The sequence below is a fragment of the Silene latifolia genome, chromosome 1 (assembly GCF_048544455.1).
Source record: "Silene latifolia isolate original U9 population chromosome 1, ASM4854445v1, whole genome shotgun sequence".
NCBI lineage: Eukaryota > Viridiplantae > Streptophyta > Magnoliopsida > Caryophyllales > Caryophyllaceae > Silene > Silene latifolia.
This window is the reverse complement of record NC_133526.1, coordinates 192647177-192719265: the sequence shown is the minus strand read 5'-3', so window position 1 is coordinate 192719265 and position 72089 is coordinate 192647177. Positions and strand designations below refer to the sequence as shown.

General features: G+C 37.1%; 4 protein-coding genes across 4 annotated transcripts; 2 read left to right on the top strand and 2 right to left on the bottom strand.

Moving 5' to 3' along the window:
* Window positions 1–15205: 15205 nt before the first annotated feature.
* LOC141618665 (NAC domain-containing protein 90-like) lies at window positions 15206–18531 on the bottom strand. The gene is made up of 3 exons (XM_074435768.1): window positions 18198–18531; window positions 17507–17802; window positions 15206–15548 (listed from the first exon to the last, which is right to left on the bottom strand). Exons 1-3 carry the CDS (start codon window positions 18352–18354, stop codon window positions 15207–15209), a joined length of 795 nt encoding a protein of 264 aa, XP_074291869.1. The 5' UTR covers window positions 18355–18531; the 3' UTR covers window position 15206.
* A 19198-nt stretch (window positions 18532–37729) lies between these two features.
* LOC141614502 (small ribosomal subunit protein uS11y-like) lies at window positions 37730–40793 on the top strand. Its single transcript, XM_074433249.1, has 6 exons — window positions 37730–37827; window positions 39131–39250; window positions 39358–39403; window positions 39507–39592; window positions 39686–39815; window positions 40502–40793. The coding sequence occupies exons 1-6, from the start codon at window positions 37825–37827 to the stop codon at window positions 40567–40569; spliced, it is 453 nt and encodes a 150-aa protein (XP_074289350.1). The 5' UTR covers window positions 37730–37824; the 3' UTR covers window positions 40570–40793.
* Window positions 40794–42360: 1567 nt separating this feature from the next.
* On the bottom strand, window positions 42361–47081 carry LOC141614508 (4-hydroxy-tetrahydrodipicolinate synthase, chloroplastic-like). The gene is made up of 4 exons (XM_074433253.1): window positions 46934–47081; window positions 45348–45463; window positions 44424–44498; window positions 42361–43501 (listed from the first exon to the last, which is right to left on the bottom strand). The coding sequence occupies exons 2-4, from the start codon at window positions 45419–45421 to the stop codon at window positions 42574–42576; spliced, it is 1077 nt and encodes a 358-aa protein (XP_074289354.1). The 5' UTR covers window positions 45422–45463; window positions 46934–47081; the 3' UTR covers window positions 42361–42573.
* A 15425-nt stretch (window positions 47082–62506) lies between these two features.
* On the top strand, window positions 62507–64533 carry LOC141614498 (peroxidase 57-like). The gene is made up of 4 exons (XM_074433245.1): window positions 62507–62809; window positions 62925–63104; window positions 63198–63363; window positions 63937–64533. The coding sequence occupies exons 1-4, from the start codon at window positions 62591–62593 to the stop codon at window positions 64347–64349; spliced, it is 978 nt and encodes a 325-aa protein (XP_074289346.1). The 5' UTR covers window positions 62507–62590; the 3' UTR covers window positions 64350–64533.
* The last annotated feature ends 7556 nt before the right edge of the window (window positions 64534–72089 follow it).

Below are 72089 nucleotides of genomic sequence, written 5' to 3'. Positions count from 1 at the left end.
TTTAAGCAAACGACGGTGATGTAAAGAGCCAAGTTGTGACTGGCGCCAAAGGGTGGAAAATCTTCATCTGAGAAAGTAATAGGATTACTTAGCTTCGGTGATTCTTGGAAGACCAAGTTGACTACATCGTCAGGTGTGGAGTTATGTGTGATGCGTATAGAGGGGGGGTAAAAATTCCAATAAATTTCAGTGGGAATCCACAATAAAATACGTTCGTTCAAGACCCAAAATAAATAAAAACGGAGAAATAAGCTACGGGTTGATAATTAAGGATAAGCACGCGAAACGAGGAGAACGGGGCTGGAAACCCACGGTGGGTGCCGTGTGGAAATGCAATGACAAAATTCAAAGACGGTTTTATTTTCCTTGCTTTGTAATTTACGATGTCAACTCATTTTTCTTCAAAATTTAAAATTACTAGATTTTACTAGGAACTAGGTAGATTATATTTATTAAGGGTCAATTTTGTTTTTCCCCATCCCCTCCTAAAGTCGGTTTTAAGGCCTATAAAAGACTGATTTGTACTTCATTTTTAATCATCTTGAAGAATTTAAAAATCGTTTTGAGAAGTATTCTCTGAACCGTCAAAGCATTAATGTGGTTATACACGAGTGTAGAGACAAAATTGAGATCGACGCGTTTCGATTCTCGACTTAGACCGCGGACGCGCTCCAACGTTTAAGGGGAACTTCCTTGTCGCGTTACGAGGATTCCAACCATTGTTATCGTTATAGGTCTAACGGTAGCAAATATCTCCAAAGTTCACACAAAAACAAAAAAAAAACAAATTACTGTTCACACGGTACTGTTCACGGTACTGTTCATAAAAAAAAAAAAAAAACAACAAAAAAAAATATTCATCCGTCAAAATTCACAAAATGGCGTTTAACTACGAGCAAGCCCAAATTTCGAACCAAGCCACTTCCGCCAACCCACCCCATACGTTGCAAATGGTATCAGAGCATCGACTCTTGATTTTCCAAAATCGCGACGATCCTATCGCGGCAACACCCGAACTAGAAGACTCGTTTTTTAAATTTGAGTGGTTAAATTTCTCTTGCTTGAATGACAAGAATGACCCGTTCCTTGATTTGAATAGCCCACCCTGTTTTGATGAGGAACCAATAGAAATCGACTCTCCCCTATTTATTCCACCAGAAAACCTTGCACTCCATCAAAATTCCTCTCAAAATAACCCTTCCAACATTGCACCCATAACTATCCAATTACCACCCTTCACGGTTCAGCGACGAACCACCGGAAAACGAATTGGACCAGCGAAACCCACGCCACCAGGAGTATCGCCGCCTCAATCCAACGGTCACGGTGGTTGGCTCGATTCATCATCGCAATCAATGGACTCCTCCGAGTCATTGGGCAGAACCGACACTAGTAGTAGCGGCGAGAGCAGCAGCGGGGACAGCAGCGGCGGTAGTCACGGTTCTAGCAGCGAGGAATCCGAGGAAAGTGATTCCGAGAAGGAAGGAGAGAAAACTGACACCAACACTAGCGGCGGCAGCAGCAGTTCCGGTTCCAGCGAAGGGTTTGAGTCCGAAACAGAGGGAGAAGGCCGAGATAATTCCGCGAATCAATTCGTTGACATCGAAAAAATGGATTCCTCGTCGAAACCCTCACCGGTTAGTATGTTAAGGGCTGCGGCAGTGGAGATGAAACCGGGTCCAAGTAATGCGGTGAAACCCAAGGAGAATTCCGACCCATGGCCGACGGACTGGATTGGATTAACACCCTACTCGAAATGGAACCGCCAAAAGCCAGGAATCATTTTTCACGAGTCAATTGGGAGCAACGGACCCATTGACACCGATGAAGAGGAAACCACAGCGATTTCTCGCCCTCCAAAACGACTCAAAAGAATGGCCCGACGCAAAAAACAAAGGTACAAGAATCGGGGCGATTCTTTTTGAAGAAATGGAGTGTTGATGCGTATAGAGGGGGGGGTAAAAATTCCAATAAATTTCAGCGGGAATCCACAATAAAATCCGTTCGTTCAAGACCCGAAATAAATAAAAACGGATAAATAAGCTACGGGTTGATAATTAAGGACAAGCACGCGAAACGAGGAGAACGGGGCTGGAAACCCACGGTGGGTGTCGTGTGGAAATGCAATGACAAAATTCAAAGACGATTTTATTTTCCTTGCTTTGTAATTTACGATGTCAACTCATTTTTCTTCAAAATTTAAAATTACTAGATTTTACTAGGAACTAGGTAGATTATATTTATTATGGGTCAATTTTGTTTTTCCCCATCCCCTCCTAAAGTCGGTTTTAAGGCCTATAAAAGGCTGATTTGTACTTCATTTTTAATCATCTTGAAGAATTTAAAAATCGTTTTGAGAAGTATTCTCTGAACCGTCAAAGCATTAGTGTGGTAATACACGAGTGTAGAGACAAAATTGAGATCGACGCGTTTCGATTCTCGACTTAGACCGCGGACGCGCTCCAACGTTTAAGGGGAACTTCCTTGTCGCGTTACGAGGATTTCAACCATTGTTATCGTTATAGATCTAACGGTAGCAAATATCTCCAAAGTTCACACAAAAACAAAAAAAACAAACAAATTAATGTTCACGTGGTACTGTTCACGGTACTGTTCATAAAAAAAAAAAAAAAAAAAAAATATTCATCCGTCAAAATTCACAAAATGGCGTTTAACCACGAGCAAGCCCAAATTTCGAACCAAGCCGCTTCCGCCAACCCACCCCATACGTTGCAATGTGCTACATTTAGTTTGGCCAAAGCTTGCAGTAAAGCTTGGCGATGTGGGAATGAGCTTGCTACTAGTTGCCAGACTGAAAGATCAGCCTTTGTCTTCTGTAATTGCTTTAGCAAATGGTCAGTAGAGTCATCTTCATTATCATTTGGTGTGATAACGTTGGTTGGACCATTTTGAGTAGTATTTTGATATGGACGCCCCGAACGAGTTAGGTGGTCCACATCTTGGTCTTCACCATTTTGGCCTATTTCTTTGACTAGGGAGTGTTCAGTGAGATACTCTTCTTCATCATCATCGGCCCATACTCCATTGACTGTAGCTAGTTCCTTCATTCTCATGATCTCGTCTTCTAATTGTGTAATTTGGTCGATTTGTTTATCAACCACGGCGACTACTTCTTGCATAGTAGCATTTTGGGAAAAAATTAGTGGCGCGTGTTCTTTAGGTGTTGCATTGGGGTCATGTAAAGTTGTCACCACATTTTCCAATTCCGAAACTTGCCTATCCACACTTCTTGCCCATGCGATGAAGTCGGTAATGGTAGGGGAAATGGTAGAGTAGAACCCTTCATTCTCGATCGCGTAGATCTCATCTTCGACTGGAGAAATGAGGTGTGAACAATCTAAGGTAGATTCTTCACTTGTGATCACTAGAATTCCAAGAGGATTCTGAGTGTTGTTGGGCTTATCTCCCGGCGGTATTGGTAGTCGACCATCCTCAATCATGTCTTGAAGCACATTTTTCAATTTGTAGCATTTTTCTGTGTCATGCCTCTTACCCCTATGATATTCGCAGTATGAATTCTCGTCCCAAAACTTGGATTTCTTTTCTGTTTCGGGCGTAGGGCCTATGGGTTAGAGTTTGCCTTGTTTCATCAACCTTTTTAGAGCATTGGAGTAAGTGTCCCCAAGATTTGTAAATTTCCTCGGTGGGGTACTCTTCTTGGATGGCTCGAGGAGGTTAACTTCATCGGTCTTGCTAGTGGAGCCGTAAGAACGACTTGTTGAGCCTTGATATCCTAGGCCTACCGTTTTGGACAAGAGCCTTTTACGGATGTTATCTTCGATCCTTGTTCCAAGCACGGTTAAGTCTTTGAAAGTTTTGATGTTTTGGTACCTCAAATGACTCGCATAGATGGGTTTTAGGTTGTCCACGAACTTCTCCACAAGGGTAGCTTTGTCTGGGCGTTCAACTAGTTGGGTACTAGTCTTCCTCCACCTACTTAGGAAGTCGGTGAAACCCTCTTTGTCATTTTGGGTAAGAACCTCTAAAGTGCGCATGTTAACTTGGATCTCAGCATTGTCCGCATATTGCTTAGCAAACTCGATCGCGGCATCTTCCCAAGTAGCGATCTTCTTATGATCTAGAGAGTAGAACCATTGCTTTGGGATGGTGTCAAGAGATGAAGGAAAGATCCTTAAGAACATCTCGGGTTTGATGCCTTTGATAGACATGTAGTCTTTGAAAGCACGGATGTGATTCAAAGGGTTTTCGTGCCCCTTGAATCTAGGGATATCCGTCATGTTGAAGGTGGTTGGCAACTTGGAACTCACGGCCTCATACTTACGGTTATTTTCCCTATAAATGTCATCCCCTTTGAGATACATCAATTGTTCCTCCAAATATTGGAGTCGTTTCTCAGCTGCAGTCATCCCTACGGGAGGGTTTTCTTCCCCGAAGTTGTTCACAAAGCCATCATCTACTTCACTTTCCCGAGGAGGCAACCTCGTTTCTACGGTGTAGATTCGGTCTTCGATTGTATCGAGGCGGTCGTGCACTTGATCTTGAGTAACTTGGAGACGAGCTTGCGTGGTTAGGATTTGATCATTACCATTCTGGGGTTGGTCGGTGCTTACGTCGCTTGTTTCAGGCATCTTGGAAACTGGATAAGAGATCGACGACGAATCAAAACACGATCGACCATTCTAGCACACTTACTAAGAAAGAAATGTTTTGACTTGGGAAGTGGGTGTGTGCCACTTGTGTCAAGTGAGTTTTGAAAAGATGACAAAGTTTGAAAATGTGTGTCCTAGTCAACTATAGTGTAGTTGTAGGAGTGGACTCGAAGTGAGGTTTTGAAATGGGCTTGGGCCGGAATTTTGACTCGACAAATGGACAGAGTTTTGACTCGGTTTTGCGCTAATCATTGGCTTTTTCGAAATTTACATTTTAAAGGGATTTTGATTTTACAAAAATCGTCATGGTTTCGTTTAGAAATGGTGATCACGTAAGGTACAAACATTTATACAAGCATTATAACGGGATGCAAAGTGCATTTAAAAGGGTTTTTGGTTTAAAGGGTGAGTTGACATACCGAACAATAAAACCCGAAGTCTGTGGAGAGGCTCGTACCAAACAAGAGTAAGGCCGATTCCTAGTCCATTTCCTAAAGTAGTGAAAGTCCTTGATACAAATAAGAGTAAGTACCATGGTATGGATGACGTCAATCGATATCCATCCTTAGGCCCAAATAAGAATTAGGACCGTTTAGACGGGACGATTGGTCGAATAGGTTGGGTTGGGCCTAGGAAGGCCGAGTGAAACGATCTAGGAAGATCGAGTTATGAAAATCGACAATTGTCTTGTACAAACTATTCCCTAACCTTGTTCAAGTTTCACCCTTTTGGCTACACATAAGTGTATTATCCCCAGCGGAGTCGCCAAACTGTGGACACGGGCCACGGGGGCGCTTTGGAAACAAGCGTTTGCATTTGTGGAGTCGTCACCAATTTATTGTGGAAAATTGGAAAACATTCGAATATCTCGTGCCATGTCAAGACACAAAGTAGTGACATGAACACCAAGAACTCGTTACCCTTAGCATTCTATATCTAGAATGACTCTCGTGGATGCCAATGAACACGGATGTTCATAGAGATCTGGAGTAAGGGTTGAGGGTACGTATTAGGAAGCTCTTTTGATCGAACGCCTAATCCCGCCCGCCTCGATAGCGGCCTCTACTAATGATTAGGGAAATTGTCTATACTCGATATATTGATGGTTATATGCATGCAATGCAACATCCAACGTTTTAATCATAGCATGTGAGAATTAAACTAAGTCGGTGAAACAACTAATTTAACATAAAATTGGGTCGAATCGGGATTTAGATTTAATTACATGTGAAGGCATACAAGTGATACAATAAAAGAAATACAATGATAAATACAATAATGAAAATTAAAATAATTGCATTGGATTAATTGATTTATGTCGAAAATACCTTTAAAACAGATAATTTGGGAAAGAATAAACAAATAAATTAACGAACAGGAATTAGGCGATAATACGAATAATAGTTAATTAAATACGTAATCAATAAACTAAGTCAAGGCAACACGGGAGTTCAGAGACAGAAATCAACCAGGAACAGGCGCAGCAGAGCTGCGCCCTCTGGAAGAGGCGCAGCAGTTGCTGCGTCTGTTCCAAGGCTGAGTTCTGGCTGTGAAGCCGGAATCGCAAGTCGTTAATATTCGTTGGTGAATTTAATGATTGATTATGATATTTGACTCGGATGAAAGTGATTTAATACATTATTTACATATGATGAATGTGATAAAACAATAAAACATGGATGAAATCGATGTAAACGAATTAATTACATGAATGAAAGATTGATTAGTGACATGAGTGAACTAATTAGGTTAAATATGATGGAATTAATGAAGAACTAATGACGGATAAACAGATGAGAATATACCAAAGATCGAATTCCAGAATCTCAATATGAATGAATCGAATCTCTACAACCCGGATTGATTTTAATGACAAAAACCCGCAAATATTGGTTATAAGGGATTTAAGTCGGGATTTAATGATGAGTTATATACTAACAGTGATTAATAATATGCAAAAATATCATCTGAACGAAACAAGAGCAGACAATGACGAAAGAAAACAAAGAAACGAAACTAACAAAGGACGAAGGAAGAAGAAAGGAAGCAGGAACTGCGGCAGCCTCACGAAGAGGCGGAGCAGGTGCTGCGTCCCTTCGAAGAGGCGCAGCAGTTGCTGCGTCCTTTCTCGACGTCTGTCTCCTGATAATCCGTAAAAAGGGTTTTAAACATGGTTTTACAAATCGGTTTTAGAAGTACTTTCGACATAAACCTTACATTAATGATTACAAAAAGTAAATAACAATAATAAAAGAGAGATTTACACCCTCAGACTTACATGTTTGACGAAACGAGATGAACTAAGTTTATGTTTTAGTGATGCTCGACTCGAATGTAACGAAAGTGCCCTCGTAAGAGGAAAACGATTAAGATTAATTAAAGTTGATTATTGTGGAGTTGGTCAAATTGGTCGGTCATGCAAAACGAGGCTGGTACTCAGAAGGATCCGAGCTTACGTGGTCGAAAGTTCAAGCACGTAGACGCCAAAAAGTAAGAACGTGGTCTAGAATGCAAAGGGAGAAGAGAAGGGCGGACACTCGCGTGAGAAATATGAGGAGCGAAGACTCCTATTTATACTAATCACGTGAAGGAATTAGGGTTTTCGGAGAGACTTTGGAAGTGAATCTCGAAAAGATATGAAAAGATACGAAAAATACGCAGAAAAAGACTTGGGAAGAGGCACAGCATGCACTGCGTCCCTTGGAAGAGGCGCAGACTGCTGCGTCTGTTTCCCAGTGGTTTCCTCTGCGGAAGAAAGATTTCCGTGTTTAGTTTATGGAATAACGGATTAATCTTATTTTCCTTAATATTTTGTATGAATATTACGGGAAATTCTTTACCAAAGATTAAAAGATTGTGAAATATGGAATAGAAATATCCGGAACATTCCAGAACACTCTGACTCGGGATTTTAGCGGTTATCAGAAAATGAAGACGGTTTTGAGCCCGGACTCCAAATGTACTCTAATTACTGTCAAAACGACCGTATCGTCACGCAGATGACAATTAAGACGTAGACACAAGTGTTTGAGCAATCACTTGACAATAAACTTACGAACTGTCACAAATCGTTCCGCGTACCAAACATGCGGCCCAATCATCACCGGGTGGTTTGCGGGAGATGCAGAAATGAGGTATCTACACAAACCCGCACTAATAATAGCCGGTCTAACGTGAGCTCTAACTTGGGCGTCGATATAAGCCAACTCCTCTTCATCAAACTTTGCAAAGTATCTATCGCCTTCACAATACAACGTTAAAGCATGATTATGAAACCCGGATATCATGACAAGCTTCCACTTATTCTCTTGTATTTCAACAGCTTTCATTTGAAATTTGCATTTGCACCACGCGGTTCTCCTTCTCGAATTCTCGAAGGGGCCCGCCTCACCTCTCCCCTTCCCATGGCCAGGTTAATCTTTCAGTTAATGCTTTGACCATGGCCTCTTCTTCCTTATGGAAGAGTACCTTTTCTATTCTAGCTGGAACGAGTCCAAAAAGAGAAAGTAAAATGAATCCTCTCCCCCCGCGCTCTTTTTCCGCTGCTCGGGGCAAATGCCCTTGGTTTTCCTGGGATTGATGAGCCCACATGCCCAAAGCACTACCTTTTCGTCCACGGAAACGTCAACTGAATATTTATTAGAAAGATCTCGGAACTTTCCCACCTATCTATCTAACTAAAAAGGTCTCGATCGAGCCCATCCATTAATGAGAGGGAATGATTCTATGAAAGTAAGGAGAGCAACCTTTTCTTTGGCCTCTGTACTAGTAGTGAAGAGGCTTGCTACTTTCAATCAGAAAAGGAAGATGGAGCAAGGCAAGGGAGAAAGAAGTTGTCCCCTCTTCTCTGGTAACCCGCCGCTGGTCATATAGAGCGCTCCGCTTTGTAGGCAAGCACCGCATATGTAGAAAAAGAGGGAGCGGGGAAGGAGGAAGACTTTACTTTTACACATGAGGTGGCGAGTTTGGCCTCCGCGTGCACACGGATTGGATAGACAGGTCATCTTACTTAAAAACCCTTCCTGACGAAACAAGTTAGTTGTTGGCGCGAACCGTGTTAGCCCTCATTAAAGAATCGGCATCATTATTTACGGGACCTCTTCCATCCATCCGACAAACAAAATAATCCTGTTTCAAATTCGTGTGACGATCAACTCTCTTGTTGCTTGCTCTTTTTATACCAAACCCGAGTCTAAGTCCGATCTCAAATGCCCAATTAAACGCTTCCATACTTGATGAAAAAATTCTGGTGGTCGTAAAATAATCTGAGTAATCAATACCGTCGTCATCGTTATTCACCTGCGCACACATTTCGATAAATTAGTTAATAATAATTAATTATTTTATACAAAACGAGTCGGAAAGAATAAAAAATAAAAAAAAATATAATACAGCGTACGAAAACTAAAAAATACGGAAAAAATAAGACGGTAATTAATTATTTTAATTATTTTATACAAAACGAGTCGGAAAGAATTAATATATATATATATATATATATATATATATATATATATATATATAGAGAGAGAGAGAGAGAGAGAATCAGGATCCTGTACGAACCAAATTATGGTGCGAACCGTACGAACTCATCTCAACCATTGAATTAAACAGAATAAAGGGCGCTGATCTCGTATCACTCTCTCCCATGTATTCTATCTCATCCCGTATCAGAGCACCCACATTGAAGAGGATGGACCATCCTTTTAGATGAGAGAGAGTGCTAAGAGGATGTTCTCTTCAATGTGGGTACATACTCTTAGCATCCTCTTTGAAGAGGAAGAGGATGACATCCTCTATAAATAGAGGATGTTCTTGTCTTGGCCCTTGTGCCAAATAAGAGATAAAATTATACTTAAATGGTGAAAGAGGAGAGGAAGGTAGCATCCTCTTTGATGTGGACACAAAGAGAGAAAGAGGAAGGAGATAGTGGAAAGTGGGGTAAATGAAAGAGAGTATGATGTGTCAAAAATATAGAATGAAAGAGAAAAAATAAGAGGATGAAACCATACTCTTCAATGGACATGCTCTCACTCTCCCTCACCTATTCTATCTCATTCATTTTCACCCAAAACTCACCAACCACTTCCAAACTTCACATCCCACTTATCGGTGACCTTGATGCAGCTCCGACGGTGGCCTATCGTCGCATCAACCGCACATCCCACTTATCGCCAGCGAGGCAGCGACCTTGACGCAGCTCCGATGCAGTTCACCAAGCTGCAACTCCGTCACCGGCCACCCAGACTAAAACCACCCTATTAGATTCGAAATCCTCCAAAACATTCAGTAATGCGATTAATTTTATGAAATTGTTCTTCGTTTTTCGTAGATCTATGGTTTGAATCACTTAGTTTTTGAAGAAAACGAGATTTCGAATGCAAAATAATTGAAGAATAATTTGACTTGATTTTTTCTGCCATTAGATTGTAGATCTACAACCACCGTCAGAGGTGGTGGATTTTAGGCAACTATGACGGTGGTGGTGCGCATGGGTTTTATGTTTTTCTGGTGGTTTTGAGGCGATTTGTGGTGGTTTAGATGGTCAGATGTTGGTGGTGGTGATTTCAGATGGCGGTGGTGGTTAATGGTCACGATTTGTGGTATAGTGTTAGATATGGGTACATGGTGACCGTGGTTATGGCTGTGGTAGGTTGTGATCGCGTCGGGTTCTTTTTTATAAATGATCTTGTTCATTATTAGGGTCATTAGAATAGATAATGAAACTAATTTCTATTTTCCTCTATATATTCTCTCATTTATTTTTGCAGTCAGATTAGTGGATAACAAGTCATACCTGATGACCAGGAAGTACAACAAAGCTTAATTTCATCAACATTCATATCATAGTGGTCGTATGCATGAAGGATATGTCTGGCATATAAAGACAATTAAGCACCGTAAATAAGAATTTGGGTCTGGGTGAGTTGTTGCCGGTGGATTTGTGGCGGCGGTGGGGTGGTGCGTGGTGGCAGTCGGTGGTGGCGGTGTGTGGTGGCAGTCGGTGGTGGCGGTGCGTGGTGGCAGTCGATAGTGGTGGGAAGTAGTGTTTGGGGGTGGATACGTGGATGAAGACTACTAGATACGTATACGAAAACTACTAGATACACATACAAATTGTGTATGTGGTAGTATAGACATGCGTATCTGAGAGTACTGATATGCGTAACTGGGAGTATTGACATGTGTATCTAACAATAGTGATATGTGTATCCGTAAAAAGTGTAAAACGTATCCACAAATAATATAAAACGAATCTGCAAAATATAAAATATGTATCTAGCTTTAGTGACATGTGTATCTGTAAAAAAAATTAGTATAAAAAAGTGTAAAAGTGCATATAGAATTTTATTGTAGAAAAAGTGTATCTACATATGTTATAGAATGTATCTGAATAAGAGGTGTATGTGGTAGAGAAAAAAAAAAAAAAAAAAAAGGTCAACTCAGCTAGTTCGTACGGTTCGTACGTTATATATATAAGACGGAAACAAAAAAAATATACGAAATGGGCCTTGGACGAAGAAATTTTTCGTCCAAGTCTGGGTCTGGACGAAAAATTCCTTCGTCCAGTATAGGCCTTGGACGAAGGAATTTTTCGTCCAGGCCCAAACCTGGACGGAAAATTCTTTCGTCTAAGGCCCATACTGGACGAAGGAATTTTTCGTCCAGGGGTTTGGACGAAAAATTTCATCGTCCAGCCCATTCCCCATATTTTTTTTTCGATTCCATTCTCAATTAATTCCGTCAACAAATCTATCCTAATTCCGTCTAGAATCAAGGCATCTATCCTCAAAAGCTACATGAAGATAGCAATTATAGGACGAGCCAAATTGTCATATGTTGTTTTGAGATCCCTAATTTATAAGAAAATTATTTTTCTTTGGTTTCCATTAGATTTATTTTCAATTATAATTATTCTTTATAAATGTCGTATGACGTTCTATTAATGAATTGTTCTTTTCTCTCAAAAAAATTGTCTTCATTTAAGACAAGAATCATCGTCTCAAAATTTCCAATCTCAAACTAGTCAAACCACGACGAATTTCACAAAATAAATAGGAGTTGTGTGCTTATAAGAACCTGCCTCCTTTCTTTATAGTTGTAATAATAAATTACCCTATTCGTTTCAGTCACTTGTTTACCTACTAGTGTAAATTCCCATGTTATAGCACGGTGTTTTTTAGTTTTGTTTTATAAAGAGACATTCTCATTATATTAATTGCATAAATTAATTGTACCTTTAATGTTATAATGTACTAATATAATCTTTTTTCTTTTTTTGGTGAAGCGAAGCGAGAAAAAACCCAACGAAAAGAAAACTATGTACTAATATAATCTTAGTAAGAGGTAGAAAATGAAAGTTTATTACCATCAAAAGACACTCTAAGTTAAGTTATTTTTGTCTTAAACCGTTTTTACTTTACTGTAAAAAGTAACTCTATAATGTAATATCACTGCATGAAACTAATTTATGACATTAAATTACAATTAAGTGATGTGAAAATATAAAATCTAATTAAAATGCGTATAAACCTTATAACAATAAGAAGTAAACACAGTATACCACGCACTTAAAAAGACGATTTACGAATAATTAAACTAATATTTTTTTATTTTTAATTAAAAAAACATAAAAATTGTTACGTCCTTTAAAATATACACCATATTTAGTGTGTAACTTATAAAGGATAATATAAGAAACAAATTTACGTAATTTTAGGGTGTAAGTGATGACAATAATTATGTTAAAGACTGCATAAGAAGCAGGTTTGCATAATTTTAGAGTGTAACTGATGAAAAATAATATTTATGTAAATTGAAATGATTGCATAATAAATTATGGATTTCAGTGAAAAAATCATAAATATGAATTTTAATTAAAAAGATTGGAGTTTAATTATAAGAATATATTAATTGAAAAGATAATAATGTAATGAATTTTTTTTACTTGTTACCTTATTTAGCTAGATGCCTTTTGGAGGGAAAACTAAGAGAAATTTTATTCTCTTAATAGTAGGGGGATTCTATATAAAAATGTCTTATTTATTATTTACTTTTCTAAATTGAGAATTATATTTTTAACAGATAATTTAATTATCCATATAACTTATGGTTCAGTTATCACTCAATAACAACACTCAAAAATACGAATTTTTTTCCAAAATGGAGCTTTCCCACAAAATAATTAACGAAATAGGTCAACTTTTAAACTTATTACCGAAAATGGGTCCACGTCATCAGCGAAGCTAGGTTCGTTTTAAGTCGCTCACCCGGTCAGCGGCCATACCCAAAGTGTCACTTTTTGGCACTCCAAACCTCCATATATAGTTTAACCAAAGTCGCCTTGTCAGCCAGCGACTTGGCTTAAAGTCGTCTTCCCCCTTGGCGTTTTTACAACTCCAGAAGACTGCTTAATTTTGCACAAGATGCCCCTTGAAATCGCTCTGGTAGTAAGCGACTTAGTATAAAATCGCCAGCTCCCTCACCGACTTGGCTGTATGTCGCTTCCAGCTTCATCATCAGGTTCTTACCTCGAGTTGTTCTTAATATTGTATAATCCAATCTTCTTGTATCTCTCAATTGCCTTGTAAAAAATCCTCATAATTAAGAACAATATTCCAACAAACAACCCCAAATGAATGCTTAGAGACTAATATCTTGACATTTAATCAAATTCATTGAATGATTTAGGGTGGTTTTTGGAAGAAAAATCGAATAAGAAAAGTTAGGGTTTTGAATTGGGAATTTTTTTTAATTGGGAAAAACTTAGTGAAGTGAATTGGGAAAGAGAGGAATGTGCAATATGGGCAAGAAACAAAGTCGCCTTCCGGGCCAGCGACTTGAACCCTTCCTCTAGCCTCGCTAAATTCGATCCTACGTGGACCCATTTTCGGTAATAACTTTGAAAGTTAACCTATTTCGTTAATTATTTTGTGAGAAAGCCCATTTTGGAAAAAATTTCCAAAAATACCCCCTTCTTTCTCTTAGATTGATGTGCCAAAATCTATAGTAAACAAATGTTGAGGACAGGACAGAGGGAGAAATAATTGGTCTTGTGGGCTTCATTTATTAGACCCTTGACATAATTTTATTAACCCTTACTAAAAGCTCACGTCATTGACCACGATTTTCAAAACCATGCATGCAGTTTCATCTTATTTATCCACGTGCTTAACTCAAGTCAAAATCCATTATTATATTTCATGTCCAATATAATTTGCCCTAAAGGTACTAATTAACACGTAAACTTCCTAGAAATAGGAAAGTTAGGTACTAGGTAGGGTTGCTTATTAGCTTTGTTCAGTATAAAATTATTAGCTTTAGACTTTGTTTTGGCTTACACGCCTCTTTCCCCCGAACCCCCCGTGATGTACTCCTAACTTTACTTTGTTTGTTTATTTATACATTGCTCCTTTCTTCCAAAAAAAAAAAATATAAAACCTAAAGGAGATCAGAAAGAATCAATTTTACTACTTGCGCTTCTTAATTATGCGTAATTCCTAGCAAGTTCATCAAAGCAAGACGGCTACACCAAATTGTGAGATTAACATAATCTTACAACAATTGGTCTCCCTTGTGACGGGTTATCATTTGTGGCGGATATTTTGTGAGATAAAATTGTAACAAAATGGGTTAGTGGAGAAAGGAGACCACATGAATAGTGTTGCAGAGAGAGAAAAAGTGGGTACTTTGTGAGGTAAAATGGTGAGTGACGGATATGTGCCGTCACAAACAAGAATTTGTGATCTTACAAAAACTGTGGGCCGGCTGACTACATAAATCTGATCTTACGAGTTACTCCCTCCTATTAACCATTTTCTTCCCTTTTCCTTTTTGTACAAAAAATAAGAAATTGAATTTGAACCACAGTAGCAGCGCTCGTCTCCCGGCAGATGAAATTTTCGGAACTTTTAGTTAAAATTAGGAATTTTTTTCGAGTTTACCTTATACCATTACCAATTCGTCCCCTCCTAAAATTTTTCGCCCTCCGTAAACTTAAATCCTGACTCTGCTACTGGTTCAAATATAGGCAAAGATAAATTGGTAGCGGAACAAGTAACCCTCACTGCCTCAAACATACTCTTACAAAAAATTTTACGTAATACTAATAAAAAATCCTTAAATAATATAAAACGCGTCATAAATCCCTATATAAATATATAACATTAAAATAAAAACGATAAAGTTTCATCTCTAACTAGGTACACTCTGTTTACAAATACTCCCTCTGTCCCGGTCATTTGTTGTCCTTTTCCATTTTGGGGTGTCTCAGTTATTTGTTGTCCTTTCTATTTTAAGAATGAATTTGATGAGTAATTTGATCACTCACACTCAATTTATTCCACTTGTCATTTAGTAATTGGCCCTCTCCTCCTTTCCTTGGTCTTTGTGCCAAAACCAAATGACAACAAATGACCGGGACGGAGGGAGTATATATCAACGTAAAATATTAAATTTCTATTAATTATCAGAAAATATACGTACATTTGAAATCGATAGACAACTACTTCAACCAGCTTCTTAATCCTAATATATTAATGCATGCTACACATGAATAGTATCGAATAACACAAATTAAAGACAACCTAATTGTTCCCAATCAATTAAATTATCAAGATTCTCGTCAATAATCTCAATATCAAAACTCTTACTACAATCATATTCATGCATGTCAATGTCCTTGGAGTTAAAGCTGCTATCGTCACTTTTTTTAACAATAACCTCTGATAACTTTAAGGTTATTGCTTCACCATTAATGTCGGCTTGTGAACCTCGTGATGATGGCCTACTTCCATGGTCAATAATTAGGTTGCCATTTTGTGGTGTTGTTGTTGTCTTCGTCGTAGTCGTCGGTCGTCGATCGAATGCACCTGGGGTTGTTACGTAAACTCTACACAATCTTAGCTCGTGCCTTAGCTGCACCAAATAAATTATCTTGCATGATCAGATGACATTATCATCCTCTATCTATTAAATAAATAGGTAATCTCTTAATTTTTCTCTCCAAAAAGTATCTTCCTAAATAAGGAAGTTAATAAAAATTAAATAGTATTCTTTAAATAAGGAAATTAATAATTATAATCAATGTTGTTAGGATCGGGATCCTACTTTAGATCGATGAGCTTCCTATGATCGCATCGTAAAATCGTAAGATCTTACAAATTAACTAAAATACATAATTGTGTTATCAAAATATGTTAAAATCTCGTGCTTAAATCTAAAAACACTACGGAGTATTATCTTAGCATGTGCCTACTAATTATTCTCGTTTATAATAGTTTTTTATCTTAAAATTCATATATAAAATTTTAGTAACTGAAAAAATTGAAATGTTTATGATGTAGGATCACGTCGTATAATCATATGTCATACGATCCTATGATCACGTCCTATCTTTTTTTTTTTTTTAGAAAAGATCATTATCATTAATAAAAAGTCATACGACATCTACAACATATGTCAAGCTCAATCGGATACAAATCGATTACAACCATAGGAAATAAATTCTTGTTCAAAGAATAAAACACTGCAACAGAGTCTCTATCATCGATTCGCCGCAAAAGGCTTTAATCCAAATATCTTGATTATCCTTTTACATGAATAGTTTAACTACGGAGTACTTAATAATCCGGTTTAAAAAGTTTTTTAGAAGATCGCTCTGCACAAGAAACTGTACACAAATCGAAAAACGATTTGGTAAAGGTGACAAAAATTGTAAATGGGGGACAGAATAAAACTATTGTTATATCAGAAATAAGAAAGACAAATAAAGAACAATAAAGAAAACAACGCACAGATTTACGTGGTTCACTAACGGTGTGGCTATGTCAACAGGGCAGAAGGGAGAGAGTTTTATTGATGTGTGAGGAGTTTCAGATTACAGATTCAGACGGTATGATAAGTATGGCTGCTAGGTAGAGGCTTAGAGAGTTTATATAATACTCCGTATTAGACCTAATACTGAATGACCTAATAAAACCCAAGACAGACCTAGCCCAATAACGCATAATCGTTCGAAGCGGCGACTAATAGAATCAAGGCACAAACCCAACAACTATTTGTCAAGAATGAGATTTAGATTGGTAAAGTCGTCATTTCAAGTAGCAACTTTACTTTATACATCATAACGTCTATGTGAGACAACGACCTTGTTATTAAATTTTACAAATAATTTCATCTCTCATTTGCAATTTTTTTTTTTTTTTACTTTTGAAATTAAAACACCAAATTGTTCCAAATAGAAGACCTTAGAGCTTAGAGCACTGTGGTAATGTACTCCGTAGTTTATTTTGCGGTAATAAATACTTTAATATTTCTAAAATAAATGGATAAATAGAGTATATTTTAATGTACATTATTTGACTCCTTTTACGGTGTTCGGATTTTTCAAAGTTTAGGGTAATTGAGTGTAATTATAAGGTGAATCTTTGGTCGGTCTAGGATGCTCGTAGGAAATACCCTACTTTCTACATTAAGGTGCATAAAAGTCACAAATTCTCATTTGTGAGTTGTGACCGATATTGTCCGTCATAAATAAGATAGCACTATTGTTGTAAAGCTATGTTATGATATATACTCCGTAATTAGGACTGCCAAATTATTCAAGTAGTACATGGATCGTACATATGCATATGATTTGTAATTTAAATGTTTTTTGTATGATAAAATTAGTGTAGAAGGATATACAATTCATCATCGGCTTTTAATGGGTTTTTTTGTCGATTTCGACTTACTGTAGACAACTAGGGCGTAAAATTAATAATTATTCCTTTAGCGCGGGCGTTATTCCAAAAGGTAAACGTTATCAACTGGTCAAGAAATTTGCTCCATTCGCATATAGTCGGAAAAAAAAGAAAGTATACTTGTTTGCGTACCTTTGGAGTCAAGAAATTAAGAGCATTAGTGTCCTCTTGCTTGATGGCTTTATATTCATTCATTTTCCACTTGGTTTTATCTCCAGTGGGAGCTTTTCCCTTGTAAAAAACCATTGTTTTCTTAACACCAAGGAGTTTATTTTGTGGAGAATATACATTACTCGGGGAGCCGGTGGCCTTCCAGTAGCCGGTTGTGGTGGATCGAGTCGGTCTCCCTCCTTGCGCCTCCCTCTCTTGTTGTGGCACGAAGAAGAACCATTGCTCAGTGTCCCCATGACATAGCTCTCCAGCTAGTGCTGTTAATTAATCACCAAAAAATTGTAATTAGTTATGGATTTTAATTTTTTATAATATCAAATAGACCCATATTATTGTCAAAAAATCATCGCAACCAAAAATTTAAACTAATGATTATGAGTCCCATTATTTTATGAGTAAATTAAAAATAACTCCTTTTTAATAAGGGGATAATTTTAAAAAACTGAATTTTAAAAAGGAGTTATTTTTAATTTACTCTTATTTTATTCCTAAATACTACTACAGTACTACCCCTCTCCAATCCCGGCAACCCACATATGTTCTTTATCAATATAATGCTTCCACCCTTAATACTTGTACCCACATTAAAGAGGAAGAAAATAGTGGATTGGAAGGAGTAAATACTAGTAAGTGTAGAAGTGTAAAAATGAACCTGGAAGTTGGTTGGGCTCATAGTTATAGATATCAAGAAAGGGCATAACTCGATCAATCTCGGGTTTTCGACAATGGAGTTGTGTGTGGAGGTAGAAGTAAAGCTCTTCTTCTGTAGGGTAAAATCGATAGCCAGGTAGAAGCTTATGCTCATCCATATACTAATAATAATACAAAATATATACACTCAATTATTCTTTAATTTGTCTTGCTTATTTGTTGTAAGTTTGATACATATATAAACACACACACAATAGTAGTCTAACATATATATATATGCAAAGGGTAATTTGTTAATTAGATAAATATGAAAATTGAGATGAAGAGATGAAGAAACTTCCACGCGGTTGTAAGAAGTAGAAAAAATTAAAAAGTTATGTTGTGTTTTATTTATTGAGATTTTGTAGGTCTTTATTTGAACTAGCTAGTCAGCCCTTCGATTATCTGTGCTCATTGTACGGACTTCTATATGGCTAGTTCATCACCGTCTCGGGAAATTTTTCGTCCTCTAACTTCAAATCCTAATTTCTAGGTTGGGGTGTTTGACTTGGAAAATTGATTTTATCGCTAGACTCAAATCGAGTCTGAACTTCAAACTTTCACGAGTCTAATGCTCAAATTTAGAATAAATTAAAATGTCATTTTATATATGCAAGTATGCAAGTTCATATTTTTATATACGAAAATTCGATCAGGTGTTATTTAAATTGCTTGGTACTCTTGTATATCATTTTGTTTTCATATTACTACACCGTCGTATATTTTGGGCGAGCCCTTCTGGCCTTCTTCATACTATGCAACCTCCCCTTATACAGTGTCATATTGTGATGTCTAAATAATTTGATCATTTTACGTCATTTTACAATATATAAATAAAATTATCTCTATGATTTAAATAGCTAATAAGCAAACATTTTTATTATTTAACTATACAAGTTAATCATGTATTAAAATACTGTTGGGTTCCTTATGTTGATGATAACATGCCCATTTGATTTGTGTATTCTTAGTTTACCTTTTCAGGATTAATGATGTAATCAAGCTTGGATTAAGAAGTGTTGAAGTTGTTATTAATCCCTTTGTAATTAGTCGTGTGTCATCTAATGTACAAGTGAGAAAGTTAAGTATAGCAGAGTAATAGAAACAGTCCAGATGACTGTTGCTTCAACAAGCAAACAGCTGAGTGGACTTTGCCACAACTCGTAAAAACTTGAAGATCCTCTTTATCTTTCAAATGCTTTCACGTGATTCATTCTTCAAAGATAAATATCAGATTTTTATTAAGGAGGTAGTATCCAATAAAGAGTGGTTTGAATTATTCAAAATGTTTCCTCTTTGTGCAAATTCAATCCCTTGGTTTTTAAGAAAACAAAAGTTGCTTTTTGCCATTTTGGTGTTAACTTGTCTTTGTGTGACTTGTCTCACATCCTTTGTTTTCTGAAATTACATGAGCATTTAAGGTTGTCTTTCAAACCTTCTTTCTCTATTCTTGCCTTTGCAAAAGACTCCTTTTTGGTGCAAGTTATTAGGTGGTTGCTATTGTTCCTCACATGCAAAGTCTTTGACCCTTCAAAACCCTAGCAACCCCTTCACTCACCTCCTCTATAAATACCGAGTCCCTCCCTCATTAAATCCTCAAGACTTTCTGATTTAATTCTTCCATATTTGCAAAGTATTTTTAAAGCTTAAAAATCGTCTTTAATTTGCAAAATCCTTTTAAAAGTCTTCAAGTGTCTTTCAGTTTCTACAGTCGTGGCCACTGTTGCTTTTCTATACTAAACTCTCTTGCTTAAAAGTGTTGATCTTGTAAAAGTTGTCCACCTCTATTCTTTGTTAAGAATGTGTTAGTGGAAACTTGATCCTTTACATTTTAAGTGTGTTAGAAGAGTTTAGGACGGAGTAGTCTTTAACTCTTGACAACCGGAGTAGGTTGTGAGTTGGCAATCGGAGTAGATTGCGAGTTAGCTTGTCATAGAACGGAGTAGTTCTTGTACTAGCTTTGCAACCGGAGTAGGTTGGCGTCTTTTATTACAAGGGTCTTTTAGTTGTCGGAGTAGATCACTAAAGGAAAGTAATAAAAAGGTAGATTGGACGTAGTCACTTTAGTATTTGCCGAACCAATTCAAAAACTCGTGTTCATTGTTTATCTCTTTAATTCCGCTGCTTTCTTACTTTGTTTGTTTGTTTTGTTTCGCTTAAACTTAGAAGCAACAGTTCATTATACTGTCGTATTTGGTCTGCAGTAATACTCCACAAACTGAGACAAATAGATACAGTCAGAACGATTGTTGCTTTCATACTTCAGCAAACATTCATTGTAACTTTGTTTGTTTTGTTTCGCTTAAACTTAGAAGTAACAGTTCATCATACTGTCGTATTTGGTCTGCAGAATACTCCACAAACCGAGACAAATAGATACAAATCGAACGATTGTTGCTTTCATACTTCAGCAAACATTCTTTGTGATACTTGTTCAATCTTTCAATATTATTCAAAGTATCTTCTAATCTCTTTTGTTCACTTAACTTACTTTAATCCAATAAAGTTGAAGTTAAATTTTTAAAAAGAGTACCTAATTCACCCCCTCCCCCTCTTAGGTACTTGAATCCATAAACTCAACAATTGGTATCAGAGCCTCGTGCTCTTGATCGAGGCTAACCGCCTCAGAGTTTGATTCGTGGGTAATGGATTCCGAGAAACACTCCAAGATCCCGGTCTTTACCGGTTCGAATTTTGGATGGTGGAAACTCAAAATGGAACATTACATCAAAAGTATCGATTATCAATGTTGGAACATCATCCAAAATGGACCTCTTGCCATTGAGGAAACCGATATTCTTAACGGTTTCACCAAGACAAAAGAGGAAAGAAATTACAATGAGGACGACTTCAAGCTTGCCGAAAAGAATTCCAAAGCAATGTCGATTCTTCAACGTTGTGTTGGTGAGGGGGAAGTTAGTCGAATCTCCGGGTGTCCTACGGCAAAATCTATTTGGGATTCCCTTGTACTTGCATATGAAGGGACGTCCCAAGTAAGAAAACACCGTATTGACCTTCTCATGCAACAATATGAAATGTTTAGAATGTCAAAGGACGAGTCTTTAAATAATTTTTCTTCTCGTTTTTCTTGTATAATTAATGAGCTTCAAAGTCTAGGAAGGAACTTCGAGTCCGAGGACATCATTCGAAAAATCCTTCGTAGTCTAACCCCTAAATGGCAACCTAAAGTCACCGCCATAGAGGAAGCTAAAGATTTGTCAACCCTATCTCTTCATGAACTAATGGGATCACTAATGGCTCACGAGTTTAATCTCGATAAGCATTCTAGTGAGTCATCAAAGGGAAAGAGTCTCGCCCTCACATCTTCTCCAAGTGATGAAGAAGATGAGGAGGAAGACGAGTTTGCTATGTTCACAAGAAACTTAGCCGGGTTGGTAAATGGACAAGGTAGCAAAAAGTTCACTAATAATTACTCGAAAAAACGCTTTCCTAAGAGACGACCTACTTCCACCGTGGGATGCTTTAAATGTGGTGACAAAACTCATCAAATTAAAGAATGTCCCAAGTGGGAGGAAATCAAATCTAAGGAAAGAAGAGAAAAGGTTAAAAAAGACTATAAACATAGAGTCATGAGTGCTATATGGGGAATGTCCGACTCCGAGGAAGATGAGGAACTCATCGAGGAGGAACTTGAGGCTAAAATGTGTCTTGCAAATCATGGTAAAGAAAAAGTCTCAAAAACCTCAAAACTTGAACACTTAAGATGCCTCATGGCTAACCCCGACGATTCCGACTCCGATTCCGACAACGAGGTAAATCATCTAAAGGCCAAGGCTAGAACTTACTCCAAAGAGAAAGTATGTAAGCTTCTTGATCAACTTCTTGATAAATGTCGGTCTCAAACTAATAAGCTTGATATAATGCAAAACGAGATTGAGGAAATTGCTCAAGAGAATTTTAATCTGAAAAATGAACTAAAAGCAACAGACTGCGTCACTGTCACTTCTGAAGCATATAATGAAGTTAAAAGAGTCAACAAGTTAAACAAGCATTTGACTAAAGAACTAGAGTGTCTTAGGTTGACCCCCACGGACGTCTCTGACCTTGAGAATGTCAACACAACCTTGGTGATGCAAGTTTCCCAACTAACCAAGGAACGTGATGACATTTTGAAGGACAAAGATGCTCTTGAAAATGAGATCTATGACCTTGTAGTTGAAGTTGTAGACTTAAGAGAAACAGTCTCTAAGACTGTTGCTTTTGACCTCGACTTAGACAAGTTTAAAAGAAAAGGTGAATGGTTGGAAAATGAAAATGAGTGTCTCAAAAGTGAGGTTGTTTGTCTCAAGAATGAAATAGAAGATCTCCATGATAGGCTTACTTTCTTTCAAAAAGGTATGCCCGAATGTAGCACTTCTAAGTCTTCTCCTCACCATAGATCCGATGAAATCGTTGATCTAAGCAAGAGACTTGACGAGATGACATCTAAATATGAGGACTCCAAAGAAAGAATCATTTATCTCGTGTCTAAACTCAACAATCACACCCATGACTTCATTGTTGAGAAAAGATTGTCCATAGAAAGTGCTAAAAATGATGAACTTAAAAGAGAAAAGGAAAAGAATTTGCATCTTCTCTCACGTGTCCATGACTTGACCAATGAACTTGTTAATGCTAAGAACATCACTGAAAAATGGGAAGGAAGTCAAACCGTGTTAAACTTCCTCACGAATCAAACCGAGAAATGTGAGAAATCTGCGGGTTTGGGGTTCAAATGGAACAGTCGACTGATCATTGCATCCGAAAGCCTAAAAACGATTTTAGAGGAAGGAAGTATGTAGGTCTTCCCGAATATATCATTTGCAATTATTGTGGTGACAATGGTCATGTTTTTAATGGTTGTACAAAACGTTTTGATGACATTGATAAGAACACCAAAGCATTAAAAGAAATGGACATAAAGAAAGACACCACAAGTTATGTTGATCACAAAAAGGGACCCAAATTCATTTGGGTTCCTAAACTCAAAAACTAATCTTGTGTAGGGCTTGGTGAGAGGCGGCCGCAATTGGTACTTGGATAGTGGATGCTCTCGTCACATGATGACGGGTGATAGAAGCCAATTCCTCTCACTTAAAGCGTATAATGGTGGCACGGTAAGGTTTGGTGACAACAAGAAAGGTGAAGTAATTGGTATTGGAAAAGTTGGTAAGTCATCCTTACTTTGTGTCGACAATGTGCGGCTTGTCAAAGGTTTGAAACATAATCTCCTTAGTATATCTCAACTTTGTGATAAGGGTAATGTTGTTGAATTTCATGCTAATATGTGTCGAATTTTTGATGCCACTACTAATGAACTAATACTCGAAGGAAGACGTGTCAAAGATGTTTACTTAACTAATTTGAACTCTCTATCCGGTCACACCATGTCTTGCATGAGTGTAATGAACAATGATCCTTGGTTATGGCACAAAAGGTTTGGTCATGTTAGCACAAAAACTCTTAATACCCTTAAAAGACTTGATTTGGTTGAAGGCATTCCTAATATTAAATTTGAAATTGATAAAGTATGTGATGAATGTGCTAGAGGTAAACATGTTAAAAGTTCCTTCAAATCCAAAAGAATTATGAGTACATCTCAACCTTTGCAACTTTTACATATCGACTTGTGTGGACCAATGAGAACTAGAAGTAGAGGTGGTAGTCGTTATGTGTGTGTCATTGTTGATGATTACTCTAGGTTTGTTTGGGCACTCTTCCTAAGCTCTAAGGATGAGACATTTGATGAGTTTCTAATTTGGTTAAAGAAGATTCAAAATAAACTTGGCTTAAAACTTGTTTCAATGAGAACCGATCATGGAACCGAATTCGAAAACTCATCATTGGTGCTTATTGTGATGACAATGGTGTAGACCATAACTTCTCGGCTCCTAGAACCCCACAACAAAATGGTGTGGTTGAAAGGATGAATAGAACCCTTGAAGGAATGGCTAGAACAATGTTATTAACTAGTAAGTTGCCTAAGAACTTTTGGGCCGAAGCGGTAAATACCGCTTGCTACATTTATAATCGTGTCATGATAAGGAGTATTTTAAATAAAACTCCCTATGAATCATTGCGTGGAAGAAAACCCAACATTTCATATTTTAGATGTTTTGGAAGCAAATGTTTTGTTCACAACAATGGTAAAAATAACTTGGGTAAGTTCGATCCACGTAGTGATGAAGGAGTATTTATTGGGTACTCCGATCAAAGCAAGGCCTATAAAGTTTACAATAAACGAACCTTGTTAATTGAAGAAAGCATCCATGTCATTTTTGATGAATCTAGTGTGCTTGGACAGGTACAAAACATGGATGATGATGATGAGGACGAGGATGATGAGTTTGAGATTGGTCTTGTTCGAAAAGACTTCGTGTTCACGGATGAAGAAGTTCCCAGCACTGAATTGCAACAGACACAGAGACTGTCACCTTCAAAGGAGAGCAGCAACTCAGGGGGAACACGTGATACTTCTGATTCCTCTCTGGAAGCAACAGACCCAACGACTGTTGCATCCACCTCCGAATCAAGTAGCCCAAAACAAAGTGAGGATGAAGAACCTTCCAGGCCAATAGTAATCCATCTGCGATCGATACAAAATGAGGGGGAACAAGAAACCATCGTTCCAAAGAAGTGGAAACATCAAAGCTCTCATCCACTCACTAATCTCACAAGTGATCTCAACTCGGGAATTCGAACAAGATCATCCGTCAACCATCTCGCCCACCTCAATGAGTATTGTGCCCATAATGCCTTCCTATCTCAAATTGAGCCCTCAAATGTAACAGTCGCCCTGACTGATGCAGATTGGGTGCTTGCCATGCAAGATGAGCTCAATCAATTCAAAAGAAATGAGGTATGGCACCTAGTCCCTAGACCGCCTAATCGTACCGTCATTGGTACTAGGTGGGTCTTTCGCAACAAGCTTGATGACTCGGGAGAAATTGTAAGGAACAAGGCTAGACTAGTGGTGCAAGGTTATAACCAACAAGAGGGTATTGATTATGATGAAACCTATGCACCGGTAGCTAGACTTGAGGCCATACGATTACTTATAGCTTTTGCGGCTCACAAAGGCATTAAACTCTTCCAAATGGATGTCAAAACAGCTTTCTTAAATGGATATTTGGAAGAAGATGTCTTTGTAGAGCAACCACCGGGTTTTGAGAACAATGACTTGCCTAACCATGTTTTCAAATTAGACAAAGCTCTTTATGGTTTAAAACAAGCACCAAGATGTTGGTATGATAGATTGTCTAAATTTCTTATTGAAAATGGTTTTAAAAGAGGCTCCGTTGACAAAACATTGTTCTTAAAGCAACAGTCCAGTGAACTGTTGGTTGTACAAGTATATGTTGATGACATTATATTTGGTGCAACAAATGAACTCCTTTACTTATATTTTTCGGAACTAATGAAATCGGAGTTTGAAATGAGCATGATGGGTGAGCTAGGATTCTTCCTTGGGCTCCAAATTAAGCAATCAAAGGATGGAATCATGATCCATCAACAAAAGTATATTAAGGAAATGCTTAAGAAATTTGGGATGACTAATGGTAAGCCTCATGATACACCTATGGTAGCCGGGTCCAAATTGGATAAAGATGAACTCGGTAAGAATATTAGTGATAAGGTGTATAGAGGTATGATAGGCTCACTTCTCTACTTAACCGCAAGTCGTCCCGACATTCTCTTTAGTGTGTGCTTATGTGCTAGGTTCCAAGCAAATCCGAAAGAATCACATTTCAAAGCCGTTAAACGAATTCTTCGGTATTTGATTGGAACACAAAATCTCTATCTATGGTACCCCTTATATTGTCCTTTTGTTCTTATAGGCTTTTCGGATGCGGACTATGCGGGGTGCACGGTGGATAGAAAGAGTACCTCCGGAATTGCAACGTTCTTGGGTCCTTGCTTGACTTCTTGGGCCTCAAAGAAACAAAACACGGTAGCTCTTTCTACGGCCGAAAGTGAGTACGTTAGCGCGGCACATTGTTGTTCTCAACTCCTTTGGGTGAAACAACAACTCTTGGATTTTGGTATTATTTTTGACTCCATTCCTTTAATGTGTGATAATACGAGTGCAATAAATATCTCCAAAAATCCTATTCAACACTCTAAAACCAAGCATATTGATATTCGTCATCATTTTATTCGTGATCATGTGGAAAAAGGACATATTAAACTTATCTTTTGCAAGACCGAAAATCAAATTGCCGATATTTTTACTAAGCCACTTGCAAGAGAACATTTTGAGAAATTTAGACTAGAAATTGGATTAATTAATAGCTTGTGATTTTTAGTATGAGTTTTACAAAATTCCTTAATTGATTAAATTAAATTTGGATATATGTTATTAAGTGTTCTAAGTGCATTGACATCATGTTTGGACCAAAATTGACACCGTATTTGTGAGTCGGTAATCACTCAACCTCATATCTAAATTTACGTTTATTATATGCTACCTTGCGTTTTTATTTCGAGTGATTAAATTTGTCTAGATGGGCCAACTACCTCACTTACCTCATTAAATGGGCCATTAACTACCCCAACACTCCTACCTATCCCTACCCGTCCAAACTGCCTAAACCCATTAACCCTTCATCTCCCAAATCCACAACTCCCTCATATCACCTACCCTAACCCACCATGGTAAAAACCTCATTTAACACACCCATCAAACCCACAAAATTTACCTCCCTACCTGTCACATCCAACCCGCCTACATCACCAACTCCAACCATGCCACCAGTCAAAACTTCTTACGCCTTTCCCCCACAAACCTCAAACACGACATCAACAAACCCAGATCCATCTAGCCCTCAACCATCACCAAAACCCACTGACCCTCCATCATCCGACGACATACCCATCTCCACAATGGTAGGACGACGCACTCGTGGTGGTCGGAAGAAAAACTCCACTGTTCCGAGCTCCTCCTCTGAACCGGTTACTGTTTTGGTTGAAGATGTTGAAGATGAAACCGAATTTGACTTGAATGAAAATCCGTCAAAATCCGGCGAGCCTGACTCGACTCCGGCGAAAAAGAACAACAAAAGAAAAGAAAAGGCCCCCTCCTCTCAATTACCCCCAATTTCAGAAACTCTTGAACAAAGTAACATTGACAATCCCATTGATGATATCCCAATTGAAAATCCGAATGAACCTACCCAGAAAAAATCGAAACCTTCAAAGAAAAAGCTTGTCTACCTTGCTCCTTCTGATCCGGTCTCTCTTACCTCGAAGTGGGATCTAGCCATTGTTTGGGCTCACCTTGAGAGTCTCGACCTTCCTACCTCTATTTACAAAAACTGTGAAAGGTTGATGAACATCAAAGCAATTCACTCTCCTCGGTGTATAATCAAAATCGGTTCGAGCCGCGGCTTTCCACTCTGTCCGTGACATGGTTTTAGCTCAAGGTTGGGAGAAGTTGTTGGAAATGCGTGAGCCGGTATTTGTGAGCGAAGTGATTCAATTCTTTGCAACGGTACGGGTTGATAAGTCGGGTGAATTTGTTACAGCTAAGGTGAACCTAGTTGGGCTAATGTTTAAACGTTTTCATCTTATCTCGACCAAGCTTCGTCGACCTTCTTCTAGCTTGATTCATTTACCCTATGGAATGTGGTTATCGGTTGTGCTCAAGGCACACGGGGTTTTAGTGAATACTAGCTTGGGTTCGTTGGATATGTGTGATGTTATGAGTGATGGGCAAATGGGGAAGATGCTTATCAAGGTTGAGAATGATGAGTTAATTTCTGTGAAAATTAAGAAGGACCCGGAAGTTGGGTCATCTAGTCAAGGGAATACGGGTAATATGCGGGATGTGCTTAATGCCGTGGCTGAGTTAGGTGCATGGATTAGGGAAGATGCTCGCCAAAAGGACTTGGCTATTTCAGCTCTTGCCTCTTCTTTGGACCTTATCCGTGGAGAGGTGGATATTATTTCCACCCTTGTGTCAACAAAAGAGATTGGTGAAGATGCTATTGTGGATGATGATCCGTTGGGTAGTGGCTCGGATGGTGAACAAGCCTCCTCTCCTTAGCCTTTCCATTTCCTCTCGGCCTATTAACCCTCACCCGTGCCCCTTTATTTTGTTCCATCTTGGTTGTGCCTTTCTAAGACTTATTTTCTTGCTCGTTATTTTGAACATTTGGTGGTGTATGTTAAACTTTATTTAGCTATGTTGAACTTTGGTTAGCTTATGCTTAATCCTTGTTTATGTTGACCTTGTTACCTTGTCACACTTCCATGTGTCTTTTTGTGCTCTCTTATGAAAAATCTGCACTCTAATGCTTGTGACATCCCTATCCTTTTGATGATGTCAAGAGGGGGAAAAGGTAAACTCATGCTCTAAATCTCCTTGCTTATTGATTAAATTCATGGCTTGTCTAACCTTCTTAGCTTGATTCTTGTTTTGGGGCAATGTAAAAGTGTCATGGTAAGGTAAGGTAATATTGTCCCTTCTCTATCATTTGATCTTGCCTTCTAAAATCTTGAATTAAGGTGTTTACATCGCTTATACATTCGTTTGGGGCTTGTCATCATCAAAGGGGGAATTTGTTGGGTTCCTTATGTTGATGATAACATGCCCATTTGATTTGTGTATTCTTAGTTTACCTTTTCAGGATTAATGATGTAATCAAGCTTGGATTAAGAAGTGTTGAAGTTGTTATTAATCCCTTTGTAATTAGTCGTGTGTCATCTAATGTACAAGTGAGAAAGTTAAGTATAGCAGAGTAATAGAAACAGTCCAGATGACTGTTGCTTCAACAAGCAAACAGCTGAGTGGACTTTGCCACAACTCGTAAAAACTTGAAGATCCTCTTTATCTTTCAAATGCTTTCACGTGATTCATTCTTCAAAGATAAATATCAGATTTTTATTAAGGAGGTAGTATCCAATAAAGAGTGGTTTGAATTATTCAAAATGTTTCCTCTTTGTGCAAATTCAATCCCTTGGTTTTTAAGAAAACAAAAGTTGCTTTTTGCCATTTTGGTGTTAACTTGTCTTTGTGTGACTTGTCTCACATCCTTTGTTTTCTGAAATTACATGAGCATTTAAGGTTGTCTTTCAAACCTTCTTTCTCTATTCTTGCCTTTGCAAAAGACTCCTTTTTGGTGCAAGTTATTAGGTGGTTGCTATTGTTCCTCACATGCAAAGTCTTTGACCCTTCAAAACCCTAGCAACCCCTTCACTCACCTCCTCTATAAATACCGAGTCCCTCCCTCATTAAATCCTCAAGACTTTCTGATTTAATTCTTCCATATTTGCAAAGTATTTTTAAAGCTTAAAAATCGTCTTTAATTTGCAAAATCCTTTTAAAAGTCTTCAAGTGTCTTTCAGTTTCTACTGATCGTACCATCGTTGCTTTTCTATACTAAACTCTCTTGCTTAAAAGTGTTGATCTTGTAAAAGTTGTCCACCTCTATTCTTTGTTAAGAATGTGTTAGTGGAAACTTGATCCTTTACATTTTAAGTGTGTTAGAAGAGTTTAGGACGGAGTAGTCTTTAACTCTTGACAACCGGAGTAGGTTGTGAGTTGGCAATCGGAGTAGATTGCGAGTTAGCTTGTCATAGAACGGAGTAGTTCTTGTACTAGCTTTGCAACCGGAGTAGGTTGGCGTCTTTTATTACAAGGGTCTTTTAGTTGTCGGAGTAGATCACTAAAGGAAAGTAATAAAAAGGTAGATTGGACGTAGGCACTTTAGTATTTGCCGAACCAATTCAAAAACTCGTGTTCATTGTTTATCTCTTTAATTCCGCTGCTTTCTTACTTTGTTTGTTTGTTTTGTTTCGCTTAAACTTAGAAGCAACAGTTCATTATACTGTCGTATTTGGTCTGCAGTAATACTCCACAAACTGAGACAAATAGATACAGTCAGAACGATTGTTGCTTTCATACTTCAGCAAACATTCTTTGTGATACTTGTTCAATCTTTCAATATTATTCAAAGTATCTTCTAATCTCTTTTGTTCACTTAACTTACTTTAATCCAATAAAGTTGAAGTTAAATTTTTAAAAAGAGTACCTAATTCACCCCCTCCCCCTCTTAGGTACTTGAATCCATAAACTCAACAAATACGTTACTTATTGTCCGACGGCCGGGCAAAATCATAAATTTATAAAGGGGTTCAAAAACGTTAATATTTTGAGGGGATTAAAATTATGGTAAATATCTAATGTAAAATTCCTTATGGACTAAAAGAATAACACATCTTTGTTATTCCTGCTCAAATTCCCGCTTATTTCCCCCCTCTCCCCCACCCCTATATGGAATATTCCCTTCTAAAATATTTTCTTCTAATATATTGTAGTCAAAATATTTTAGTCAACCCATATATGGAATATTTTCACTGCAATATTCTCCACGGTCAATAATAATATTGTCGCCAATCAATATGCCCCATATATGGAATATTTCTTATAATTACGTTTTATATATAAAACTATAAAGGTACATTTACATTAAATTAAATTCATATTTAATTATTAAAATATTATTGCTATAGTAAATCTCTAGAATTAACCTTTATAAAATTATCGTGTTGTAGCACGGGATGCTATACTAGTGATAAATTAAGGAAAACTAAACTTTGTTCCAAAATAATACGGAGTACTATTTTCTTTGTTTCAATCATTTGCTTACTTTTTATATTTATATAAAAGATGTTTTAATTTAATACGAGGAAGATTATAATTGGATAACTTAATTTTATTAATGAGAAGATCGGTTAAGGTATACAAATGATTGAGACCGAGAACGTACTTATCTAGTTTAAATGTTTAATTGGTTTTTTGTTGTCATTAGTTCAAGCAAATTATTGAAAGGGAGCCTTGGCGCAACGGTTAAGATGTTGTTTTGTGACCGTGAGGTCACGGGTTCAAATCCTTAGAGTGAACTCTTGCCAAAATGGCAAGGGAAGGCTTGTCCCAATTACACCCTTGTGGTAGAACCCTTCCCTGGACCCTTGCCTAGCGGAAACGCCATTGTGTACCGGGCTGCCTTTTTTAATTGAAGCAAATTATTGGCCCTAGTCTTTGGTCCCTAGTCTTTGGTCGTTGTTGTATTGAAATCGGAATTTTTCTTTGAATTGTAGTACATCAATAATCATTACTTGTTTCGATTTATAGTCCTTGTTTTCGCGTCATAGCCAGTGTAGTTTGAATTATTTATATTAAACTCGTGCATTGAAATTAGGGTAAGCTTGTTGCTTATCTAAGCACCAATTTATATATTCAACCAAATAAGAAAAACTCTAATTAATTTATAGGAATTACTCCGTATGAATTTCTATCATGAAATATGAACCAAACAACCACTTATGATTGAGTGATGAAGGTCAAAAATTTTATCTTCTTCTTCTAGGCGGATTGTTCTCAACTTTACCTACGAAGTTAGTTGGAGCTAAACCATACATAGCGAAAAAAAAATTCATAATTTTACGTAATTTAATTAAGTTGATTATAAACATAATCGAGCATACACTTCCGTTTTTAGAAGAAGAAAAAAACATATAAAATTTACAGACATTTTAGAGGCTTAAACTACAAAGTACATATATCTTTTATTACTACTACTTTTACTGAAAATTAACAAATTATAGAGGCTTAAACTACAAATTAACAATGTGTTCTCCAATTCTTGCTTGGATTGAGGGTAAAAAGGGGGCCGGGAAATGAATAAGGGGATGATATATAAGGTATATTTTCTATGTTTAGTATACAACAACAACAACAACAACAACAACAACAACAACAACAACAACAACAACATAGCCTTAATCCCAAAATGATTTGGGGTCGGCTGACATGAATCATCCTTTAGAACCGTCCATGGGTTTACGCACACCTCAAAATGCGAATAGAAAAGGGAAAATGGAAAACAAAAGGGAGAGTGAAAATTTAATGGAAAGTCAAGGTAAACTTAGAAGTTTTAAAGTCAAATTCCGGATTTCTTTTATAAAAACTTAAAATTTTCTATGTTTAGTATGAGAGTAATTATTCACCTCCCGAATCTATTACCCTCGTGAAGGGGTAATACATTACCCATCCTCCCCCGGGTAATGATTATGGGAGTAAATTATCTCCTCGGGGGGTGTTTCGTTGGCATCATTGGAATGGATTGGAATGGACTTGATCCATTCCAATGTTTGAAAACATACAAACGAGTAATGTGTCGTTTAGTTGTCACCATAAAAATGGGTGAATCGAAGCTTCTCATGAATTGAAAAAATAGGTTGTCTTGTTATCTAAAATCACATGATTTGTATTTTCTCATGGATTGTCAATTATTTGTCCCTAAGGAAGAAATTTGATTACCTAACTCCCTAGGTAATTGAAAACTCCTACATCAATGCAATTCTCGGATGTCAACTAAATGAGTTTTAGGCAATTCAGACAAATTGTACAATCCCTGATAACGACCAAACGATTAACGATACCTAACATAAAAGTATTTTCGAAAAAAATTTAAATACCTAAATAAAATTTTCAAAATTTTGATTTTGTTTATGAAAACAAGCATTCCTATTAGCACTATTGAGTATATTGACTCTGCCAATAATCACATACTCAAATTTTCTCAAAATAGTGATGTTCTTAAATTCTCATCCTCTTGTAGTCTTGTTCACATGGAATTTACAGTGTAGTGTAGGGGGCAAAAGCCTAGAAGAAAGGAAGGAAAAAGGCCAAGTGGCCCAAGTCATACTCCAATGCGTTGACGTCTCCTACACTTGTGAACTTGTTTGGGCCTTTGAGGACCAGGCCAAGTCATAGGTTCGCTTTATTGCATAAATGTAAGTTGTTATAGTCTAAATTACTCCGTAACATATTCTAATTTTATACTGTAATAAATATGTATAAACTGAATGCGGAAGCGATAAAAGAGATGATTACTCACCTCCAGTCGTATAACCCAATTTCTTATGCCCCAAATTTGACTTAGCTTCCAAACCCTCGGCCTCACAATTTAGATGGTGTATTTCTTAATGAGGTAGGTTTGGTGAACCTTAATCAGAATAAATATGTTCCCCTTATATAGATTCTTGCCATCAAAGAGTCAACTGAACAGTTTACTAAAATTGTGAGTGGTAAATTATGGGAGATAATAATGGAAACAGAATCCTAGGTAAATTCCACCATATAATGGATCAACTTAATTTCCAGAAAATAACTTAATTAAATATTAATGTAATACTTATTTATTGAGATATTCTACATGGTACCCCTCAATTTTTCGACTTTCTACATGGTATCCCTATACTTATTAAAACATACATGGTACTCCTAATTGTTGTCATTATCACTAAATGTACCCCTAAACTTTATTTTCCGTCAATTAAACTCAGTTTTAGGCGTTAAATGATTACTTGGACGCGTAACCAAGTTTGGCATTTATCATCTCATGACATAAGGACTCTATTAGACTCAATATCCATCTTTGGACGTGATAATTTGGCAAGGAATCAATAAATTTTCCGTCAAAAACTTTTTAGCCCATATATATCAATAAATATTAGGATCGAGATGAATATTGAGTCAAATAGAGTCTTTATGTTATGGGATAATAAATGACAAGTTTGGTTACGCGTCCAAGTTATTACCTAACGCCTAAAACTGAGTTTAATTGATGGAAAATACTCCCTCCATAATTCAATATATGACGTTGTAGCTTTTTTGGTTTTTTACTTTATACATGACGTTATAGCCTTCCACTATAAAGTTCTCCAATTCCCAATGCTAGGTTACATAAAGTCTCTCATTTTGGCCAATAGAATGAATGAAAGGAAAGACAAGGTTTTGTAATGCACGACTTCTCAAGTACATGTGCACATATAATGAATAAAGAAGTATAAAAAAAGTGGAATTAATGCATGTCTTAATTTGTGTGTATTAGACTAAAACGTCATCTATTCAATAAGGGAGGGAGTAAAGTTTAAGGGTACATTTAGGGATAATGACAACAATTAGGGGTACCATGTATGTTTTAAAAAATGTAGGGGTACCATGTAGAAAGTCGAAAAATAGAGGGGTACCATGTAGAATATCCCTTATTTATTTTATGGAATATTTTACAATAAGGCGAACCCAAAACCATGATGGCAAATTCTCAATTAATAAGAACACAAATTCTCATTATAGACGAACATTATCTGTTTATAGCTATAGACGGATAGTTTTCCTCTCACAAATGAAAGTGGGTAGTGCAAGTGGGTGGAAAATGGATACCCTCACTTGTCCTCCCACTTTAATTTTGTGAAAGGGTCACTATCCGTCTATAGTTATAGACAAATAGTGGCCGTCTATAATGAGACGAACTGTAATAAGAAGGGGGAAAAACGATGATGACACAACATACTCTATAATTATGAAAACGTTTTTTTTTTATCCGTGTTCATTGGACACTTGTTAAGAAAGCCATAAAAATAAAGAAGGAAATGATATTATCATGGTAAATTGTAATATTCGAATACTTTTGCTTTCCTTAATAAGAAAAACATTCGGGGATGTGGTAAATTACTTACCATAACTTAGTTTTTTTTTTTTTTTTTTGTCAATCGGAGCACGAATAAAGTCGCATTACAATAAAGGGGAGAGGGGATTCGAACCTTAGACCTATTGTCCGCAATACCTCCGTCTTAACCACTAGACTAGACCTATGTGCAAATCAGTCTCTAAGTTTCACTTGTAGCAAATTAGTCTTATGACTTCCAAAAATGTGTAATTAAGCACAAATCAAGTTTATACCATTTTTTTTAACTAACACCTATTGTTTTCTATTATAAAACTATTATAAATATATTTCTTGAATAATTAAATACAATATTTACATATTCAATAAAAAATGCAAACAAATTTTAATATAAACAAAAATTTGATCATGTAACTTTTCATTGCAACGTCATTAATAATAATTCTCATATTATGAACATTTTTCACCAAAAAAAAAAATATATTTGAACATATTTTTAATAATCAAGAATTTTAGGATTAAAATCTACTTCGTAATCAATAATTTTGATTTTCAATAATCGTAAAATATTAAATTAGCAAATTTTATTCTTAAAAATAAGATATGTGGTTAATTGCACATTAAAAGAACCTACCTGCTAAAGGTCGTCGACAATTTACTAATTATCGTCGACAATTTTAATGAACTTCCAAAACTACCCCTCCCTCACACTCCCCCTTATATTTTTTCCGTCTTGTTTTGTTTTCGTAAAAAAATAATTAATAATTACTAATAAACCCCGTTCGGGGATAGTTCGTTTTATTTTAATTTTTTAATTATTGAAATTTATTTTAATTAGCGATTATCGGTCCACGCACCCAAAACTAATTTAAGATGGAAATTAATAATTTTTTTTAAAAAAAAAAAAATTTGTTGAAAAAGGGCCCGGACAAAGAAATTTTTCGTCCAGACCATGGTCCAGACAAAAATATTTTTCGTCCAGACCCAGGTCCAGACGGAAAATATTTTCGTCCAGATCCAGGTCTAGACGAAAAATATTTTCGTCCGGAAAAAAAAAAAAAAATTTTTTTTTTTAAAAAAAAAATTTTTGAAAAAAAAAAAAAAAAAATTTTTTTCCGGACGAAAAAATTTTTTCGTCTGGACTGGAAACTGGAAAAATATTTTCCGTCTGGACTGGTCCGGACGAAAAATATTTTTGTCCGACCATGGTCCGACGAAAATTTTCTTTGTCCGGACCTTTCAGGTCCTGAAAAAATGTTTTTCGTCCGGAAAAAAAAAGTTTTTTTTTTTTTTTTTTTTTTTTTTTTTTTTGAAAAAAAATCATTTTCTGACTTAGATTAATTTTTGGTGCGGTAATCGATAATCGCTAAGTTCTCGTTCATGTTGTTAAGTACAAATCCCGCTTTTTTTTTTTTTTTTGAAAAACCGTCTTTTTTTTTGTTTGAAAGATTTTAGTGAGACGGAAATTACATTTTAGTGAGACGGAAATGGAGTTATGTTATGGAGGGCAAACTTGGAAATTTACATTAAATGTCGACGATAATTAGTAAATTGTCGACGACATATAGCAGGACCCTAAAAGAAACTTATGGAGTTGTCCAATGACTTCATTTGGGGACTAGCTTGCAATTTTCTAAAATTGCAAGCTAGTAGCCCAACCATTGGAGCCTTGCATGTAGACTAGCTTAGTTTAGACTAGTAGCTTCATGAAGCTACTAGCTTAAATGGACCCACAAGAATGAATTGACCAATAGGTAAACAGTGGTGATAAAAAAAAAAAAAAATTATATGTGGAGTTCATCCAAACTACTACTTCCTCCATTCAACTCCACTCTACCACTTTCTTTTTTCACGTTTGTCAACGCATATTTTACACGTTAAATATCGTTAGCTACGTATTTGCAAAAATTATAAAAGTCAGATATTTTTAATGTACTCGTAAAGACGAATTAAACAAGATCTCACATGAATATATTTCCACTTACGTATCGAGAGAAAATCGAAATTGAATACACAATTGTGAATAGTGTACAAAAGTGAAATAGGTAGAGTGGAGTTGAATGGAGGAAGTAGTACATTGGCTAAACCATTGGAGTAATTTATATCTTAAAATTATTGTAGCTTAAAATCTAATGTGACAAAGTTAAGCTAGTACATAATTGCTCAACCATTGTACTTGCTTAAAGTGGTAACATTTTTGGGCCCACCATGCAACTCATTGTTTGTCTTATGCTTAAAGTGAGTGGATATTTGACCCGTCTATAACTAGAGACGGATATCTCCCGTCTATAATGACAGTGTGTGTCTAAATTAAGGGTCTTAATTGCACATAATATCAAACTTATGTGGTGTAATTTGCTATATTTCCCGAAAAACCTTTATTACTTTTCCTTTTTGTGTTCTTAACATGCCATGTTATATTCACTATTTCAAATGTATTTATTTATGCATGTTAATATGTCATTACCACTAACTCGATGAATTTTAGTATAAATTGATCGATCAGCATAATAAAATATTAGGCTATTGAAATAAAATTTAAACTTTTGAATAAAACTTTGTTACTTATTAGATAGTCAATCATTATACTACACAAAATTTTCACAAAACTAATTTGTACTGTACCAACTCCGCACATCCTTTCTATATTTCCTTCTCTTGAAGTGAAATACTACAAGACCACCGCTAATACCGAATTTCAAAATCACCATATTTACACAAAATATTTTAATAATTATTAATATCTAATAAAAAAATATAATATTCAATCTGGATGATACTATCTCGTTTTCCTTTCCCGAATAAATCCGTTCTAAAAAAAAAAAAAAAAAAAAAAAAAAAAAAACTACTCGAGGCCCAACCTCCTCCCTAAATGAACCATTGGTATGCGAAAAATTACCCATCATGGGCCATTTATCTCCCATCTTCAGAAAAGTCCAACCCGAAAAATAATTCGACCCGTTTAAATACGAATACAGCAAAACCCTAACCCAAACAATCTAACAAAACCCTAATTTCAGCAGTCCGATATATTTCACACACTAAAAAAAAACTTCACAAACTCGCGAATTTTTGTAGAGAGAGAACTATCGGATCTTGGATCAATTTGCGAAAATGGTATGCATTTCGAAATCCTTCGTTAGTTTTAATTATTTCGTATTTCAATTTATGTTCTTTTTTATTTTTACTTGTTATTTTGTTTCATTAATTCGATTGTTTTGTTGATTGAAATTGAAATAATATTGTTGTTGATTTGTCATTTTGAAGTGTAATTGTTAATGGATGAAGTTCTTGACGTGATGAATTGATTCATTGATTTTTTGATGTTGATTTAATTGAAATGAAGAGGTTAATTGATTTGTTAGTAAGATGTGTGTGATTTAAGGAAAATATTGATGTAACTCATGGTTTGTTTTAGAATATTTTATTGGAGATGTTCTGGATTTGCTAGGTTGAGTATCAGAGTGTTGTTATTGTTCGGCTGATCGAAAGCCGGTTGTTTTCCCTGATTCTTTCTCGTTGCGATACGCCATCTTGTTAACTTTGTCTTGTTGCCTAAGTTGACGCCAATTCAGTTTGGGATAATGTCTTGTCGTTGTGCAAACTATTGGTTGTTTTGTTTGCTGAGCGAATAAAATTCGCTTGTGTAGACATTTTATGGAATTCAAGTATGGGAGGATAAAATTCGCTTGAGTAGACATTTTATGGAAATGGAGTATTGGAAGATAATATTTGCTTGATTTGACATTTTCTGGGAATTAAGTATGGAAGGATAAAATTCGCTTGTAACATTTTATGGAAATTGAGTAGAAGTGCTATGGGATGATAAAATTTGCTTCAGTAGACATTTCATGGAAATTGGGTAGAAGTGCTTTGGGAAGATAAAATTCGCTTGTGTACATTTTATGGAAATTGAGTAGGAAGATAAAATTCGCTTGAGTACATTTTATGGAAATTGAGTAGGAAGTTGATTTCCCGTGAATTTTGCAACAAAATAGTACTCCGTAAGTCATCTTGGTAATTACTAAGATTCCCGAAAGTCGTACGGGTATGAATTAAGTGGGCAACCAAAGAAGTACTAGGTTAGTTTGTTTGAGCCCTTGCAGTGTGTAGTTGTTTACTTGACCACACTGCATTGCAGTTTCGTGTACTAAGTTTTGATTCCGTCTAATTGTTTGTCTCCTTTGTACATGATAAATCTGGAGCGTGAGTTTCCAGTATAACTAATATACTGGTGGGCTGTTTTCCGCAAACCCTGCTTTTAACAGTGAATTTTCATTTCTTTACACTGGATTGCTAGTGAGGATAAATATGATCTACTCGTATAATTTAGCGAGCTGGTCATGTTTACGTTGAGTTTCTTAATATTTTGTTGTTTGCTCATTTTGAGAGTTTTGTTAATTGTTGGGTTACCTTGCAGTCTAAGAGAAAGACCAGAGAACCCAAGGAGGAAACTGTGACCCTTGGTCCTGCTGTGCGTGAAGGCGAGTATGTGTTTGGGGTTGCTCACATTTTTGCCTCGTTCAATGATACATTCATTGTAAGTTTGTTCATGTCCATGTCTCCTCAATTTGCTGTTCCGTCCGATGAATTTTTAATGATACATCTTAACTACTTAGTTTGTCTAATCTATTCTTATATATGCAGCATGTCACTGACTTATCTGGCAGGGAGACATTGGTTCGTATTACTGGTAATTACTAAAATAAATCTGGGATTGTCTTGATAATTTTGGGTTGTCTATTGACTTATTGAGTCTGTGCCGAGAATTAGCAATCATTATTTCCTGGTGACAGGTGGAATGAAGGTGAAAGCAGACAGGGATGAGTCGTCACCTTATGCAGCTATGCTTGCAGCTCAAGATGTCTCAACTAGATGCAAGGTTATATACCTTGCTACTGCATATTCGTAACCCACAAGTTAATCTATTTTACTTCTCTTTTAATGGCTAAATACTTCTCTTGATATCGATCAGGAATTAGGCATCACTGCTCTTCACATCAAGCTCCGTGCTACTGGTGGGAACAAGACAAAGACTCCTGGTCCTGGAGCCCAGTCAGCACTTCGAGCCCTTGCTCGTTCTGGAATGAAGATTGGACGCATTGGTAATTTTGCTATCTCTGCTGATGTTCTTTTTTAGTTTTGCTTGATTTGGGGAATTGTAATGGTAGGCAGTTGATAAAATTATACTCCGTATTATACTATTTTTGAAGATAAAAGCTTAGATAAAGGCAGGTGGGGGACGAATGAGGTGCAAGGGTTTGTGGGAGAGAGCGAGAGACAATATCTATGGAAGCTAGAGATAAGTCAGAAAGGGAGAGAGAGAGAGAGAGAGAGAGAGAGAGAGAGAGAAAGAGAGAGAGAGAGAGAGAGAGAGAGAGAGAGAGTATTGTACTCTTGGATTCGTCTTGTGGAAGAGTTTGGTTTGAGACTAGTCATTCTAGTAGCATAATAAGTTATTTTGTCGATCTATTTTCCTTTCACGTTTATTTATCCTTCAGTTCTCACTTATCAGGGTAGTCTGGTTCGAATTTTTTTCTAGGATGGTAGAAAAAGGGACACGTACCATTTCCCTGAGACTCCGACTGCTTCTTTTGGGTTATATTCTGTGCCAACCTCGGCAGAACCCATTCCTCTTTCCTCGTTTCACTTTTCTCTCTCTTAGTTTTGAAACTTGCGGTTACTATCACTCATATTTTCCCGTGGCACTAATGTCTTGATGCTCTAAAACTGCCGTTTCAAACAACAGTCTTAACTCTGTTCTTCTGCTAACTCTTATTTTGTTCATCAGAGGACGTAACACCAATCCCCACCGACAGTACCAGGAGAAAGGGTGGCCGTAGAGGACGAAGGTTGTAGGGAACCTCAAGACATCGCCTCTTACTCAGCTTCACGAATGTTATGTCGGTGCTGTCTGTTTTATCTATCTGAGACATTTTTGTAATGCCTAGCAGCAGTCCTTTACTCCTTTGTTAGACTCCTAGTTTTGAAGTCTTGGAAGTATTATTATGAGTTGAAAAGTCATGTAACAATGATCTGGATTGTTTTTCTTATGACATTTATGAGAAAATCGTTTTTATTTATTATTATGTTCTTGTCGATTTCTGGGCGAAACACCTTGATCCCAATTCCCAAGACAAATTTTGTACAATTCATTCCCTAGGATCAATTTGCTTAAGACATCCATCACGAATGTTCTTCATCGTCAGCAACGTCAGGGCCATGGTGTTCTGTTTTTACGGCCCTTTCAGGTCAGCAACCTTTGTTTCATCATCTCGGATGACGGTAAAAATAGGTTCTGAACTTCAAGCATACTTGCCAAAATAACATTTGTACCATATAAGTTTCCGAAGAAGGGGAAAAACCAAGTCACCAGTCTCGCTGCAACTAAATAGTGCCCCTAGTAATTTTCAGTCGACTACTCCATTAGGTTCCATAAATACACTAGTGTCCGACACTCTACATTAGACACTCGGACAAGGTGCAAGGGTCTGACAATTAGACACCTTGCCAAAATATGCATATTTTTCGTAAAAACGACCGAGTTTGACACTTGGATACGCACCCGTATAAACAAGTCCCAGCAGTATAGATTAAAACGGAAGTAAAACAATAAAACGAACCCAAATAAATTCTGCAAATATTAAAGGTAATGACCAATGAATACACTCTTAGGAATTAAGAACGAGCTTTCAGAGCATGATTAAAAATTTTGAAAAAGCAACACGGAGAAGGTAGATAATAATCCTCTAGCAGCTAACGAGAATAAAGTAGCTGAACACCAATCTTGTAGCATGTATAGGCATTAGTGACTGCCATCTTCAGTCTTCACCTGTTCCGATGTCAGAACCCTTGGAAACTTCTGCTCAATCTTTAATTGTTCTTGAATCATGACTACTTGACCCTTTCACATCTTCAATAGGAACCCCAACTTCATTGGCAATCTGCGCCACACTTGAGCAGATCAATGTCTCGGGAACACTTCAATTGACTGGAATCTGTAACATCTTTTCATTTCCCATTTTTTACTCGGTGAATGATAGAGTCAATGAAAAGAATATACAATTATTATGATGGTCGGATAAACAATATGGTAGCGGTTAATTCACATGGTATCTTGTGATTTGAAGTTTTTCACGTGACATCCATATTTTTAGGTTAAATTTTTGTGTACAATCTACTCTTGTTAACCCCGTCAAATATGGTTGACGGTAAACTTTTTTTTGAGGGAAAGTTGACGGTAAACTTTTAAATGAAAGAGTACTAATTTTCGGAAAATGCACGCGGTGCCCTTAAGGTTTGTCATTTTGCCCGAAATATCCAATTTTTTTATCCAGAAAACTTTAAAAGGTCATAACTCGTGTTTACGAATTCAAAAAGTGACAATTTTATTCAAGTCGTAGTTCTCGGAAAGATATCAATTTGAAATAAAAAACCATCACTTTCTGAGCTCGTAAACACGAGTTATGGCCTCTTAAAGTTTTTCGGATTAAAAAATTAGGTATTCAAGGCAAAATGTCAAACCTCAAAAGCACCGCGTGCATCTGGAATTGCACATACCAATCGGGTTTGATATGCTGCACATCATATTTTTTTTCAAACGTCTAGTTGCACAAAATATAGATTATATTTTTTCAACCCTGCGTTATGTAATGAAATAACCATATCAAACATTTCAACTTGCACTTGAAGTCGAATCGGATAACATGGATAAAGACCAACATAAAATAAACAAGATAATCAATCTAGCACAATCGAACATGAAAATCTCTCAAACACTTCAAACACCCTCATCTCATTACAACACTTTTATTACAAAGACCTACGGCACAGTTCCCACCGCTACAACTCTCGTGTAAGTGGTCAGTATCGCCCGATCACAATGAAATCTTCATCCTCAAGCACTTGGACATCTTTATTGCCAACAAAATTCTCCCGTCCGATGTCCTTCACAAGATTCACAAACTGAATCCTGTTTTCCTTTGGAAGCGGTACATAAGGTAACCGGAAAACCGGCCTTGCAACACCAAGTTGAGCTAAAGCGGTATTCAGACCAATAGGATTAGGCTCCTTGAACAGCCACTCCATTAAGGGCAGAAGCTTTGCATTGAGGGAAGGATTCTTGCCCTCAAACATGAGTCGCCTCATTAACTTCGGAACCAAGTTGCTAGTAACAGATATAACTCCAGTAGCACCATATGCCCATCTCGAATCATGGCACTCATCGTCATTTCCACTCCATACGACAATGTCGTTATCCGTGTACTCCTTAATTCGCTCATTTCCTACACATTCTTTAACCCCGGCCAAGTTAGGAAAATCTTCCAGAAGATGGATGGCGTGTGGAGGAATATCTTGACTCGTTCGTGATGGTACATTGTATATGATGGTCGGACCCATAGGTAGCACGCTTTGAAAGTGAGCAATCAATCCTTCCATGGAGGTTTTGCCATAATAAGGATTAATGTGAAGGGCGGCATGCATTCCAACAGCAAACCCTTGTTCGGTTGCATGTATAGCTTCTCGGGTTGAGTTACTACCAGTGTTCCCGATCACCTTGATGTTGGTGCCAAAACAGTTGACGGTATGGCCAATAAGCATGATGTGCTCATCCCAACTCATCAATTGCCCCTCACCAGTTGTGCCACCTACTATAACTCCTTCTGCCCCATTTTCTATCTGCATATTCACTAAGCTATCATAAGCTTCAAGATCAAATCGACCATCTGGAAGATATGGGGTCTTAATGGCTGTAATCAATCTTAGAGCTTTTATATCGTCCACATTAGTCCTGAAATTTAAGAACATTATGCTATAATTCCAATAGGCCTCAAAATATGCCATTTGCAAAGTGAATTTAGAGTTCAGACAGTAGTCAGCACCAGAATGTGACGCTGCAACAATCAGTCCTAGCATTAGGACATCACCGAAAATTTCCCTATAACCTCAGGACTCAGGAGGAGTGCACACTGGTCTAAGAGCAGACCGGAATGGACCCAAACTGAAATATTAAAATATGTTGGACCGGAATCCTGAAAACACTTAGACAGTAACTGAACCGGAATTTTTTAATTCCTGCTCTGGTCCGTAGATTCCGGTGTGGTCTGGTCTGGTCCGGTCCGGTCCGGTCCAATTGTCCGTTCTGGACCGACCAATGAACACACCTAAGTCCTCAGCTCCCTAATTGTGGCTCCAAATACAGTGTATGGGTATTGAAAGCATGAAGGATAAGAAAACTAATGACGTTCTACCTCTCAAAATGATCAGAACCCCTACCATGTTTAATTGATACCTATGTTACTCCGACACTTCACTAACTGCCGTGTCACGTGTCAGACACGTGTCGGTGTCCGACACGACACGACACTTCGACACTTCAATTTAGACCACAAAACAGGAAAATTCACTCCATATAGCCGTGTCCGACACGCCGACACGTGTCGGCGTGTCTGAGTAACACAGATTGATACTACACACAGAGTACTAATCCTGCTTAAATGCGACTAAGATAAGATAACAAAGGCCCAAGGTTATATCAATGTAAAACAACGGTAATGTTTTAAGAACTGAGATCGCATAATGATGAACACAAGATTTTAGATCACTCACTTGAGTAGTGACTAACTGACTATGGGCAATCAACCAAATACCAGAACATCAGTAGCAAGTAGCGAAATATGACCGGGAAAATTGCATTACAAAAAGAAATTTACCTGTTTTTAACTTCAAAACTGCGCATCGGAAGGTGGAAATTAGGGATCACAGCTGCTTGAGGAACCTTATATGTTCTGCAACACAAAAAATGTCGATCATATATTCATATGTGAGCATTTCTTGAAGATCCAATACCATCCTTCAGACATGGCGATTTAATAACTGAATGTATACAGGTAAGCTTTTACTGATATCCCATTCGCATTCGAGAAAAGAAAAACCGGCTTAGCTAGCAGCACCAACTCCTAATTAAGACAAACATAGAAATTTGAAAAAAAAAATAACAGACATGTAATTAAGGTAATGTTTTTTTATCATACACCAGAAAACTGAAATTGAGACGCGGCTCAAAGGGCAAACCTACATCGTAATGCAAACCCCAAGATTCAGAACATAAAGCAACATTCGATAAATGATCTGAAATAACATTGTACATAATCAATGAAGCAGGTTTTACATGCATTATACCATTAATCAACACTATGTAGATATCACATTCAGTAAGTTCGCTTACGAGTACAATACGAAATGTTGTATTATTTCCTCCAAAAATAAAAGAATGAGCATGGATTTTCCACCAATGACGTCTCTCAAGAAGTCTTTTAAAAGCAATGCACATTTGCACATTTTAAAGACAAACAATAAGTCCAAATTGTAATTTCACCAACAGGTAAGCAAACAGCAGCGACAGCATAGACAATACGTTCGACTCGGTATATTGTAGAAGACTAAAGGCTCAAGTACATGAAACACATTCTCAATTTGAATCTTAAACGTGCACCAAATTCGAGTGTTATCATATAATTTATCACATCTCTGAGAGTACCAAACAATATAGAGCTTATGAACTAACCTGCATAATCCAATCTTACTCAAATACCAATCAGTACAACAAAGTAATAGGTTAAATACCAATGACATACGTTGAAGCAGGACGACAAATGTTGATATTAGTAGTGTCCTTGAGGCATGAACTGTAACTCGTTAGAGTAGTCATTTTCGGATGAAATAGCTAAACCCACAGACAGACCTCTTGAAACTGAAAACAAGGCCACAGAAATAAATTATATGGTTAGAAGAGTTGTAGTTTAAGCATCGCAAAATAATGGAAGAAGAGCACCAGGTAGTTACTTGCCACATTGTCGAATTTTCATCTAATTAATGACAATAACAACATAAAGAGCATCGCAAAATAATGGAAGAAGAGTAGTAGCTAGTTACTTTCCACATTGTCAAAATTTCATCTCATTAAAACAATACAACATAAAGAAGACGAAGACGAAGAATATAATTCATAACCTAGTACTATTTATAATCAAAACACCTCTTCCCCTCTTAAGGAGCATATAAAAGATACAAATGCAGAGGCGGTAGCATTGTCATGGATCGCAAGATTTTCATAGGTAACCAAAAGGTTTCAGTGTAAATTCATCTTATATCCTTGCAAAATTCTCCATTTGAAATATCAAGTAACTCGGAAACGCCAACACGACTATAACGTTAATAGTATTGTTATCATTATTATTACCCAATGCAAATTAAGAGACTCTACCAAGCAAAGTTAGTAAGGGTGCACAAAACAATCTTTCATCTGAAACTACAAACTTGCTTAAACTACTAATTTGTCACTTAATCGAAAAGGATCAACTTTTTCCTCAAAAATAGAAGCACATAACATTTCAAGAGCCACTCTCATCAAACACTCAATCACAAAACCAAAAAGAAGGCAAAATCTTTGGCTCCATCGTGAATTAGCAATGTACAACCAAATACTCACTTGTAGGCGGTATTACACTGAAAATTATAAACCAAATGTTATTTACCCACATATCCCTATAAAAGATCTTATTTACATCTACCTTGACATTGTTCCATTGCTCAAACTCATTTAGAAGTATCCGACACAAGGACGTGTCCAAGAGTCAAACTCAGCTATTTTCATGAAAAATAAAATATGGATATTTTGGCTTAAAATGAGGTATCCAAGTGTCAAATACATGACCGAGTGTCAAGTATCGGACACAGGCACTTAAAGTGAATCGGAAGAGTCGGGGTAACAGTTATCTGGTAACTAGCATATCTTCTTACAATAGCGATAACATAAAACCGCCTTACACAAGCATTTGCCAATTCCCTAAACTCAACTTCAACATTAATCCACAATATAAAAAATGCCAAATACCCATATCATCAAGCTTGTAAGTTATACTTTCAGCTAATTTCAATAAATTATCTCTAATCTCCCTAATACTTCATAAATGAATGATTAAAACCTAATATTCTTCTAATAATCAAACATGGTGATCATGGTCAACACTCAACACCCACATTAATTTCTTAATCATCCATCCCTACATCATTTGCAAGATTAAAAAAAAACAAAAATATCAAATATTACAATATTAATAATCAAACCCACGAAAAATAATTCTAAAAATTAAACAAGAAAATTAATTAAAATGTGACGGAATAATATTAAAATGGGCATTAAAATTAGTTAAGTAAATACCTGCTTATAGATTACGCCGGCGGGAAAAGAAAATGTAGATAGGTAAGTGGTGGCTTTGTAGTAGTAATCTATTTCTCCATTTTTGCGGCTAAGTGTTGACACAACAAAGTAGGGGTTTTCATAATTTTGGGCTTATGTTTATGGCTTTGGGCTTGGAGGGAGTCTCATTGTCAAATATCCTTATTCCAAAGTAGGGATAGTCAAACGGGCGGGGCGAGGGACCCAGAACCAGCCTGAGATATGGGTCGGGTCGGTCTGTATGCGGGTCGGGAAAAATGTGGCCCGAGAGGCGGTCTTTAGGATATTAAACCCGGAACAGGGCCGGGATAAAGGGCGGGTTGGATAGGGCTGCATGCAGACTGCACTAAAAGTGACCCGAGGGGCGGGCTTTGGGGCGGGTTTAATATTCTAGACCCGGAACAGGCCCGGCCGCCCGGGATAGATGGCGGGTCGGGCTGGGCTGCATGTGGGCCGGACTAAAAGTGACCCGAGGGGCGGGGCTGGCCTTTATGTTTGATCTAGAGTTGGCATAAAGGGTCGCGGGCTGGCCCACGGCACGGCACGGCCCGACCCGGTGAGAAGATCGAGGAAGCACGGACACGGCACGACTGAGCTTGAGACGGGCTCCGGCGCGATTTTCTGCAGAAATTCGTGCCTAGGCACGGCACGGCCCAAGCACGGTGGAGCCCGGCACGCACCAGGCACGGCGGGCTGGCACGGCACGGCCCGAAAAATAGCCCGTTGATCATCATTTATTAAACAAAAAGTACACTAATATTTAATAAAATATATATTTAAAACATTAATCATCATTTATTAAACAAAAAGTACATTAATATTTAATAAAATATATATTTAAACCATTAATCATCATTTATTAAACAAAAAGTACTAAAAATATATCAATTATATAACATTTTTTTTAAAAATAAAAAATATTAAAACACATGGGCCGGCCCACGGACAAAGCACGAAAAGCCCATGGGCCAGGCACGGCCCGAGCACGAAAATGACCGTGCCTTGAGCGGGCCGCGGCGTAGGTTTGGATCAGTGGGCCTGGCACGGCACGGCCCGAGGAGCCCAATATCCGGGCCGGGCCAATTTTGGAGGAAGGCACGACGGGCCGGCCCAGCACGGCCCATTGCCTACTCTAGTTTGATCAGCCCTACAAATGGTTACTTCTCCCGTCTTAGAAATTACTTTCCAAAAATACGGAAATTATACAATTTATGACATAATTAATTGTCAAAATTGAATCTTCGAAATGGTGAAATATACGCTTTTTTAGGGTTAAACTAGAGACCTATAACTATAGGCGGCAAATTGATCAATTGGGTTGGGTCATTTTGAGTCTGCCACATATTTTGTTTCAGGTTGGGTAAAGTCGCGGGCCATATGGGTTGGCTAACTTTGGGCCACATGGATCGGCTTAATTTCAGCTCTCATTTAGCTTAGCTTACTTCACTTCTATTCATCTCAACTAATTTCGATTCAGTTCAGCTTCACTTAGCTAACTTTAATTTCAGTTTTGTTCATCTTTATTCAGCCTAAAAACTAGATTTACCCTAATAGAATAGGGCCTTAATACTCTCTTCTCTACGTATTTTGTGCAATATTCTTGTATACAAGTATATATACTAGTGGCATGCATCTCTTACAAATCGAAACAATGTATGCGCCTTGAAAATTGAATAGCGAGGATTTGGTCTAGAGATAGAGACATACGAACAATACGTATAGTGAAATCAATTTGATAATGTTTTTATGTCTTATCACAAATCTTACCAAATTATAATAACTTAATGGTTAGTTTTAGACTTTTAGCAAATCTAGGTACGTACTCATAGTGTTATTCGGTTGGGTTAAATGAGTCAAAATGATATTACAAGTTAAGAACTTAAACGGATAATGATTCGAAGCTGGGATATATTATCAGAAAATTAAGACCTCTTTGATTTTAGCTAGTGTAAACATCTTCATTTGTACTTGTTATATAGCATTGTCATTACTTATATTTCCCTTGGCGGATCCATATGCTAGTATGCTACGACACGACACCGAGTCGGGGAATAATATGTCCATTTTTTTTCCTAAAAGAATTGAATTAATTAATTTTCCAAATAAGGTACATTAGTCAACAAGCAACCACTTTTATCCAATAATTAACCACATAATTTAAATTACTATTTACACGATCATTTGTCACCTAATCGTTTAATTGATGAAATGATGGCTCTGAAAAGTCAAGACTAATAAGCGAAACAAAACATTATGCATGGCCCCGTGTTTTTGTTTTGTCTATGGTTTATTAATTTTAGCATCTTCCTTGAGTATATCCTACATTCCTACTACACAAAATCTCATTTGTGATGGCACGTATCCGTCACTTTGGAGTGACGGATACCATTTTCCCTCACAAATGGCCCAAATAGAGGAGAGAGGGAAGCACATGGGGGTGCTCCCACCTTGCCCCCCCTATTCGTTTTGTGAGTGGCATTATCCGTTATTAGCATATACTCCCTCCCAGTCAAAATAAACTTCCCTATTTCCTTTTTCGTCTATTCACAATAACCTCCCTATTTCCTTTTTTGGTAAGTGTTTGTGTGGTCCAAATTTAATTGTATGGTGGGGTAGTGTATTTGTGTGGTTGAAATTTAATTATATGGTGGGGTAGTGTGTTTCCTTAATATTTGTGCCAAAATGAAATGGGAGGTTTATTGTGAATGGGAGGGAGTATATTTTGTATATATTAGCATATCTTAGCATAGCCTTTTAGTTAAGTAAATATTGTGTTCTCATTGTAATTAGGTAGGCTTCCCTAATTTGTAGCTAACAATATCTTATGTACTTGACTATATAATGGAAATAAACTAACAACCCTAATTAAGGGATTGAACACTTTCATGGTATCAGGTTTACATCTCCGATCCGCCTGTTAGTCGTTCTCTGTGCCTCCGGCATTCGATCGCTCATCCTCTTTCTCCTCTTCCTAGCCTCACGCTACAATGGTTGACGGAGACCAATCGACCCCACAGAAGCCCGCGCTTCACCCCGTCTACACCGTGACCAACATACAAAATAAGGTCCGCGTGCTCGACGGCGTTAAGGTCTCCTATGCATCGTGGGTTAATCTCTTTACCCTCCATGCTAGGGGATATAAAGTCCTTCATCACATTGATGATACACCCGCTCCGCCAAAGACCGATCCGCAATATGCTGCGTGGTATGAAATTGATGCTCACGTTCTACAGTGGATCTATGGTACTTTGTCCGATGAGTTGTTGCCCCGAGTTCTTGAACCCGACTCCACCGCGCAAGAAGCCTGGAACCGCGTCAAGAATATCTTCCTCAACAACAAGGGTGCTAGAGCCGCCAGTCTCGAGGGCGAATTTCACGCTCTAAAACTTGGTAAGTTTCCGTCTTTTGATGCTTATTGTCAACGTCTTCGTGAGTTGTCTGGTCAATTAAAAGACGTTGGTGCTGCTGTTACGGATCAGCGTCTGGTTCTTCAATTAGTACGCGGTTTACCACGCGAATATGATACGGTAGCCGCATACATCAATCAAACCATGCCCAGTTTCGAAACTGCTAGGAGCATGATTGAATTAGAAAACCACCGCCAATCCAGTCGTGAAGAAGCCACGGCTTTTGTCGCACCACCTGCTCCGCCGTCTGATGATACCCTTGGTTCTGGTTCGAATTCATCTCGCAGTGGCAAACGGAGCCATAATAACCGCCGCGGGAATAACAAGGGTAATGGCGGTGGCAGTCGTTCTCCGTCGAAGCCTACCCCTGCTGCCACCGTGGTTTCACCATGGGGCCCCATACCCGGTTGGCCTGGTCCATGGACACCCCCTCCCTGCCCATACCCGACATACCCAGGGTGGTCCAGTCCGTGGACTCAATGGCCGAATAGCACGGCCTCTGCTCAATCCGGGTCTCGTTCTGCTCGTGGACCTCGTCAGCCTGCTGCCTTCGGCCAGGCTAATGTTGCTACTGACGATGGCGTACCACAGCAGCCTACTGATTTAGCGCAGGTGTTCGCGGCTCTTCAGCTTCAGTCGCAGGCTTTCAGTCCATTTTATACGGACACCGGTGCATCGTCTCACTTAAGTGCTGATGCAGGTATGTTCCCTCGTCCTCTCAATTCTAGTACGATTAATTCTATTTACGTTGGTAATGGTGCACGCATTCCAGTTCATGGGTCCGGAAATACTACCTTAGCCTCGCCTAATAGGACTCTTCACCTTCACAATGTGCTTTATACACCACACATAATTAAAAACCTTATTTCCGTTCGACAATTTACCAAAGACAATAACGTTTCCGTCGAATTTGATCCTTGTGGTTTTTCTGTGAAGGATTTAGCGAATGGGAATCTGATTCTGAGGAGCAATAATGACGGTGACCTATACCCCGTGTCTCCCACAACTCCCACGAAGTCCTCCAAGCCGACCCCGCACCTTCTTGCTCTTTCTACCGACGTCTGACATTCCCGTCTTGGTCATCCGGGTGCCAATATTTTGAAATTTCTTAAGTCCAAGTCAAACATTGATTGTAATAGCAATAACAATAATTTATCGTCTTTATGTCATTCATGTCAAATTAGTAAACATCGACGTTTGCCCTTTAATGATTCAAATTCTACTACTCTTGCGCCTTTTGATATTATACATAGTGACTTATGGACCTCCCCGATTACAAGCAAAGCCGGTTATAAATATTATTTAATCTTGCTTGATAATTATACTCAATTTGTGTGGGTGTACCCATTAAAATTCAAATCCGACACCTTCACTAAATTCACCAATTTTCGCACCTATGTCCAAACTCAGTTTAATCGCCCTATCAAAGCTTTTCAATGTGACTTAGGACGCGAATTTGACAATAATGAATTCCGCAATTTCGCTAATGCCAATGGTTTAGTCTTTCGGTTTTCATGTCCCCAAACATCCTCCCAAAATGGTAAGGCCGGACGTATGCTTAGACGAATTAATGAAATTGTCCTTGCCTTACTTCATCACTCCTCTTCCCCACCCGAATTTTGGGTTGATGCACTTCACACTGCCGTCCATTTGCACAACATTCTCCCCACTAAAATCCTTCAGTTTCGCTCTCCCACTTCCACACTCTTCCACAAAAATCCCTCCTACTCTCATCTCCGTGTTTTTGGATGTGCATGTTATCCCAATTTATCCTCCAAAAGACCCCATAAGCTAGCTTCCCGCTCAACCAAGTGTGTCTTTCTCGGTTATCCTCAAGAGTTCTGTGGCTACAAATGCTACGACTTAGCTACCGGTAAACTTATCATTTCACGTCATGTTACTTTTGATGAATCAGTTTTCCCGTTCGCTATGTCTTCCTCGCATGCCCATAACCCCTATTCCTTCCTCGACTCTTCACTCCCACCCGCCATAACCCATGACCTCTGTCAACCCTCACCTCCGCCCCTCCCACCATCTCAACCACCTTCCCCTCGTACCCCTGCCTCCCCTCCTACCCCACCTGACACGCCACCCTCGTCCCCACAACTGACCCCTCCTGTTCCCACTCCCACCCCTCCCCCTCCTCCCCCTCCACCACCGCCACCTCCCCGTGCCCATACCATGGCAACCCGTGCTATGCACGGTATCTTCAAACCCCTCATTCCCCCTAACATGCTAGCCTCCTCCCAACCTTCCATATACCCTATTCCCAAATCCCCTAAGCTAGCCCTTCAGGACCCGAATTGGCATGCGGCCATGACTGACGAATATCGTGCTTTAATTGATAATAAGACATGGGAACTAGTACCACGTCCTTTAAATGCTCCTATTATTCGGTGCCTTTGGTTGTTTCGTCATAAATACAGGTCTGATGGTACATTACAGCGGTACAAGGCCCGTCTTGTTGTTAATGGCAAAACTCAGCAGGTTGGTGTGGATTGCGATGAAACTTTTAGCTCGGTTGTTAAACCCACCACCATACGGACCGTTCTTAGCCTTGCTACCTCACGTTCCTGGCCCGTTCATCAGCTTGATGTGAAAAACGCGTTCTTACATGGAGATCTTGTTGAAACTGTTTTTATGCATCAGCCGCCAGGTTTTGTCAACCCCTCTTCTCCTCATCATGTTTGTCGTCTCCGTAAGTCTCTCTATGGTTTAAAGCAAGCTCCGCGAGCTTGGTATCATCGGTTTGCGACATTCATTCAGTCTAAGGGGTTTATCAGTAGTGTCTGTGATCAGTCTTTGTTCATTTATCGGGATGGTACACATATGGCTTATCTCCTTTTATATGTAGACGATATTGTTCTCACTGCTTCGAGTGATGTGCTTCTTCAACAGATTATATCCGCCTTATCGTCTGAATTCGCCATGTCTGACTTGGGTAAGCTCAATCACTTCCTAGGGATTAAGGTTCATCGTGATAACTCGGGCTTGTTTTTATCTCAGTCTCAGTATGCTCGTGACATTTTAAAACGCGCCAATATGGATGCGTGTAATCCCGCTACCACACCCGTCGAGGCTGGTTCGAAGCTCTCCTCTACGGCCGGCCCACTCATGACTGATCCTAGTTTGTATCGGAGCCTTGCCGGTGCTCTCCAATATCTCACCATCACTCGGCCCGATATTACTTACGCTGTTCAACAGGTATGTTTGTTTATGCATGCCCCGCGTGAGCCCCACTACCAGTTCCTCAAACGCATTTTACGCTATGTCAAAGGAACTATTGATCACGGGCTTACAATTTCGATGTCCCCCGCTCCTCATTCTATTACTGCATATTCTGATGCCGATTGGGGGGGGGGGGTGTCCCGACTCACGCCGTTCAACTTCTGGCTATTGTGTTTTTCTGGGTAATAATTTGGTATCTTGGTCCTCGAAACGCCAACCTACCATTTCCAAATCTAGCGCAGAAGCTGAATACCGGGGTGTCGCAAATGCGGTTGCCGAAACTAGCTGGTTGCGAAACCTTCTTTTTGAGCTGCACGTTCCCATTACTCGCGCCAGCCTCATTTATTGTGACAATGTGTCCGCGGTTTATTTATCTGGTAACCCTGTTCAACATCAGCGAACTAAGCACATCGAGATTGATATACATTTTGTTCGCGAGAAAGTCCGTCTTGGTCTTGTCCGCGTTTTACATGTTCCCGCTGAGTACCAATATGCGGACATCTTCACTAAGGGGCTTCCTAAGTACCTGTTTACTCGTTTCCGCTCCAGTCTTAACGTTCGCTCTACTCCCGTTCCGACTGCGGGGGTGTATTAGCATATATATTTTGTATATATTAACATATCTTAGCATAGCCTTTTAGTTAAGTAAATATTGTGTTCTCATTGTAATTAGGTAGGCTTCCCTAATTTGTAGCTAACAATATCTTATGTACTTGACTATATAATGGAAATAAACTAACAACCCTAATTAAGGGATTGAACACTTTCATCCGTCACTTGCTCCGACCCGTCTTCAGCAAGACTTATTGATCCTACTATCGTTGTATCAAACCATGACTTGGATCATTTCACATCAATGACTATGGAAGCAAGGGCTTGTGAGTGTGCTGATGACAGGAGCCCACACTGAAGACCTGCATTCGTCCTGACTTAGAAGCTACTTTGTGCAGTTAACATTGTAGATTGACAGCTGGCACAGTTGACCATTGTAACTAACTATTGACCTAGTTTGTTAGAGAAGTAGTTAGAGTTAGTTTGTATATAAATCAATCCTTGTAACAGAATTCATTAAGTTAATGCATTTTACAAATTCTATTTACCTCTCTCTCTACTTTCTTCCTCTCTCTAAACCGTTACAGATATTTTGTTTCACCAAGCTTTAAGCTCATCATCAATGGCTTCTTTAAGCTCCATTAATGGAGGTTTCTTGGCTCATATTGCTCAATTTCACATGGTATCAGAGCAGGAATAGCCTGTCTCTGCATATTTTTTGTTTTTCTTTTCCAATTTTTCATTTCATCTTCTTTTTTTGCGCTTTTAGTGCGTTTTTCTTCGATTTACGCTTCCGCTTTCTCTAAAGCACATCAATTACTTCATCAATTCTTCGATTTCTTTACTCAAATTCTTCAAAATTCAAAAATGTCATCTGCTACAGTTGCTACTGATGCTTCATACAGTAATCCTTACGACGATCCTACTTTCTTAGCGAATTCTGATTCGCCTGCAATGGAGCTTGGAAATACAAAGTTTTCTGGTAAAAACTTCATGTCTTGGAGTAGGTGTGTGATCATGGCGTTAGGGACCAAGAATAAGCAAGGATTCTTGACTGGAGCTATTGTCATGCCTGCTTTGACTTCACCAAAGCATTCTCAGTGGATACGCAGTGATTATATGGTGCGTTGCTGGTTGTTGAATTCAATTGATCCTGATCTCAAGGAGAATTTTATTACCTGCAAATCTGCTAAAGCTCTCTGGATAGATCTATGTGAAAGGTATGGCCAATCAAATGCGCCTTTATTGTTTCAATTGAAGAAGAAATTAAGGAATATTTCTCAAGGAAATGATACTGTTGTTGAATATTTCACAAAATTAAAGCGTAATTGGGATGATATTGATGAATTAGAGGTTATACCTGAGTGTGAGTGCGGTGCTGTGGATAAATGTACATGTAATTTGTACAGAAAAATGCTTGATATGTCTTTAAGGGAAAAGGTTCTTAATTTTCTCATGGGATTGAGTGATGTGTATGAGCATCCTAGGTCAAATATATTAGCCATGGATCCTCTACCTCCTCTTAATAAAGTCTATTCTATAATTCAACAAATCGAGAGTCAGAAGATGATCTCTAGCATAGTCAGTCCTTCACAAGATGTCAGCGCAATGAATGTCTCTAAGCAAGGCACTGGTAAAGGTCCCTGGAACGTGTGGAAGAGGGAGGATAAGAAGGAAGAAAAGAAGTCCAAAGTTGATGATAGGTGGTGTTATCACTGCAACAAGAAAGGACATCTTCCTGAAGCATGTTTTATCAAATTTCCTGAGCTAAAGGCAAAGTTTCTGGCTAGGTTTTCTGGTAATGCTGCTGCTAGTACTTCTCTAAATGGACAGCAGAATCAGGATTTCCAGTATACTACTTCTACATCACAGTATGTCCCACAGTATGTTCCACAGTTTCATCAGGGAGCATCCTCTCAATATCACAGTCAACCAAGTTTTGCTGCTGCTACACAACAACAGCAAGCTTTTCAGCAAAGTTTTGCATCACAGCCTGGTTCTCAGCAGGCATCACCAGTACAATTTGATCCTGTTCTGTTGACTGCTTTATACAATCAGATGATGCAAGTCCAGCAGGCTAAGAATGATTCACCTGTGGATTTTTCTGATGCTTCTGTGAACTTTGCAGGTATCACTCTTGCTCATCCTAAGGCTTGTGATACTTGTCAAAATGCTTGGATAATTGACTCAGGTGCAACAGATCATATGACTGGTCATAAACACTACTTTGATAAGTTACAACTTTTAAACAAACCAATCTTAATAGGTCTACCTGATGGTTCCTCTCAATTAGTTACTCAAGGAGGTCATATCACTCTTGAATCTGGAATCAAATTGTTTGACACTCTATATGTTCCTGCTTTTAAGCATAATCTACTATCTGTTTGCAAGCTATTGTCCACTACTAGTTTGCTGATTCATTTTTCTGTGGACAAATGTCTGATTCAGGACCATGCTTCTAGCATTCCTGTGGGTGTTGGTTTTCAAGAAAGAGGCTTATACAAGCTCAAGCATAGAGTTGGCAAGTTTTCAGCTGTTAGTAATGCTGTACTGAATAATTCTAGCTGTTTTTGTTCTAAATCTAACAGTTGTAATAAGTATAATAATGTGCATCTGTTGCATGCCAGACTAGGGCACACTTCATTGTCTAAAATGCAGCATATTGCTGGTATCCCTTGTAAAGACATGAAGCATTATGATTGTGAAACTTGTTTGCAAGCTAAAATACACAGATTGCTTTTTGCCAGAAGTAATAATAGAGCAGCTTGTAAGTTTGATCTTATACATGTTGATCTTTGGGGTCCCTATAAGATTGCTTCAATTACTGGAGCTCACTATTTCTTTACCATTGTAGATGATCATACTAGGGTCACTTGGACCTTCTTACTTAAGTATAAAACTCAGGTTGTTTCTATTTTAGAGAATTTCTTTGCTCAAGTAGAAAATTTTTATAACTGTACTGTCAAGATGCTTAGAAGTGACAATGAGACTGAGGTTATTCAAGATACTTGTTTAGGTCTCCTGGCAAGTAAGGGTATAATACACCAAAAGAGTGTGCCAGGGGTACCCCAACAAAATGGTAGGGTAGAAAGAAAGCATCGGCATTTGGTTGAGACTGCTAGAGCCATGATGCTCTTTGCTAAGTTGCCAAAGAGGTTGTGGGGTGAGAGTATCTTAGCTGCTACCTACCTTATCAATAAGCTTCCATCATCTGTCCTGGATTGGAAGACTCCTTATGAGGTTTTAATGGGCAAATTTCCCACTTATGAGGAGCTTAGGATTTTTGGGTGCTTATGCTATGCTCCCACAAATTCTTTAGCCAAGGATAAGTTTGCCTCCAAAGGGAGAAGATGCATGTTTATTGGATATCCTTTTGGACAGAAGGCTTACAAGTTGTTTGATCTTGACAATCACAAGATTTTTGTAAGTAGAGATGTTATTTTCTTGGAAAATAAGTTTCCTTACCATGATCAGTTGGATAGTTATGGCACTGATCCCTATAAGTTCCCTGAGCATTCTGATATTGATAATGAACCAAATTTTTCTCCTCCTTCTTTTGAAAATGTACAAAGAAATAATACTACTTCTTCATTTACACATTCAGAAATTCCAAATAATGCTACAATATCCAATAATATCACTAATACTATTCGTGTCTCTAATACTAATACTAGTATACCAACTGTGTCAAGACAGTCTGTCAGACATAAAACAATTTCTTCTAGACTGACAGGGTTTGTAGTTCTTAATAATATTCAGAATATGCTGCATAAGGAATCTACAACTGGTTCTTCTGCTCTTACAGCATCTTTAAATGTTGTTACTCAGACGTTTGAACCCTCTTCTTACAGTCAAGCCAAAAGTGACCCTAATTGGGTCTCTGCTATGACCAAAGAGTTGCAAGCCTTGGAATCCAATGGCACGTGGGATCTTGTACCCCTTCCTGCTGGTTTTAAGGCCATAGGATCAAAATGGGTGTATAAAGTGAAGTTTAGACCTGATGGCAGTGTTGAAAGGCACAAAGCCAGACTTGTGGCTAAGGGTTATAGTCAAGTGGAAGGGAAGGATTATAAGCACACTTTTTCCCCTGTTGCTAAGTTTGTGACTGTTAGAATATTCTTGGCAGTGGCAGCAGCTAGACAGTGGTCTATTCATCAGTTAGACATTAATAATGCCTTCCTCCATGGCTTCCTTGATGAAGAGGTATACATGCTTCCACCAGAAGGGTACACTAAAGCTTCCTCAGGGCAAGTGTGCAAATTAAAGAGATCCCTATATGGTCTCAAACAGGCTTCCAGGCAGTGGAATATTGAACTCACCAGACTTCTTTTATCACTTAGCTTTGTCCAATCCAAAAGTGATTATTCTTTGTTTATCAGGAAAGAGAATGATCTTGTTACCATTGTGCTTGTTTATGTTGATGATCTTCTCATTACTGGAAATCACACAACATTCATACCCACTCTCAAAAGAGCTTTGGACAAAGCATTCACTATTAAAGACCTTGGGCTCATCAGATATTTCCTAGGGTTAGAGGTTTTGCAGTCTCCTGAAGGGATTCTCTTGAACCAGAGGAAGTATGTACTGGACATACTGAAGGATACAGGCATGCAGGATGCCAAATCTGCTGATTTTCCTCTTCCTAGAGGACTGCATCTTTCTACTGATGATGGTCTGCCACTTTCAGATCCAGAATCTTACAGACGGTTGGTAGGCAGATTGTTGTACTTAAATTTGACTAGGCCTGATCTGTCCTATGCCATTCAACATCTTAGCCAATTTTTAAGTGTTCCCAGGGAACCACATTTCCAGGCTGCACTCCATGTGGTAAGGTATCTCAAGGGCACTGTGGATGCAACACTTTTTTACCCTGCTAATAATGCTCTGAACTTGAAGGCATATTGTGATGCAGATTGGGGTTCTTGCACTTTCAGTTGCAGATCCTTAACTGGTCACTGTGTGTTTCTTGGAGAATCTCTCATATCTTGGAAAACAAAAAAGCAAAAAACCATTTCAAAAAGCTCTGCAGAATCAGAGTATAGGGCTATGTCGTATACAGCTTCTGAGATTGTGTGGGTACAAGCCTTGCTGCAGGATTTTGGGGTCACAGTAACTTTACCTATTCAGTTGAACTGTGACAATAAGGCAGCTCAACACATTGCTGCCAACCCTGTCTTCCATGAGGGCACCAAACACATCAATATAGACTGTCATTACATTCGTGAAAGGATTCAAGAAGGCCTGATTTGTACCAATCATGTGAAATCAAGCTTACAGTTGGCAGATCTCATGACCAAACCCCTAGGAGCTCAACAACATCACTTCTTAGCTTCCAAGTTAGGATTGCAATTCACATCTGTTCATGAGCATCCAACTTGAAGGGGGGCTATGGAAGCAAGGGCTTGTGAGTGTGCTGATGACAGGAGCCCACACTGAAGACCTGCATTCGTCCTGACTTAGAAGCTACTTTGTACAGTTAACATTGTAGATTGACAGCTGGCACAGTTGACCATTGTAACTAACTATTGACCTAGTTTGTTAGAGAAGTAGTTAGAGTTAGTTTGTATATAAATCAATCCTTGTAACAGAATTCATTAAGTTAATGCATTTTACAAATTCTATTTACCTCTCTCTCTACTTTCTTCCTCTCTCTAAACCGTTACAGATATTTTGTTTCACCAAGCTTTAAGCTCATCATCAATGGCTTCCTTAAGCTCCATTAATGGAGGTTTCTTAGCTCATATTGCTCAATTTCACAATGACAATATATCTTTCAAAGAACAAATGAGAAAAAACTCGATTTTGAAATAATTAACTTTACAATTTTTAATATGTACTTTTAGAACACATACAATTTTCAAGTAGATACGGAGTACAAATTAAGCAGTTCTAATATATATGCAGTGGCGAAGTTAGCATAGGGCTAGTATAGGGATGCTCAGTGCTCACCCGTGATAAACTATAATTTTTTTTTTACTTTTTTTAAATTTTCTTTGTGTTTTTATCCAATTGTCCCCTCTAAATTTTTTTTTTTTTTACTCCATCACTATTTATATGAAATATTTCATTAAGTCTAATTCGTCCCTGGTAAGTTTTTTTTTTTCTTTTTTGAATTCGTTCACCAAAGAAAATAAAAAGTGATGACAAGTTGCGAAAATGGTAGACAGGATAACATGTAAAACACATGTAATTGGATATAGAGCTAGCCGCCCTCCCTGTTTATCAACATTATTATCATGTAAAGGTTAACAGGAGATTAAGAACGTTTTACTACTCCCTCCGTTCCAGTCATATGTTTACACTTCCTTTATTTCCCCCTCACAAAATAAAGGAAATGTAAACATCTCACTGGAACGGAGGGAGTAGAACATTACAAATTTACGTTAACTATTTTAATTACCGTGGCTATAATTGAGAGGTTTATCCAATTTTCCGGATAATGCACACCATCTAAAATAAGTACTCATAGATGATATCATTAACTTATACGGAGTACTTCGTATATGTAAGTGACATGTTCGAGATAATGATAAAGCAAGTCTTAATTTCGGAACTATAGATAGATGTATTCATATTCACTATTACAGACTTGCCGTAATACTTTATCCGTCCCAATGACTTATTTACCTAATTCATTTTCGGTTGTCTTATACTCCCTCCTATTCTACATAACCGTCCCATTGTGAAAATAGCACAAGAATTAAGAAAGTGAGTTTAGACCACACAAAAGAGACAATGGGACAGTTATGTGAATAGACGGAAATGGAATTGAATTTGGACCACACAACACTTACCAAAAATAGACAATGGGACAGTTACCCGACTAGACGGAAATGGACAATGGGACGATTATCTGGAATAAGAGGGAGTAGTATATTCTTTTAACTTTCTATATTATGACTTTTTTTATGGGTAATTTAATTTGATCATACATGATACACCTTCATTATGGTAATATGGTTCACTTCTCCACTAACAACTATCATAAATGGTCCCCTATCTTTTTCGTTGACTTTGTGTCAAAAATAAAGGTAAATAAAGGATCGAGTCGAGACGGAGGGAGTTGTTAACAAAACGTGAGTTAATTGTTGATCAATAGGTTGAAATGTTGAAAGTAAATGATGGGAGTTCTTAAAAATATCGACGGAGTCAAATAAAGAGAATAAAATGAATGAAACGTGCTCACTTGGCATGGTGGCTAATATGCGGAGTAATGACTATAGTTAGTCAGACGCCAGTAATAAAGAACAAAGTAGCTAGTACAGTACATTTTTTGTACGTTGCCCTATCCATATCCTTAATTAGGTGGACTATGGAGTATTATCATTATTGTATTATTGAATTAACTAGGTTAGTTTGGATTCCGCGTAATAAATGCATGTTATTTATAGAGTTTTTATTTTTGTATTACTTAATTATGCTAAATTAACATGTTATTAATTTTTCATATTTCACGTCATTATATTTTGATATGAGAAAAAAAAACTAAACTGTAAAATTATTCAAAAAAACTGAGTAAAATTAAACCGTAAAAGAATAGTGGTATCTCATTCAATACATTGTTGACCTAAATACGTACACAATTGCCTACCAAAACCATCATATTCTCATACTTTCGTTAATATGTCTTATCAGTCAAAAGTATTCCTTGCACGTATATGATGAAGACTAAATAATGGAGATTATCACTTAAATTTAATTAAATGCTACTCACAACAATCACATTTTCTTAAACTGATACTCCGTAGAATAAAACCATTGTATAGTGTTAGTCATCGGTTATTTATTTTATTAATAAATGATGTTTTTATACGTATAATAACATTCATGGAATTATTAAATTCTATTAATTTTAATATTAGTTATTTTTTATTAAAAAAAATTATGAGATATAAATCTAAAATCTATAACTAAAACACTAAAAATTAAAAGACCTATATTTACCGCGCATTTGGGCGGGATCTACACTAGTAGATTATACAATGTAATAAAAACATTACAAATTCTTATTTAAGACGGGTATATCCCTCTTTAACTTAAGACGGATCAGCTAATATAAATAAGAGAAAAAAATAAATTTATCTTATATAGTTATATGTACAAATCAAAACCTAGTAAGTGCCTATTTAACCTTATCTTTATCTCTACAACAATATAATTAATTACGAGTATTTAATTATGAGTAGTTAATGTCGATTCATAATAACTCAACTACGTATGTAGGAAAAGTCGTAGTAGTTAGCCAATCAACGTAAACTAACCTTTTTGAATAGTCATGCACATGCATCTCTAGTAACATCCTCGAGCTTTCACTTGTTTTGTTTGTTTGTTTTATGCTCTATAAATAACAAATCATTGCTAATCAATTTTCACTAAACCTTAAAACATCATATAATTTAGTTTTACATCATTTTGGAAAAAATATTTACTATTAATTTTTATCTATTTGAAAATGAGAGCATCTTCATTTTTAACTATAGTCCTTGGGCTTGTTCTAGTGACCCTAGCTGGTCAGTGTTATGGACAGCTAAAAGTCGGATTTTACCATGGTAAATGTGGTGAAAAAGATGTCGAAAATGTTATTTACGAAGTTGTTAAACAGAAAATTTCAAGTGATCCTGATACCGTCTCTGATCTTGTGCGCTTATCGTTTCATGACTGCTTTGTTAGGGTAAGTTTATTATAAACTTATACTCCGTATTTGTCTATTTGATTGTATACGACAATAATAGACGTAATCAGGTTAATCAATTTATACACTGATTACATTATCGACATAAATTCAGGGATGTGATGGATCAATTTTACTAACCGGAAAAGATGTAGAGCAAACTGCGCCGATAAATGTACGTCTTGGTGGTATTAAGGCCGTTAATGACCTCAAAGCGGCCGTAGAGAAAGCATGTCCCGGAGTTGTGTCTTGTGCTGATACTCTTGTTATAGGTGCTAGGGCGGCAATTGCTTTGGTAAGTAATTAACTTCTTAAAAACACGATAATAAATGAGTGTTTAACCTATCAACTGGTCGTTTTAAGATCATTGTTTTGCAAATGTTCATAGGCCGGTGGGAAATGGTTCGACGTAGAAACAGGAAGAAGAGACGGACGAGTGTCGCTAAGAAGCGAAGCACAAGCAAACATTCCTCCTCCAACCATGCCGATACCGACCGCCATTAAATTGTTTGCTAGCAAGGGCCTTAATAAGAATGACTTTGTTATTCTTCTAGGTACTCTTTCTTTTCTTTAGCTCAAGTTCAAAACATAATTTTTTTTTTAAAAAAAAAATTAAGATGTGTAAAACTACTCCGCATTTAATTAGGAAAATGAGATAGCGTTACTCAGTGATATAGATTTTTCTTACCGTACCATCATCCCCTTATACTAAAAAGTAAGAGATCTCCCAAATTTTTTCACTTAAATGAATTTGGCTATAATTGGGCTTTCATTATATCATATTTGTAATTGGACTTTTATTATATCATATCTTAATTAAGCTTTCATTATATTATATTTACAACTGGATTATACTAAACTTTTCCTTTTCCACCAATTAATGCAAAATATTGATAATAATAAATTTTACGATTAAATTTTAAATTAAATTAAATATCAGTTGTATAATTGTTATTTTCTTTAACATTTCAATCTAAAAAACCGCGCATTCGCGCGGGATCTATACTAGTAGTAATTACATACAGAGTAATAATCAAGTCATTCCTTTTTTAGTTCAATGTTCTGCATATTTTTTTATTCCCAATGATTTTCCGTGTAACTAAATATATATGAATTGTATTTCGCAGGGGGTCACACAGTTGGAACAGCACATTGTCACTCATTCAAAGAACGATTATACAATTTCCGAAACACGAATAAACCCGACCCATCAATAAGCTCAAGTCTGCTACAACTATTACGTCAAACATGTCCATTGAACAGCAACGTAGACAATGAAACCTTCTTAGACCAAACACCAAACAGCCATTTCAAAATCGACAACGCCTACTACAAGCAAATATTGGCCCATAACGGGACCATGGAGATTGACCAAAACCTCGCGTCAAGCTCGTTGACACGAGGGATGGTTCAGGGGTTAGCCTACAGTCGAACACAGTTCTTGGACCAGTTTGGTCCGGCCATGGTTAAGATGGCTCGGATCGGAGTATTAACGGGTTATCAAGGAGAGATTAGGAAAACTTGTGGTTCGGTTAATTAATTAATTACTATGGTGTTACAATGATTAAAGTTATTGTGATATAAATATTTGTTCGTGTATTTGTTTTATTTCATTTTTATTTTATTTGTCATTTGAAACTGTTATGGCTCCTAAAAAGAGGATCCTTCTATGTATTGTTACCAAGAATTTGTGAACTAATAAAGTGAGCTGAATATTGGTTTATTCATACATATATCTCCGATTACAATAAGTCTCTCTATATATCTTAACACCGTCGGTATTCATTTGAAGATGAAAACGAATTAAATACTCCCTCCATACCAATCCAAAGGTAACATTGACTTTTTCACACTTGCCGAGACACGTTTTGCAACGTGAATATCTTTAGTTACACATTATTAAAAATTATAAAAAATTGATATTTTTGTAGCATTCATGACGATAAATCAAACAAGATCTCACATGACTATATTTTGTCTTATAGATTAAGAATAATATCGAAGATTCTCTACGATCATAAATAGTGCCATTTTGGTCAATGTTACCTTTGGATTGGTATGGAGGGAGTATGTTTCTACTTGCCTATATATGACAAATTTTTTGTTAGTCCACATAAATCCTCCTTTTATTTCGTCTACCATATTTTAAGCTTCTTTTTTAGTCCTTGAAGTCGTGAGCCCCTGTTCTACAAATATTAGGAACTTGCTCACCGACGAGCGTGTGTTTTGAAACCGCGACCTTCCAACAAAGAAGAAAGTGCAAGTCACTTTGTAAATTAAAAAATTTCTTCTACTAACGTGACTTGCAAAAAAATTAGTGGGACTTAAAATAAAACCTTACTCATTTGAGTTTATGACTTATCAACAAAATTCTATAACTATCCCTCCCAAAATATGTCACACTCTTTTTTTTCTCTATAAGATAAGAAAACTACATCTATCCTCTATGTTAGAACCAACATATTTCAATCTTTCGGATAAGCCTGGTAAATTAATAACTTAATATGTCACTTTTCTTGGTAGCATACCTGTATATATATAGGGTAGCCATGTTAACACGGGGGAATTCAACTGAGACGCGGGATTTGTATGCATGTGACAAACATACCCTTAATGAATTAGTGGCCCAAGGTCAAATTTGCGGACACCTGTTAGATGTGTGAGATTAGGCAAATTCTTGTCTACGAGGGATCAAATCTATGAAGTGACTAATTACTCTTTATTTTTTTTTTAAAACAATTACACTTATACGAACTAGGTGGGTTTGGTTATTTATGTGTTAGATTAGGCAAGTTCCCGTCTTCGAGGGATTAAATGTGACCATGTTATAATAAAATGTATTCCCTTCATCTCATTTTTATTGTGTTACTTTTCTTTTTGAGAAGAATTTAATAAATAAGATAAAATTATTACTCTACCCTTTAATTAAGAATAAGAGTGACATTACAGTTTTGATAGGGTGAATGATAGGTAAAAACTTTTTTATCAATATTTTCTGATAAAATTTTACCACCACCTTTTTTTGTTAAAAAGTGTTTTTTTTTTTTTTTAAAGTGACAACTTTAGTTAGAACATTTTATCATTAAGTGGTTAATTTCAATTAAAAAATGTTGACATTTTCTGGTTTTAAGATAAGACCGTCGTCTTAAGGGAGACCTACCCATTAATTTAATACGTCTCACAAGTCACAATCTGCTTTCATTTTCACTGTTATTTTATTCAGTTGTTGGAGCTGTCTTAAATTAAAATGGTCTTAAATAAAAACTTGTGATTTATTTATAATTAGGTTCGCTTATTTGGGATTATATTATCCACTCTAGATCGAGTCGGGGTTACATATGTAATCAGCTAGAAGTATAATATTGAATTAAAAAAATGACTATATTTTAGTTATTAACACTTGCAAAAATTGGTCGGGGTTGGTTTCCGAGTCAGGTTATAGGGGTCTCTAGTCGGACCAGGGTCAAAATACGATTCAAAAAAATGTATAGCATCTGTTGCACCATTTTTACGCGAAAAGCACTTTTTAAATTAATAATATTATATTCATATTTATCGAACGTATAATAAGGCATTTATAAAAAAATAAAAAACAATAATAATATTATTATTATTAATGAGATAAAAGTTTTAGATGTTTTGTTGTAAAAATGTTTTACAATGACTAATTTATTAACTTTAACAAATATTTATTTTGTTTGTTCCTAGAGTTAAGGTTTATTTTTCTTAATATAAACATGTATATCAATTATTTTTTTACATTTAATCAAATTAATTTTTTCAAAAAAAACAAAAAAAGATTAAATTTAGGAAGGAGGAGTTAAATTGGCAACTTGGCCAAATTAGAATCGTGTGTCAGTGTGTTACTTATTAACAAGTGTCCATTATCCTATGCGTTGTCCCATTAAGGGTATGTTTGTCACATGCATACAAATCCCGCGTCCCAGTTGAATTCCCCCGTGTTAACATGGCTACCCTATATATAATACTCCACACTTGGTACTATATATTAGCATATATATTTGTATATATTGTTTTAGCCTTTAGTTAGTTAAGTACTAGTTTGAATGCCCGTGCGTTGCAACGGGGTAATAAACTTATTTATAAATGCAAAAAAAAAAGTTATAAGGGTTTAATGTTTACATTTTATGTCTAATGATTGCTTTACATATTATTAAAATATCTCTTTCAAAAAAAATAAAAGATTAATATATACGTGGGTTAACTCTTATTTATAATCATATAATCACCCTACCTTATACTAATCTTTCGATGTGGGACAATTCTATTATTTATATGTAATATATTCACCAAACTTGAATTATTTTTCTGATGTGGGACAATTCTACTATTTATACATAATATATATTCATCAAACCTGCATTATTTTTCAATGTGGGACAAATAACATACTCAGAATTACACTATCTTTTTTCCACTAAGTTCGACATCCAACCAGATCCTGAATACCGAATACGGACAATTTCTATTCATTATATCTAATAGTTATATTTAAATTTAATAATATGATCAAGTACTCTCCATTAATATTTGTACGTTGTTTTTCTTCAAAAAAAAATTCATAATTGAGATACAGAAATTTTCCGTGGTACACCTTAATTTTGTCAGATTTTTCGTGTTACCCTTACTTTTAAGAATCTCCCTACGGTACCCTTGAGGTTCCAGTTTTTTGCCCATGGTACCCCCTAATGTAAAGGTTATTAAATGGACGTTAAGTTTGATGGTGTGATAATAAAATAACGATTAAAAAATAATTCCCCTTTTATTGTTTTATTGGTACGAATATCTCTCTCTTTTAAATGAAAATTTAATTAACTATATCATTATAATATTAGAAATTTCTCATGGTAACTTTGAACTTTGATAGATTACCCATGGTACCCCTAATTTTAAGTTTCTACAAATGGTACCCTTGTGTTCACCTTTTTCTTTCTCAGAATATCATTTGACAACTTCCATCATAAGCCCATTACTCTTATGACTTGGGACGCCTTTTTCTTTTGTTATCTATTACACAAACACTTCATTATCTAATTCCTAAATCCATATTTTATTTAATAAACTAACATTTAATACCTAAATAACAAAACACAAATAGCATGACATGTTCAATTACTCATCTAGTTACTCATATGAGTAATAACGTTATGAAAATAAAGTAAACACAAGGCTATTATATGTAGAAACTTAAAATTAGAGGTATTATGTGTAATCTACCAAAATTCGAGGGTATCATGAACTTTTTTTGTTATAATACTGACCATTTTATCGCTCTTTCTCCCACCTAAAAAAAATGTTACAACTTTAAAAATTTAACATTTAATTCAAGATTATGTTTAAAATCTCTTATATAATAAGTATACTTTGAGAGATTAATATATTTGGGGTGATACATAAGTTCCAAGGATAAATCCTATTTATAATCATGGGATCACCCCAGCTTATGATAATCTTTTGATGTGGGACAATTTAACTATTTATACGTAGTATATATTTATCACACCTACATTCTTTTTCAATGTGAGACGAATAACATATTTAAAAGTACACCATATTTTTTGAACCTAATTCGACATCCAACCCGATTTAATAATAAATAAATACTATATTATCTATTAATATTCATACATTTGTTTTCTATTTTTTTTATCATAATAAAAATGTGCAAATGATATGAACCTATACTCTAATGATAGAATTTTTTTTAACACAATTCTAATTATATTATTTAAACGTAGTATATTTACCACACCTACATTATTTTTTAAATGTGGGACATATAAAATCAATAGGTAGAAAATATAATGATATAAACTTTTAAGAGCACTCCAAGACAAGATTTTAAGATACTCAAATGATTTTGGGTTGATGCCTAAGTTCCAAGGATGCCTCTTATTTATAATCATGGAATCACCTACCTTATGTTATATTTCGATGTGGGAAAATTCTTTTTTTTTATATGTAGTATATTTGTCACACTTATATTATTTTTCAACGTGGGACATATAACATACTATAAAATACACCATCTTTAATATGTGCAAATTATATGAAATCTATACATACTCTAATGATAGCATTTCTTACCATGAATCTAATAATATTATTTTCATAATTGTTTTACCGACATTATTTCTGTAGTTTTGTACTCTGTCAAGAGACTACCATTAGTAAAACCTTTAGTTTTGTATTTTTTGATTTTCTTGCTCATGTTCTTAACTCTTCCCCGGGTAGTTCCCAACGATTTCCACTTTATTTTTTTATATCATATCGTAATGATTGAAAATCTTAAGAGCTCTTTAAAACAATATTTATGAGACTCAAATTTTTTTGGGTATATTATTTTTCAATGTGGGATATATAACATACTATAAAATACACCATCTTTAATATGTGAAAATTATATGAAATCTATACATACTCTAATGATAGCATTTCTTACCATGAATCTAATAATATTATTTTCATAATTGTTTTACCGACATTATTTCTGTAGTTTTGTACTCTGTCAAGAGACTACCATTAGTAAAACCTTTAGTTTTGTATTTTTTGATTTTCTTGCTCATGTTCTTAACTCTTCCCCGGGTAGTTCCCAACGATTTCCACTTTATTTTTTTATATCATATCGTAATGATTGAAAATCTTAAGAGCTCTTTAAAACAATATTTATGAGACTCAAATTTTTTTGGGTGGATCATAAGTTCCAAATATGCCTCCTATTTATAATCATAGGATCACATCACCTTGTACTAATCTTTCGATGTGGGACAATTCTACTATTTATATGTAGCATATTCACCGCACCTACGTTATTTTCCAATGTGGGACAAAACATACTAAAAAGTACACAATTTTACATATTACGAAGTACACCATTTTTAATATGTGCAAAGAATATGAAATCTATACTCTAATGATAGCATTTTTTACCACAAAGCTAATTATATTATTTTCATAATTTTTTTAACGATATTTTTTTGCCAAATGAAATGTAAAAGGTTGATATAAAAATTGGAAATATCACTTAAATATAATTTAGGAAATATACATATTATAATAATTAAAAGATTCTCTACTTTATTTTTTACATTAAAAATTATACTTTCCTAAATTGATTTTTGATGATGTGGACGCTCTCAGATCGCTCGAAAAAACTCTCTTTTATATATATATATAGATATATCCTTGTTGATAGTTTCCTATTGTAATTAGGTAGCTTTCCTATTTTGTAGCTAACGATATCTCATGTACTTGACTATATATTGACATCAATACTAACAACCCTAATCAAGGGATTGAACATCTTATATGGTATCAGGTTGAAGAAATCGATCCTCCTGCTTCCCTATTCTTCTTTGCCCACGGCAAACTTCAAACCCTCTTCTCACCATCGCCCTAGCCACACGCTAAGATGGTCGATCCTGAGAAGTCCGGTGGCGAACAGCCCCACTCGAAGCCTGCGCTTCACCCCGTCTACACCGTCACCAATATTCAAAACAAGGTACGCGTGCTAGATGGCGTTAAAGTATCCTATGCATCATGGGTCAATCTTTTTACCCTTCATGCTCGAGGATACAAGGTTCTTCATCACATTGATGATACACCCGCTCCGTCTAAGACCGATCCAGATTATGATACGTGGTATGAGATCGACGCTCACGTTCTACAATGGATCTATGGCACTATGTCGGATGAGTTGTTGCCCCGTGTTCTTGAACCCGACTCCACTGCACAAGAGGCCTGGAACCGTGTCAAGAATATTTTTCTCAACAACAAGGGTGCTAGGGCCGCCAGCCTCGAGAGCGAATTTCACGCTCTTAAACTTGGTAAGTTTCCGTCTTTCGATGATTATTGTCAACGTCTTCGTGAGTTATCTGGTCAATTGAAAGATGTCGGTGCCCCGATAACGGAACAACGATTGGTCCTCCAACTGGTACGTGGCTTACCAAAAGAATATGATACGGTAGCCGCGTACATTAATCAAACCATGCCCAGTTTTGAAACCGCTAGGAGTATGGTTGAATTAGAGAACCATCGTCAATCGAGTCGGGAAGAGGCCACGGCACTGGTTGCACCACCAGCGCCCTCCTCCGATGATGCCCCTGCACCTCCCCGCAATTCCAAACGTAGCAATAATGGTCGCCGCGGGAATAGCAAGGGTAATAACAGTCGATCTCCATCGAAGCCCTCCTCCTCTGCCGCTCCCGTGACTTCACCATGGGGCCCAATGCCCGGCTGGCCTGGCCCATGGACTCCTCCCCCCTGCCCGTATCCTACATTCCCAGGGTGGACCAGTCCGTGGCCTCAATGGCCTGCTACTGCTGCCACTTCTTCCTCTGGGTCTCGCTCGAATCGCAGTTCTCGACAATCCCCTGCTTTCGGTCAGGCCCACGTTGCCTCTGATGGTGGCTCGCTACAGCAGCCCACGGACCTGGCGCAGGTGTTCGCGGCTCTCCAAATGCCGTCGCAGCAGTCGAGTCCTTTTTACATGGACACTGGCGCATCCTCTCACTTGAGTGCTGATGCAGGTATGTTCCCTCGTCCTCTCAATTCTAGTACGATTAATTCCATTTATGTCGGTAATGGTGCACGCATTCCTGTTCATGGGTCCGGCCATACTACCCTAGACTCCCATAATAGGACCCTTCACCTTCATAATGTCCTCTACACCCCACATATAATTAAAAACCTTATTTCCATTCGACAGTTTACCAAAGACAATAATGTTTCAGTCGAATTTGACCCATGTGGTTTTTCTGTGAAGGATTTAGCGAATGGGAATCTGATTCTGAGGAGCAATAGTGACGGTGACCTTTATTCTGTGTCAGCTGAGTCCCCCACGAAGCCTCCCAAGTCTACACCACACCTCCTTGCTTTTTCCACCGATGTCTGGCACTCCCGTCTGGGTCACCCGGGAGCCAATATTTTGAATTTTCTTAAGTCCAAATCAAACATTGAATGTAGTAGCAATAAGCATTTATCGTCTTTATGTCATTCTTGTCAAATTAGTAAACACAGACGTTTGCCTTTTAATGATTCTTTTTCTACTACTCTTGCGCCTTTTGATATTATTCATAGCGATTTATGGACTTCCCCTGTCACAAGCAAAGCCGGTTACAAGTATTATTTAATATTGCTTGATAATCATACTCAATTCGTGTGGGTCTATCCTCTAAAATTCAAATCTGACACCTTCACTAAATTTCTAAATTTTCGCAATTATGTCACAACTCAATTTAATCGACCCATCAAAGCCTTT

Coding starts and splice junctions, on each gene's coding strand:
- LOC141618665 (XM_074435768.1), bottom strand. CDS start 18,354: ATGGATGAGCATAAGCTTCTACCTGGCTATCGATTTTACCCTACAGAA. Junction 17,803..18,197: donor TGAGCCCAACCAACTTCCAG/GTTCATTTTTAC, acceptor ATTAATTAACAG/CACTAGCTGGAGAGCTATGT. Junction 15,549..17,506: donor TTAATTTCTTGACTCCAAAG/GTACGCAAACAA, acceptor TATTTGGTGCAG/CTAAGGCACGAGCTAAGATT.
- LOC141614502 (XM_074433249.1), top strand. Junction 39,593..39,685: donor ATGTCTCAACTAGATGCAAG/GTTATATACCTT, acceptor GATATCGATCAG/GAATTAGGCATCACTGCTCT. Junction 39,816..40,501: donor AATGAAGATTGGACGCATTG/GTAATTTTGCTA, acceptor TTTGTTCATCAG/AGGACGTAACACCAATCCCC.
- LOC141614508 (XM_074433253.1), bottom strand. CDS start 45,421: ATGACTACTCTAACGAGTTACAGTTCATGCCTCAAGGACACTACTAAT. Junction 44,499..45,347: donor ATTTGTCGTCCTGCTTCAAC/GTATGTCATTGG, acceptor TTTGTGTTGCAG/AACATATAAGGTTCCTCAAG. Junction 43,502..44,423: donor AGTTTTGAAGTTAAAAACAG/GTAAATTTCTTT, acceptor CTTAAATTTCAG/GACTAATGTGGACGATATAA.
- LOC141614498 (XM_074433245.1), top strand. CDS start 62,591: ATGAGAGCATCTTCATTTTTAACTATAGTCCTTGGGCTTGTTCTAGTG. Junction 62,810..62,924: donor TTCATGACTGCTTTGTTAGG/GTAAGTTTATTA, acceptor ACATAAATTCAG/GGATGTGATGGATCAATTTT. Junction 63,105..63,197: donor CTAGGGCGGCAATTGCTTTG/GTAAGTAATTAA, acceptor AAATGTTCATAG/GCCGGTGGGAAATGGTTCGA.